Source organism: Pinus tabuliformis, chromosome 9 (assembly GCF_031772625.1).
Source record: "Pinus tabuliformis cultivar Carrire ecotype Pingquan chromosome 9, CPIR1, whole genome shotgun sequence".
Classification (NCBI taxonomy): domain Eukaryota; kingdom Viridiplantae; phylum Streptophyta; class Pinopsida; order Pinales; family Pinaceae; genus Pinus; species Pinus tabuliformis.
This window is the reverse complement of record NC_142307.1, coordinates 134,632,004-134,704,092: the sequence shown is the minus strand read 5'-3', so window position 1 is coordinate 134,704,092 and position 72,089 is coordinate 134,632,004.

The window sequence follows — 72,089 nt, the reverse complement described above, 5'->3', positions numbered from 1 at the left end:
ATCAATCTTATCTTTATTAATACTCAAGTTTAGTTACAGACCTGACTCTGCCCTGTGCACTTAGTTGTAGGGGTCCGCACACTCAACTACAGACTCTCCTAGGCCTCTGCGCACTCAGCTGCAAAGCCTCTACCTACCACTATGACCCAATACACTTCAGACCCACTTCTATCTTCTAACCATGCCTTCGCATCTATCTATTTCTTCTCAAAAACTTTGAAAAATTTGTCTTTACACTTAGAGCCTCAATCTATTTATACAATCCCATGGTCCGCAGACCATGGGTAGGCCGACACACTTTACATTAAATTACATTATTTTAGGGTGGACAACCCTAGACTCTCGCGCTCCGCTCCCACATTTCGCAGGGTCTTTACATCACATTGACCAAAACTCGGACTTTAAGCCCCAAAAACATGCTATGGGGGGATCTGCTACCCAACAGGCCCCCAACACAATCATCGTGACTCATCCTGAGTCACTGCTAGTGCGGCAATCTTTGCATGAAGCCCCTCCAGCTTTGTCTGTGCTACGCGAAGGTCTGCAGTGCACTGTTCTGTCATCTGTTGGATCTGCTCTACTCTTTCTGCTGAATACTCGCTTTTAGGGGCAAATCCTTGTCTTAAATCATGCATCACCTTCATTTGTGCCATCTTTCGTTCGATATTGGTAGTGATGTGGAAAGCCTCATCAATCCAAGGCTAGACATGTGCTTTAAGTACTGCCTCCTTCTGTCACGCGGCATCCACTTGTTCCTTCAATGCCTTCGCCTGCTGTAGCTTCGCCAACTACTGGGTTAGGACAATCGTCTGCGTTGTTCCATGCACACTATCATACTGTACTTAAAGCTCGCACACCTCTATTTCCAGGCGTTTTATGGCGGGTTCCTCCTGTAAGGAAGTGAGGATCACGAAGGATTCTTCCAACATACCCATACAGGTCTGCACTGCCTGTCCTATTTCCTCCAGCCCTTTTTGGATAGAGTCCGCACACTATTCTCAAACTTCTGGAGGTGTGGAAAACTGCACCTTTAAACGTAGTTCAGCAATCTACAGGTTCAGGTCCAGCTGGATCCTCGTATCTTCATCCTTTGCCTCATGGAATCAACTAGCCAATTTGTGGATCCACATTCCGATTGGTAGGTCTGTCACAATTTCCAGCTCTATGGTGCGGCGACATGCCTCCTCTACGATCTACCCCAGCTGTTGGTTCTATGCCACCGCTTCATCGCGTTGTAGGCTAAGCTGCTCGATGTTGATTCTTTATTCACTTAGCATTTGTACTGCGCATCCTTCCCTAGCACAGAGTTCTGCTATCACTCCATTGTGCAACTGGTATAAATATCCCGCGATAGGGTAGCCAAGTTTAGGCTGAGTCCCTTGATCTATCCTACCACAACTCTATCCTCCATGTTGTCTACTGTCAGTTCTCCTTTCGGCAGCACGATGGTGTTAGCCATTTTGGCCCGCAATAGCTGCTCTGTTTTCAATGTTCCTGTGGCACCATAGATGACTACCATTCCTTCTTGTGGGGGTTGCACCTGAAGTCCCTAGAGTTGTGCCCTGAGGGCCCCCAACACATTCTGCTACTCCATCATTGCTTCCTGGAGTGCTTCCCTGGTGACCTCGTGAACTGTGTCACCGATGTTTTATAGATCACCCTCTGTCAATGTAATAGGCTCCCCATCTAGTTTGGATGCCTTGGTCTTCTTTCATGGCCCTATTCGTTCCATACTGCACGGCCGTTTCAGTTGTGTTGATGTCGTGCTTGAGTCTGCGCCTTCCACCGTGTTGTCTATCCCCTGTCCTGCGGTCAGATCCAGGGCCTCTTCCATCCTACGTCGTGGTTGCCCTAATTTTTGGTGTTATTTCTGCCTTGTTCGCGGTGGCCTTCACTACCTCGCTGGAAGCCCTTACCTCCTCAGCGAACTGCTCGTTCCGCTTTTGTTGTGCCAACAGCTTGGCGTCATCCTTCTATCTTTGAATCATCGTCTCATCACGCACTGCCAGATCTAGGGCACACCACTCGGGTGGCCATGAGTCAAGCACCGTGAAAATAGCGTCATCAATCATGATGAATGGGAGTTTGGTCCATTTCTTCTCTGGATCCTTCCGCGCCCTGATATACACATTATGCATATCTGCCTTAAAGTCTACAAAGCTCTGTAGACTGTCATATACCGTGGGGGATAGGCACAACTGTTTGTTGATCCACATCCATACGCTCGCCTCCATGAGTATCCAGAAGATCTTGGTCTCACAGATCCGCGTGGCATCCCTTGTCACCCATAGCAACGCGTATTTCGCTGCCTCTAGCAAGTCCTGATCAAGAGGAGGAAACTGACTGTCCTTCGGTAATTCCCCTGCAACCAACAAGATGGATAAGAGCAACCACACATAGTGGAAGGTCTTACCCTACTCATGGGCCTCCTTTCAATTCGTCAGGAACTCCTCACAGAGGAACTGTACCCAGTTGAACTATACCCCCTCGGCACATTGCTCAGCCAGCATAATGATTGTTGTTGATACCTTGTTGCCGCAACATTTTGTCATCACTTTTCCTGCCAGCAACTGGATGGCTACGCGCACCCCTTTTCCTTGAATGATAGTAATGACATAACCCCTTTGCTTCTTCTCCAACATGTATTTCTTCTTCATGGCCTCTGTAGAGCCTCTACTTTACACTTGATTATCCACCATTACCTATAGTTTTCCCTCATTCATCTCTCACTTTTGCCTCATTTTCCTTGCAAACCAACCCAGATCATTACATTATATGACTTTAAGCATGATTAAGGAATTTTGCTAATGTGTGACTGTTTTGTTTAGATTTTGACATATTTACAGGCATTCCGCAGCCATCTGCTGATTCCGCAGCCATCTGCTGATTCCGCAGCCATCTGATGATCCCGCAGCCTTTTTGTTAATCTCAAGGTTCCACGTGTCATTTTGCCAAATGAGCCACATGGGCACTTAGGAATCAAGGTGCTCGAGGTTCCTGTGCTATTTGTTCAGCCATCCACGTCATCTGTACCTCCGGTCAACGAGGGTCAAGTTACAGTCAACAAAGGCAGCTTAACGGTGATGCGTAAGTTGTTGGGTCACATCAGTTCAAACGGTGACTTGTCCGTGTTACGCGGGTTGTGGGGGACATAATCCAACTCTGGATTCAATGCCCATAACGACCAGAACCTCCAGCTCATCCACGCAGGCTTATGACGTGTTATTGAACCTTAATTACGCATGACAATTAGTTTATTTTTCAGTTTTAGCTGTACGCATTAGGCCATCTTTCAGATGCCTATAAAAACTTGCGTCTGCGTACGCTTATGTTACTTTTTAGTTGCTGTGTTTTATGAACTCGTTATCATTTTAGTGCATTCCAAAACTCTGTTTTAATAGTGCTGTTCTAGCACTCTTGACTGTAATTTTCTGCACATGGAGTAATAGAAGCAGTGCTGTTCTGAAGTTTTCAATACCTTGAGTCTTCTTTGGGTTATATGAATGGAGGGCCCCTGTTCATGTTAGCCTTGTATAGTATTTTATGTTCAGCATTTCCTTATTTCCATTCAGCATTTCCTTTTCTTGACACATGTACAGCGTAATTTACTTTCATGTTATTTCATTTCCAGCCTTTATTTTAAGCTGATCAGCATTGTTCTTTTGCAGGTTTTTAACCCGGGATTGCTTGTGTGTTTGTGTATTTGCTTTATATCTAGTGGTAGTTTCAGTTGACAGATTCAAAGTTGCTGCCTTTACTTTATTTTCATAGCTGATTTTTAGTTTTATTTCTCAAATCTGCCTGCTAACATATGAATGGTCTCTTTATTATAAATTGTCTATCTTTTAGAGATCAGAATACTAATAACTTGCAGCTGGCTTTGGGTACTTTTTAGACTAACCTTTAACTACTTTCTAATCGTGCTTTACACAGTACTATGTGTTAGAGGCAGAGAGTTAGAAAGAGCAAAACATTATAATTAGTCTTTAAAGTAGATTTTTCTCATTTTTTATCATTTCTTAGACTTATCTTTAGCTACTTCCTAATCGTGTCTTACACAGTACTATGTGTTAGAGGCAAAGAGTTAGGAAGAGATAAACATTATCATTGGTCTTTTAAGTGATTTTCTTACCTTTTATTTGCAGCAGCAAGAATGGTGTCTAATGCCATTAGAAAGTGGTTCTTTGCTTTCAGTTCATTTTAATTTATTTATTTCCTTCAAGCTTTTCCTTTTCAGCAAGTAGTTAGAAACCACTAATCACACACTCTCACTCATCTAGAACTCACCTTACACACACCATCACTCATCTGTTTATAAATACATCACTCCATCTTAGGAAGATAAATTAACCACAAACAACACCCCAAACGACAAAAAGCTCTAAGAGGTTGCTTAAGTACATATAGTACACCTTCACTTCATCAGCTTATGAGCCCCGGGTTGACAATTAATGACATCAATTTAGGAACACTAAATTGACTAAACAGCCTCTGTGAACACCAAGTCTTCGCTTTAGCCAGCTATTTCCGCAGGGTCCCTTCCTGTACAGGGAAGCCAAGAAATCCTATGAATAAGCTTCGCCGTGATGAGAATCGGCTCCTCCAACCACAATTACCCATCATGCATTAGGCAAAGCAGTTGCCTGATGACAAATATCATGATTGGTGCCCAGTGAAAGTGTGGAATCCATAGTAGGTGGAGTAGCCCAGCCTCCTCCACCCTGCACAGCCATTTCTGTGGCTGTAGCACTGTAATGGACCCTTCCTTGCTTTGTTCCATAAGTTGCCTAGTCTCCAAATGTGGGAACTTTTCGTTGTCCACGAGGTCCCAATCTTAAAATTTCATCGTGGGCACGCGGCCTAGGATTGAACCCTCAAATAGAATTTCATCTGGGAGGAGTGTGGTTTCAAGTGCGCTCTTAACAGCATCCACATCCTTGGGTACATTTTCTTTCCCTCTCCGTGGGGGGACATATTTGGGCAGTTTTGCTGCAGCGCGCACTAGCTAAATGTCTTCTGCCATTTCTTCATCTGGTTCAATCTCTTCTACAAAGGCCTGGAGATCCTCCTCCTCATCATCTGTCTCAAGATTAATTATCTTGCCCTTCTCTTCCATAGACAGTTTACCAAACCTCGGATTTCACGGGGACATGCGAACTGGTCCCGCTACCTATGGATCCGTCTTGGGCCTCAGCGTCTGAGGTGATTTTAGAATTTCCGGTCCCACCTGCAGCAAAGGGCTCTAGGCGGCTTCTTCGATGGTACTTTTCATAAAGCCCACACCTCTCCTGGTATTTGTCATCTTGTTTGAGTTGTTTGTAGTTGCTCACGACTTTGGAGGCTCAACCACCATTTGGCGCTCAACACTGTGGGCTCTCTGTAAAAGCTCAAATCTCAAACAACCAAGTGTTGTCTCGTGGCCCACCTTGGTAGTTTTATAGTGTCTTTTGAATTTTAATTTGACTGTTCCCCCCATTTCTGAGTCATTAAGGCATTCTTGGCAGCAGATCGTCCCAAATCTAGTTCCGACTCCGTGTCTTAATTGCTCGCCACCCGCTCCTTTTTGTCTTAAATTGGATGTCTTGTCATGAATAGTGACACCAATGGTCATTCCCTAGCCTACCCGCGTGGCAGCACAGCCCCCTATGCACAGGTGCAATCACTGTGACATACTGACCTTGTGCGCAACCCCCTTATCATGCAGCTCCCCTACATACTCTTTTATAGTCCCGCACTCTCTTTCAACTGCTTGGAGCATTGAGATTGTGCTCTCCATGGATAATCAGGTGGTTGCACCACCTGTGCGAGGCTTCAATTCAATTCCCAGCCTAGTCCATGGGCACTCCTCAATTTCCCTCGTGACAGTCAGCGCCGCACGTTCTTCCTTACACGGTGCGCTCCCCCGGTTACGTTGTCTGTTAATGTGCGGTCACAACCATGGTAGCAGGGCCACAAATTCTTGGCAGAAATCTTCTAATGCAGTAGTATTTCAGCCCATATCTTGTCCTGTTATTCTTAGTTTATTGACACGGCATGCTTGCGTGGATCCGATTTCTGCATTCATTAACACACTTTTCTTCCTCAGTCATACTTGATCTTTGAGATCGTGAAACGTAAGGTTCCCCTAGCGAATGGCTTCCTGATCGTTCATATGTTCGACCTCACATGGCTACATAATTCCTTCGTCCTGGTTCCCACATATTGTTCCAACTATGTGAGGATACCTTCCTCCCAAAACTATGGCCTCGTCTATGCCCGTCCTCTTCGGGGTTGTCCCCGAGCTTAGATCCTTGTACATGGCCCTAGAGGCCCATCGGACCGCTGGTACGTGCAGGTCCCAATCAGTTCGTCTGCCCTGGTGAACCTTGTTTAGGATCCTGCATACCTTCTTGAATGCTTCTACGTGGAACGTTTTTGGTGCACGTCGCTTTTCCTACTACTGCGTCTGGTTCCAATTTTTGATCCTTAGTCTGGGGTGTGCGCACGTCTGCACCCATCGACCCAAGTGGGCACATAAGCTACTTCATCCTAACTGCCAGTTTTCGTTTGACATTGGGGGCTTCCAAACCGTAAGCGCATCCACCTTCTACATTCACGCCAATTTACAATGGTCTCCTGATGTGTACTCCACCATCGTTCAGGTGTTGCGCACAGTGCCCATTCTAGCGCACCATACCATTGTTGTTTTGGTACTGCGCTTTCAAATTTGTCCAGGAATTCATCCACTACTGTCACTCCATCATATGTTGGTAGTTCCCTAGCCTCTGTCGTCACGTAATGCAGTGATCTAATCATCATGTTGTAATTCAGTGTTGTCACTTCGTGCAACTGATTCTGCCAATGCTCTACTTCTTCGTTTGAATCCGAAGTACAGGAGATGTCACACTCCCACGATATTCTCCCATCTACAATCGAGTTCACCTGATCCTGGTCTCGCGCCATTATCTGGTAAATACAATCCAACTCATCGTCGCTTCATCATTGCGTACTAGTTCAGTGTAGCTCCCTCCTTCGGTTGGGTCCTGCGGAACTACTATGTGTAGGGACTTCTTCTCGAATATCATCTTCCGCTTCATCAGATTGATAATTCCGCTCATATTGGTGGCCCAGTCTATTCCTAAAAATACGGGATAGGGATTGATGTCATCAAAAATCTCTATTACTTCAAAGTCCATCTGTGTGCTTGCGCCTTCGATATCAAAGGTCACCCCTTGCAACCTCCCCATGGGCAAAATCTTCTGTTGGTTCACCATTCGTAATTGAATAGGGGACCATTGTAACATGGGCCTACCCATATGTTCCCATGTTTTCTTCGCTAATACATTCGTGTTTGAACCTAGGTCTAGGATCACCTGATCCATTTCATACTCACCAATCTGCGCTACCAATCTAAATTCCTTCCTAGTGCTCAATGTATGCTTCCCCAATTTCTGGACTACGCACGGTTCTCCTGACCCCACGCACCTAGTAATCAGCTCCTGTAGTCCCTTAACTGCCTTGTTGTCACACAGCAGTTTCCTGCATGTCTCCAAAAGGTAGTAAGCATAGAAGGATCCATCCTTGCCTCTAGTTGGTCCTTACTACCTGAAGTAGAGGCCTATGTGAAGCTCTTCTTAGCTTCCATGAACATATCCTTTGCGCGTTCTAAGTCAAACTAAGGTTCCTTTGTAGGAGCCTTGTGAACCCATGTATCTTCCTAGGGCTGCTTCCCCTTATCCTCCCCTATGGTCGCACCACTTCTGAGCATCATGTTCACATTTGGGTCTTCTTCGCATGATTCAGATCTCATCATTTGAATATTCTGAGTCGGAAGAGGCTGGAGTACCCCTTTCTCGCACATCTGTGCGATCAATGTAGGACAATCTATCATTTCATGATCAAACTGAGCATAGTATGAACAAGATGTTCTTGTCGGGTTGGTACAATCGTGGGCGTAGTACCTTGGTCCTCCACAATTGTAGCAAATTGACTATTTGCAACCCCTTCCTGGTCCCATTCCTCCTCGTCCTCAACCTTGCCCCTGAAATCCAGCACGTGCCATCCTCGCAGCTGGGTCAAGGCCTCACGTTTTTGTCTGCATTCTATAGGTTGGGGTTTGATCCATCATTAACTCGTAGCTGCGACAAGTGCGCTTGTCGTGGCCGACCAACCTACAGAAATTACAAAACAACTATTGGGGAGTCTGTGTATACTTCTACAACAAATGACAATTATATGTTGTGTGTTTTCCTCCTATCTGAAAGATCATGCACCATATTGTGGGTGTCGCACTTGGCCCTGCCTGTGCCTCTAGTCTCAATGGCATTGGCCCACCTCCTTCCAAGTATTTCGTGGATACTGGACAGTGGTCCTTGTCATGGCCCTGGCCCTTGCATTTTATGCACCATACTTCCTTGCGCGCCTCTAGCTGCGGTGCCCTATCCTGCTTTAAGCTCTACATTTCTAGACAAAGATTTTGTAGTTGAGCGTGAATTTATTGAACCCCCAGCCCCACATCTTGTATCAGGGTCTCATGCAACTTCATCGCCGTTTCTAATGCTTCGGCCTGGGTCGAAAGTTTTTGTTGTGACAACGCCGTCCTCAGGTGTGGTGTCAGAGATGCCACAAACCATGCATGGTGTTGCGCATCCATTAGCATCATATTAGCCTTGCAGATTGTACTCTTCAGCTGTTGATCCAGATCCCAGGGGATCTCACTTGGGAGAATCACAATCTCTTTAAACCCAATGATTGACTGTGTCTCTGATTTCGGCCGTTTAAATTCCCTGTTCAACGCATTCTGGATCTCTGCTATCCCTGCAATTGGGTTGTCATTACAGTGCTTGATATACAATGTCAACGCGCGATCCTGCAGCGCACTCACCAATGTAGCCTTCTTAATGTTGTTGTCTGTGACCCCTTTCACTTCCTACATTTCTCTTACCATGACCCAGAACTAGTCTGGATCCTCATTCCCTACTCCTCTGAATACGGGTAGCTTGATCGCGATCACCATGCTAAACTATGGGGTTGGTGGAGGTGGAGTGGGTGGGGATGGAGATGAGGGAGGTGAAGCAGGTGGTGGCATGGGTGGAGGTGGTAACTGTGGAATGTGTTTCCGTATCAAACTGACCACACTTCTCGGAGAGACACGAGCGAGCTCTTCCTCACTCTCTTGCGAAGGTGAAATTAAGGGACTGTTTCCTAATTCCCCGCTACCTTTGTAGACCTTTCCTCTCCACATTGTCCCAAACATTAATGTATTCGCATAACCTATTTTTCACATAACAACATCTTAATCCAGGTATTCAAAGATTTAATGTACTTACCTCGTGGTCCTTTGAGAAAACGTCGTTCTGCTTTGTTGTAGCTCATGGTTGTGTCTATTGCAAACTCAGTGATAAATCCCCCTATTATTTGGTCAAACCAATGGTCCACAGCTCGCGCGATCTTGTCTTCTGATGCCTCTAGTCTGCGCACTAATTCTGGAGTCCACACTATCAGTTGGTCGAGCTTACACCTTCCCTGGCTGTCGACTAATCTTGCGATCCACTCATATAGTTCAGAGGGAAAGGATGCAAATAAAATCTCGTCGGTTTCCGTATACACATACCGATCCAACCACATTTTCTCAGACACCTGCGGAGTTCAATTTTCCTGTGTCACGAAATCATGGATCTTCTTGTCCAACCACTCCTCAATTTGCTTCTTTGTTGGGTTCTAGTGGCATGACATTAGACATCCCTTAGGCAAATCCTGGTCCTGACAACGGAACTATTTGTTGGCTATGTGGGGCCTGACCCAGGTTCAGCAGTGAGTTTAGCCAAGCAAATCCTAGTACTACTGGCCCTTTCAGCAATAGTCTGCAGAGCGTGGACTGAGGCCTCACCCAAAGTAGTATGGGAGGGTACTGGAACCAGGTTTCCACACCCTAGGGATGTCTTGATGAAGGTTCTGGAGGTTCATGATCCTAATCTGTGGGCTGTGCTACTCAGCGCAACTTTCTATTCTTTGCAACCCGTCCGCACCTTTGAGAATACAGTATTATTCTGATCCGATCCTTACTGTGTTATTATATTAGTGCTTAACTTAGTCTATGTAGCCCCAATATTCTTATTACTTATTCAACTTTTAGATAAGTGTGCGTACTCAAAAACAATATAAGTGTATAAAGATAACCAGAACATAGAAATACAGATCTACAAATAGACAGACAATATTCTGAATCAATCTTATCTTTATTAATACTCAAGTTTAGTTACATACCTGACTCCGCCCTGCGCACTCAGCTGCAAGGGTCCGTGCACTCGGCTGCGGAATCTCCTAGGCCTCTGTGCACTTAGCTGTAGAGCCTCTACTTACCACTATGACCCAATACAATTTAGATCCACTTCTATCTTCTAACCATGCCTTCGCATCTATCTATTTCTTCTCAAAAACTCAGAAAAAAAATTGCCTTTACACTTAGAGCCTCGCTCTATTTATACAATCCCATGGTCCATGTACCATGGGTAGGCCGACACACTTTACATTAAATTACATTATTTTAGGGCGGACAACCTTAGACTCTCACGCTCCATGCCCACATTTCACGGGGTCTTTACATTACATTGGCCAAAACTCGGGCTTTAAACCCCAAAAACATGCTATGGGGGGATCTGCTACCCAACATGCCCATTCAGATGAATGACTTCGCTCGTTTAGGCAAACTCCCTCATCCATTCAACCAAACAAATTTTCCTGACCTGCAATTCCATGCTACCTACAGCCACTTGAACACTGCTCCACCATTCTACGGCTCTGTGCTTCAGCCCAAGAGTCTGCCTGCACTTCGCCAAGTTTTAGACCTCCCAAGATAGCTCGCTCTCCTAGCTCGCACGAACACTTGGAGGAATTGCTTGATGATTTTTGCCACCATTCCGCCACTCTACTTATATGATGGTTGGCCCATCAGTTGGGGTGTCAGCCCACCAAGCTGACCCACCGTTTCGTCCAACTCGCCCCTCCATCACGTCGATCCATGATGTGGGCGCCCATACATGGGACCTCCCATCATATAAACTCACTAAACTCCCAACACTTAGTCATTTTCACGATGACTCTCGCGTCGCATGTTAGCTCGTCTCCTCCATTTGGCCAACTCGTCGCACCATGCGGGTGCACCCCAACTCATCGTTACCTCCCAGCTCGTCGCTCACCCGTTGTGTGCCCTTCACTAACTTGTGGGCTTGACATTCTCCCCCACTCTAAATGGTTGTCGTCCTTGACAACACCATCATATGACATCACAAAGTGTCACTAGCTCCAACATAGAAATTCCCATGCTGCCTGCCTCTGCTCTGCCATTGCATCAACCATAAAGGCTCATGTCTCCATAAATCGCGAAGTCTCCTCAATCCATGATCATCAACCACATCCATCACAATCCCCACATTTTGTGCCACCGTGGAAGGCTGGTCCCTCCAACTCAAGCTACATGCTCACTGCAACATATCATGTTGACTCCATCATGTATCGTCATCGTGTGAACTGCTACCATGATACTCCAACACAATGCTAACACATCTCTATACACTGCGACCCCCATGACTCGAACTATTCGAGTAGCTAATCCAACTGTCACACTCAAACCATGAGAATGCACATCCTCGTGCCATCATCAGTCATTTCTCTTATCATCCTGTTGTTGGGCGCAGGATCCCCCAAGGGCAGTTTTGGGGCTTAGCGTCTACATTTTGGTCCAATTATGTAATTCCAATGTAAAGACTCCGCATTTTGTGGGCACGTAGTGCGTATGCGTTAAAGATTCATAGGGTTGTCCACCCTTATTTTGACAATGTAATGTCAGTTGTAGAAGATCTACCCATGGTCCGCGGACCATGGGATTGTATAAATAGAGTGAAGCTCTAAGTAGATAGAAAAAAAAAAATTAGATCGAATAATGAAGATATGATGTATGCGAGATATCTCTAAAGTGTAATTCTAAGTTTTGGGTCATAGAGTAGGTAGAGGCTCTTCATCTGAGTATGTAGAGGCCTAGTAGTCCGCAGCTGAGTGCGTAGAGGCCTAGTAGTCCGCAACTGAGTGCGCGGACCCCTGCAGCTGAGTGTGCAACGTGAGTTGAGTCTCTAATCATCTGGAAGTATTAATAAAGAAAAGTTTCTATCATTTATGTGTCTTTATTTCTTGTTTATGCATATGTTATATTGGGTATGAATTTCACTTCTAATGCTTATATGATGCACAAATGTGTATAACTATATTGGTTAAGTGAACGCAAGTAGGAACATTTGTTTACGTGACTATAATCAAGATTTTTCAATAAGATAAGTAAGATACTTAGTTTAGTTTGGGAAATAACGCAGTTCACTGCCATATCAGCTTGAAATGACTTCAGCCCCTGGTTAGGGTTGCATGAAAGCTGATTATAACAAATCGCGAAGGTACTGAAGGATAGACCGAAGCATGAAGCACCATGCGTGAAGGCAGGTATAGTTGGAATAACTGACATCACAACCATATCAAGGGTGCGGAAACTTGGTTCCAGCATCCCCCCATACTGCTTCAGGTGAGACTTCAGTCCGCGTTCCGCGCGTTGATGCCGAAAGGGCGAGTAGTGTATGGATTTGTTTGGCTAACTAACATTGAACCTGGGTCATGCCCCCATAAGCCAACAAATGGTTCCTTTGCCAAGACCAGAATCTAGATAAGAGATGTGTGATGTCGTATCATTGGAATCCAACTAAGAAAGAAATCGAAGGCTGGTTGGATAGAATAATTCATGAGTTCGCGGCACAGGAAAGCAGAAACCCGTGACAGTCAAAAGAACAGTGGTTAGATAGCTACCTGTATACGGATATCCATGAAATATTTTTTGCGTCCTTCCTTACTGAGCTATACGAATGGATCGTGAAGCTAGCAGATAGACAAGGAAGGTGGAAACTTGACGGTCCTATTGTGTGGACCCCAGAGCTAGTGCGAAGGTTGGAAGCATCGGAGGATAAGATCACCTACATTGTCGATCATTGGCTCAATCGTATTATAGGAGGATTTGTTACTGAGTTCGCGGTTGACACCTTAGTCAGCTACAACGAGGCAGAGCGACGCTTTCTCAAAGGACCGCAAGGTAAGTATGTAAAGTCTTTGAATACTTGGATTAAAATGTTGTTGTGTGAAAAGTAGGTTATGCAGTTACCTTGATGTTCGGTGCTACGTAAAGCAGAAAGGTTTACAAGAACGAATGAAATAAGGGTCCAGAAAATAGCCCCTTGATTTCACCTCCATGAGGGGATGAGGAAGAGCTTGTGAAGGTCTCTCCACGAAGTGCTATTCATCTGATAAGACAAAGAATTCCACGAATCCCACCTCCGCCCACACCACCACCGGCTTCATCGCCATCACCTCCATCTTCACCCGTACCACCCCCACCACCACTGCGATTCAGTATGGCGAACACAGTGAAGTTTCCTTTGTTCAAAGGCTTGGGAAATGAGGACCCAGACCAATTATGGTTTGTAATGAAGGCTGTATGGTAAGCTCAAGGTGTTACAGATGACCATATAAAGAAAGAAACACTAGTTAACGCCCTGCAGGATCACGTGCTAACTTGGTATATTAAGTACTCCAACGATAACCAGAATGCGAGAGTAGTAGACATCGAAGCAACACTAAATAGCGAATTTAGCATGCCTAAATCTGAAGTGCAATCAATTATTAGATTCAAAGAAATCACAATGCTACTAGGCGAGATGCCTTAGGAATTGGATCAAAGGCTGAAATGTATGATTCACGAAGCAAACATGAATTTGACAGATGGACAGCATCACGAGTGGTTTGTAGCTTCGCTACTACCACACTTAAGGAGTGCATTGTCACAGCAGAAAATAACAACTTAGGTAGAAGCCTTGGAAATTGCCATGATACTGCATGAGACCTCGATGCAAGATCCTAATCTAGGAGTTCAACAGATCCACATATAGCTGAACAATTTGTGCCTTGAGATGTTGTTGGGTAGCGGAGGTGTGATACAGGAAAGTGTTCTCTCTGCAGACAGAGGCAACCCCTCTAGCCCTAGAGTGGGTCTAGTCACAAACAAGGACAGATCAACAATAGCTTTCCTTAAACAGTCATAGTTGGAGGCCTACCTCAACCGGTCATTGATGGAGTTCCGTTGCGCTGCTCCAGCTTCCGCTTCCTTCTCCTAATGAGTGATCAACTTGAAACAATGCAAAGGAAATACAACAAAGCACGTAACCGGAACAACATTGATCTATTTACTCACAAAGTCAAGAAGTCATGAGCTATCAAGTACATTACATACAAGACATAGGAAAACATCATTAATTGCATTAATTATGAAATAAGAGCAAGCTTACAACTAAAGTCTTGACATCACAATCCTCTCAGAGGGATCCAGCCAGCATGTTCCTCAAGCATTCACTCTTTGAAGATGGATCTCCCAACATACAAGTCTCTCTCACTCACAAGTTTTACACAAGATCAAGGGCACTTCACAACCTTCCTCAAGCTATCAACAATCCCACACTTGTCACACTCACACCAGCTATTTAGCAAACTCACAAGCACTAACACTATCAGCAACCATTCCAAAGACTAAGAACTTCAAAAACTAGCAGCACATAGCAATGGTGAGAGTTTAAATAGGAGAAGGAGTCTCCATGAAAGGTGGAAGAGTGAGATTATCTCCAAGGAGGGTAGCACAAATGACGAAATAGCCACGCCAAAGAAAGGAGGGCGACACAAACTATGCCAACAACCAGGTCTGGAGTCATCTGGAAGGCCGACTGTTGGAACAAATTCGCCCAATCTGGATCATCGCGGGCACATAACTGGTCTTTCGTGCTGACATCACTATTGAATAACGTAGCTAGTCAGGTCATCGTTGAAGACTACAAGAGATAGTCACGCTGGCACATAAAATCGGACCATCGTGGGAATCAGGTGTACTTCTGTGATGGCAGCGCTTCTCAGCTGTTTTGGAGCGCCCTTCAGTGCGTTTATTTGGCCAACAGACGCGATGAGGTAGAAACCTTTGGAAAAGTGGGTCATTTGGAAACATCAGAGAGCATTTGTCTAACATGAGCATGTATGACTTTGGACAGATGACACAGTAGGAAGACTGGAGTGAAGACAGTGACAAATTACTGTGTAACAGGAGGTCCCACGTAACAATTTTGGGGCATAGAGCCTATAAATTAGGATAAAAATATTCTAAAAACTCTGAAATATGCGGAGCATGAAATGTAATAGATCAAGTCAAAGGGTTGTCTGCCCAAGAAATAATATAGAATAATAGGAAGTAAGTCGGCCTACCCATGGTCTGCGGACCATGGGAATGTATAGATAGAGTGAAGCTCTATGGATAGAAAGTCAGCTTTTGATATGTACTTTTGGATCTGAATTGTAATGGGTTTTTGAGAGCAAAGTCTTAAAGCATCTGTAAGTCCGAGTCAAGGGTGTTGGTAGGTAGATAGAGGCTCTGTAGCTGTGTGCGCAGAGGCCTAGTAGATTTTGCAACTGTGTGCACAGACCCCTGCAGCTGAGTGCGCAGGGTGGATCTGGATGTATTGGTGAGAGAAGTGAATAGAGATAAGTTGATTCTGAAATTTTGTGTAAAATCTGAATTATTGCAGATCTGGCTAATTTATATAATTGTTTTATCTATGCATGTATGCTTATATTATGAGTTTATGCAAATCTGTATCTTTCCTGGGTGCGCGAACTGGTTAGTTTTGTTAAATGTTTTCTTAAAGACCATAAAAATTAGATCTAATCTATAACGGTGCATTAATAAGTATTGAGTTTCCTGGGTCCGAATCTACGTGGGGCAGAGTGGCACGAAGCCGCAAAACAGTCTTCGAACCTTCCAAACCACATCAAGACATCCCAAGGGTGCGAAAACCTGGTTCCAGCACCCTCCCCTACTACCTCGGGTGAGACCTCAGTCCACGCTCTGCGGGCTATTGCCAAAAGGGCCGGTAGCTGCGGGATTTGTTTGGCTAAATAACTCTTCCGAACCTGGGTCAGGCCCATATAAGCCAAGAAATGGTTCCATTGCTGGGACCGGGATCTGCCTAAGGGGTGTCTGATATCGGAACACTAAAATCCTACAAAGAAAAAGCTTGAATATTGATTGGATCAGGAGCAGTACAAGGTGATAGAACACTGACACGCAATCCAAAGGTTAAGAATGACAAGCACGATCTAGATTCTGGTATTCAAAGGAGTAGGAAGCGAAGATCCAGAATAGTTTTGGTTCATGGTAATGGTGTTATGGGAAGCACATGGAGTTACAGATGATAACATCAAAAAGGCTACCTTAGTTAGCGCATTGCAGGACCGAGTGCTGACATGGTATATAAAGTACTCAAGCAATAACCCAAATGCGGGAACAACGGAGATTCATACCAAATTAAAAAAAGAATTTAGCCAGCCGAAATCGGAAATGCAATCGATCATAAGGTTCAAGGAAATTGCGATGATGCCTGGTGAAAATCCGTGGCATCTAGATCAAAAATTGAAAAGTACAATCTATGAGGCGAACATGACGTTGTCGGATGTGCAACACTACACGTGGTTTGTGGCATCCCTGACACCACATCTAAGGATGGGGATATCACAGCAAAAGATCTCAACCCAAGCCAAAGCATTAGAGACTGCGATGAGATTGCACAAAACCCCAATACAGGATCTGGGGTTGGGAGTTTAGCAAATCCACGCGCAAATACAAAACATGTGTTTAGAAACGCAGAAGTTAAAACAAGAACAAGCACCCCACCCAGAAACCCAGGAGGAAGTATGGTGTATAAAGTCTAGAAGCCAAGGTCACGATAAAGAGCATTGTCTAGTATTTGTGAACTATGTGGCAACGGAGGGACCAACGCCATTGCCACCAGAGGTACAGGCAGGGCCAAGCATGGCGCCTGCACTCTGGTGCACAATATGTCAGGAGCGAGAAAATAATGCCACAGACAACTACCATCTATTATAGAACATGATACAACCCCCCTAGTGGCTATTTTGCAACTTTTGCAGATCGGTGAGCCACGAGGAACGAGACTACCGTAGTTATCAATTATTGATGGACCAATCACCTGCCTACAAAATGCAGACTGAAGTGCGAGGTCAAGATCCAGTCACGGCGATAGCGTGCGATGGGTTCTAGGGACGTGGACGAGGACGGGGAGGAATGGGGCCAGGAAGGGGTCGTGAGCAACTCACCTGTTACAACTGTGGAGGACCAAGTCACTACGCGCAGGACTTTACCAATCCGACCAAAATATCATGCCCTTACTGCGAACAATTTGACCATGAACTGATAAATTGCCCCACACTGATAGCGCAGATTCGTGAGAAAAAGGTAGCACAACCTACGACAACACAAAACGTCCAGATGATGAGGTCCAAACCGCACGAAGAAGATCCCAATGTAAATATGGTGCTCAGAAGTTGATCCGGATTTAAACAAGAACGCAACAAATTACAGAGATAACCATATACACAAAGATGCAGCGGAAATAATACTTCATTTCATTAATGGAAAAATACTGAAATATGCTTACAACCAGAAATGGAAATAAACCAGCTAGGGCGATGGTAGCTTATCTCTGAGAAGAGATGTGATGGCTACATGCCTCTGAACTGTCTTACAATGAGGCTCGAAGGCCTATTTATTGTTGAGAAACAATGGAAAACCCTTAACATTCCAAAACCTAACCCTAGGAGATGAAACGCCAAACTGTGGGCCCCGTTTGGGGTAAATTGGTACATCAACTTCCCGGGGTCGTAACTTTGGCATACGATCTCCGTTTGACGTGTACAATAGCTCGTTAGAAAGATCTATCCGAGCACTATCATTGTTGGAACGGGCAACATCGGTCCATTCCATGGACCCATGTTGCCCCCTGATTCCCAAAAAAACGTCGTTTAGGGCCTCAAAACGGCTCCGGAAGTTCAGGACCTGAAAAACTGCTAAAAATAGTAAGTTGTGCTACAATTAAGGAAACTGAAAATGCTGAGAAAAACAATGGTGGGGGTCCAGGTGGACTTGGCAGGTGGCCACCAATATCCACCTGGATCATTCCTCCCCCCTTAGGAAGCAATGGTCCCCATTGCGTTGAGCTCCTCCATGAGATGAGGAAACTTTTGCTGAACCTGTTCCCTGGTGAGCCACTTGCCCTGCTGAAGGAGTTGGCCTGCTTTGACAACTCCATACAGTTGGATATTCTGTTGGCGAGTGTTCTTGATCTGTGTGTCCATGATCCAATCAGTTGCAGCTTGTTCCATGCAATCTGGATTTAATTCTGTGGGTTGGAGCTGTTCTGCAATGTCGGATGTGTCTAGCAATGGCGGAAAGTATGGCCGAAGGCGGTCCACATTGAACACTGGGTGCAGGCCAAGGAATGGAGGAATGTTGAGCTCAAATGCATTGTCTCCCACAGCCTTAGTAATGGTGTAAGGACCATATCGGAGTGGTCTCAATTTCCGATAGGCTCCAGTAAGGTGTTCCTTTTGCAAATGCAACCAGACTTTGTCGCCCACCTGAAACTTGTGTGGCACCCGGTGTTGATCATGTCGCTGCTTGTACTTGGCATTTGATTTCTCCAGAATGTCATGGACCTGCTGGCGAATATGTTGGATGCGCTCAACGAAGTTGGTGGCCTTATCTGTTTCGGACTGGACATGAGCTGAATTCATGTGAGTAGCTGCAAGTGGCATGGCCACATCAATGGGGCATAGTGGTTGGAATCCCAAACCCACCTGAAAAGGGCTATGGCCAGTGGAGCTGTGAAGAGCTCGGTTGTAGTTGTGCTGAACATAGGGGAGGCTCTCGTCCCATGTGCGTGGATGCTTTGAGTTATACATGCGCAGAATGTGCACAATCATCCTATTGACAACCTCTGTCTGGCCATCAGTTTGAGGATGGAAGGCTATGGACTTCGTGAGTTTGGTGTCCAGCATTGACCAGAGACTAGACCAAAATGTGCTGAGAAACCGACTGTCCCGATCTGAGATGATAGACTGTGGGATCCCAAAGTGCACCCACACTCGTTCAAAGAAGAGTTTAGCAGTGGCTTCTGCTGTGATATTCTTCTTGCAGGCCATCATAATGGCCATCTTCGAGAACCTGTCGACGACCACAAAAACACAGTCATTTCCATGCTTAGTGGAAGGAAGGCCTGACATGTAATCCATGGATATGGATTCCCAAGGTCGACTAGGGGTAGGCAACGGGGTATAGAGGCCGTGCTTCTTAATGGTCGGTTTGGCAATGGCACAGGCAGTACATGATCTGATGTACTTCCCAACATCCTGTCGAAGATTCGGCCAATAGAAATAATTTTGCAGTACTGCCACTGTTTTCTCGACCCCGAAATGCCCAGCAGCCCAACTGTAGTGTGCTTCCCAAATCATCTTGGCACGCTCGCTTGAAGGAACACAAAGGTGACCGAGGTGGCATAATAGATCATCCTGGAGGTGAAAATCTGCAACATGCCGACCCTCCAAGAGTGTCTGGTATGTGTGGCCGAATTCTGGGTCGCTTTTGTAGAGAAGTGGCCAATCAGAAGTCTCATGCCCACAAGAGTTGAGCATGGTGGTTATCGCCATGATCGGTGGTCGACTGAGACAATCTGCAACATTATTGGTGCTGCCCTTCTTATACTTGATATTCAAATGGAACTGTTGCAGGTATGTAGACCACTTCTGATGGCGATCATTCTGCAATTTCCCTTGGGTCTGTATGAACTGCAGGGGTCGGTGGTGTGTGTGGATGACCGTTTCCTTCCCCAAAATGTAATGCTTCCATTGTCGGCAGGCCTGTACAATGGAATACATCTCTTTATCATAAGTGGGGTACTTCCGAACTGTGTCTGAAAGTGTTTCACTGTGATATGCCACTGGATGTCCATGTTGAGTAAGGACTGCCCCAGTAGCATAGTCAGAGGCATCTGTCTCGACCTCAAATGGTTGTTGTAAATCTGGTGACGCAAGCACTGGTGTTGTGCAGAGGCGATCCTTCAACTCCATGAATGCCTTCTGTTGAGATTCAGACCAAAAGAACTTTGCTTTATCCCCTCCCTTGGTGACTTGACTCAAGGGCCAAGAAAGAAAACCCCAACACAAACCTGCGGTAGAAGTTGGCAAGACCTAGAAAGCTGCGGAGCTCTGTTAGAGTGGTTGGAGAGGGAAAATCCCGAATGACTTGGATCTTGGCTGGATCGACATGCACCCCCTGTTCATCAATAATGTATCCCAGATACTGAACCTGGGTCATGCCAAAAGTGCATTTCTCCAAATTGGCACATAGCTTGTGTTGCCGCAGTGTTTGGAGAACCTGTCGGATGTGGTGGAGGTGCTCTTCCCAACTCTGGCTGAAGATCAGAATGTCATCCAAGTATACTACTACAAAGGAGTTGGTGAATGGCCGCAAGATGTCATCCATTAGCCTCATAAAGGTTGCAGGAGCATTCGTCAATCCGAAAGGCATGACCAACCATTCGAAGAGGCCCTCCTTAGATTTGAAGGCAGTCTTCCACACATCAGAGGGTTCGATTGGTACCTGGTGATATCCTGACTTCAGATCGATCTTGCTGAAATATTCCGCCCCCTTTAGTTGGTCTAGGAGGTCATCAATCTGCGGGATCGGGTACCTATTACGGACAGTGATCTTGTTCAGCGCCCGATAGTCAATACAGAGTCTCCACGTTCCATCCTTCTTCTGTACCAACACGATCGGGCTCCCACAGGGCGATGAACTCGGACGGATGTGACCTTTCTGCAGGAGCTCCTGAATCTGCCTCTTGATTTCATCGTTCTCCAGAACGGAGCGCTGATAAATTGGTCCATTGGGTAGTGGCGCACCTGGGGTCAGATCGATGGGGTGCTTGACTTGACAGTGCAGGGGAACCCCTGCCGGGGAGGTGAAGATGTCCTCGTACTCCTCCACAATCTTGTCCATCTGTAGTTGTCGTGCAGAGGGACCCCGTCTGGAGGCCGCGGCCACTGTCTTCTTCTTCCCTTGAGGGCGTATCATCAGGAAAACAAATTTCCTGGTTTTGGAAATGATCTTACTGCATTGTTTTGCAGTAATCAAAGAGATGGCAGCAGGTGGTGCTACCTCTGGTATCCTGAACAACTTATTTCCCAATGTAATAATAACAGCACGAGGCCTTGATTCATACACAGCATGTCGCTTCCACAAGTATGGTTGTCCTAGTAATACATCACAAACTTCAAGGGGAGAAATGTCACACAATACCTCATCCGTGAAGGGCTTGATGTTGTATGGAAGGCGACACTGCTGGCTCACGCGAAGATCTCGTCCTTGGTGAAGCCACCCAATGGTGTATGGTTGTGGATGTGTTGTGGTCGGTAAGCCCAACCGCTTCACGACCTCTACCGAAATGAGGTTCTTTTGACTCCCGCTATCAACAATGAACTGTATTGGGGAGCCCTTTACCCACATCTGGGAGTGGAAGAGACGCTCCTCCTCCTCTGGATCTTCGGGTTCATTTTTCTGGATCTTTGCGGTAGCAACAGTGGTGCTGGGATCCGCATCAATGATCTGCTTCCCTTTTTCATACCCCTTATCGGGTTCTGACTCAGAGTCGGAACATGCATCTGATTCTGAAACCTTTAGCTCAGCCACCAGTGACTACTTGGCCCGACACTCACTTGTGTTGTGAGTGGAGCTCTTATGGAACTTGCACCATTTTCCAGTGTCCTTTCTCGGCTTCGCGGCGCTGTTCTTTGCTTGCAGCTTCGACTGGTTTTCTTGGGTTGTCCCGCCTTGGCTTTGTCCTTTGTTCTGTGGTTTAGGGGCACCTTTCCCCTGCTTTGGATTCGCAGATCCAAAGTCTCGCTTCTTTTGTTTAAACTTCTGCTCGACCTTGACGACATATCGGTATGCGGCGCCGAGCGAGGGGATGTTTAGGAATTGTATTTCTTCCTGGATGTACTTGTGCAGGCAGCCATGGTATTTGAGTATCAAATGTTGCTCCGAATCCTTGATACCCAACTTTGTGCGAAGGGTATGGAAAAGATTGGTGAACTCCGGCACGTCTTGGTCCCTTCCCTGCCGCAGCGTGGTCCACTTTATGTATTCATCCTCATAGCTTCCAACAGGGTAGTACTGCTCCTTGATGGCATCCCGGAATGAATCCCGGGTGGGTGCGGCTGAAAATAGTGATCCAGTACTTTCATCCTTCTGCTCGCAGTAGGTTTCCACCAGTCCTTGATGTGGGGGGCTGCTTTGAGAAGAGCAAAAATAATCTTTTCCCGACTCGAAAATTCATGAACAGAAAAATAACCCTCTAGCAGATTTAACCATTTATCTACGGCATCTGCGTCTATCTGACCCTCGAATATGGGGATTTCAAAATTAACTTGTACCTTAAAGGGTGTGGCGTTTCCAGAGTAGCTGCTGGAAGCCGATGCACCGCTTCTGGGTAGCCGCTGAAGGATCTGGGCAAAGCTGTCCATCATCGCGTTCCGTTGTCGCTCGAGGGCTTCTTCGAGTAAGATTTTGATGGGATATCCTGCCCCCTCATCTTTCTTCTCGTCCGCCATGGGAGGCCGTCGGGATTTGCGAGGCTGGTGTTACACTAAAAAATGTCACCTTGACTACTTACAGTTAGTATGGCTCAAATCAACAGTCATGCTACCCTCTTAGGCAAGTCTCATGCCTCTGTTATCCATCTCAAACTCAAAGAAGAGAGAAAGTCTTGTAAAAACTATGTTTATCTCTGGGGTCGCAGGTTCTCTCTAGCCTTACCTGCGGGGACGCTGACCTTGTTCACAAAATATGCGTCCATGGACGCTCTGTATGTTAAGGGACAGGTGCGTCCCTCTGTAAAAGGCAAAATGCGCGAGTTTTATCTTGAAAAAGTTACTTGTGGTTACTTCTAGAACATTCTAGAGGTCGGTTTGATGAAATGGATGCGCCTCCAGTTGGTTCATGTATCTCTATTAAGGGGGAACTTATCCCATCAATAAGGGAGCTATCCCACCCAAAGAGGGGGATGATCCCATTGATAGTGGACCTGAATAACCTCTTTACAGCACTATAAATAAAGGCATTGAGCCAGAAGGAGAGGAGGTTGGAGCTATACATTTTCTTTGGGTAAATGCTGCAGGATTTAGGTCTTCCATTAGAGCCTTTGTGAGGAGAGATTGTCTTCACTTGATTCTACTTGGGAGAGGGTGAGCTTTGTCAAAGTAGAGGAAAACCCTTGATGGACCCTGGGAGGAACTTGCACAACACCAAGGCCAGGTTGTAAGAGTTTCTTTGTTTCGTTATTAATACAAACTGGTTTATTTTTCTCAATAGCTTGTGTTAATGAGTTATTTCATGTGTTCCTTGGTCTGCATGTTGAATATATGTTTTATTATATGAAATGCAAGTGCTTGGTAATTGTTTGATTGTTTGTGGTTGCAGGAATTGACTTGAAGGAGGAGCTCATCCGGATCGTCAAGAACGGACTTCAACAACAGCGTTTTGGAATAAGGTAAGCCTAAACACTTGTAGTTTTCATGTTGTAAAAGGTGTATTTAGAGAAAGATCACTCCATTTTGTCTTGTTTGTCATTAGAATGTCTTAGACTTCTAGGAAGGTCAGTCGTGTCCGCACCCTTGACAGATTCCGTGTGACAAATTGGCGACTCCACTGGGGAACATTAATGAGAGAGTCTTTTCCTTTATATGAACTTTGCTTTGAGAAAATCATTTTTATTTTCTGGTTTTTGACTGTGAGAATTAGTATTTGGGTGGCTTAGCTTTAGATTTAGTTAGATTTGGTTTTTCTTCATTTTTCCAGAAGGACGCACCCACTGAGTACTGCACAGTGCGTCTTTGGACGCGCTGTTGCCGTCTGCACAGAGCGGGGCCGCACCTGTGACAACGGGTTGCCTGCGTCTTCCTGTAAAACTTAAGAAAATTCCATTTTTGCTTTAAATTGCTTTTAGATTTTGTTTTTCCTTAGTGTTTTCTGCCCAGATCCTTTAGTACCCTGTCAAGAATTTTCACCTGAACTAGTTTTGTGAGCTTTGAGTGTTTTAGTGGTTTTCAACGAAGTTTAGACCTAGGGTTTGATTTTTGGAAAGGCTTTGTAGTGACTTTGATAGTAGAAAGTTGTCCAGCCTTAGATCTCTCTGGTTAGTCAACCTTCTTAGAAGTCGGGCCTGTCGTAAAGTCTCCTTTTGTGAGCAACTTGCCATTTGAGTTGTTTTGGGTCAAATTTCGAATTACTTGTTTATAAAGTATTGATTTCCATTTTACAAAAAGAACAAAAAGATTAGAGTTTTGTTTTGGCTAGTTTTTGATTCTGCAATAAGCTAGTCCTTGATTTGATTGTGATCAAGTAAAACACCTTAGAAATAATCATTGTTAGTTTTGGCCTCGTTAAGATTGCTTAGAGTAAATTTGCCTTTAGTTTGCTTATGAGTGCATTTTCATAGATTTTAAGAGTTGTTAAGATTGATTTTTGGTTATATTAGATTTATTTGTTTTATTAAAAGAAAAATACAAAAACATCTTCTTAAAAAGTCTTGTTTCAAGTAGCTTTTTGTTTTCGAAAGAAGAAAAGAGTTTTTTCGTGCATGTAAAGAGAGGTTATGTTTTTATGCTTGGAAAAGACAAACGAATTGTTTCTTTGATTGTCTTCAATTAAGAAGTTGCTTTTATAAAGATTGCATTCTCTCAACTTTTTAGTTAAGCAATTCATCGAAAAAGTAAAGTAGTGGATAAATCATTCTAGGTGCATTTTGTAGTGGTTTCGAGTCGAGTCAACACACCACTAGTTTCACTTCCATCACCTTTTGACTTAAGAAACAACCTTAAAAGTAACGCTTAAATTAAAATCAATCTAGTAATCTTTATTTTTCTAGGGCTCTGAAGCACCAACATAGCTTAGGCTAGGGTCTTGGAGTAGGTGAGTACTTAACTCTCCAAGACTACAAAACCAAACAGATAGTCTATCTTGAGTAGAACAAATCCAATTGTTTCAGTTACATTCTGGAAAGCTCCTCTTAAAGGAGAAGCACGAGCTCGTGTCCGAACCAGTGAGGGGATCATTCCTCCCTCGTTGGGAACGACGCCAGGCAGTACGTATTACAAACGGTAAACCTCGGATTAACCATTGTCGAGGAGCCAGGGGTCACTTATCGGTAAACCTTGGATTGTTGTCAAGGAGCCGGTAAGGGGATTGGAGCTTGCTACTCTGCCCTTGCGTGCTGTCGGAGTTTAGACTGTTCCCCCAGGTGTAATTGTTGTGATTGGTAACCTTAGTGGCCATAATATCTAGGATTCTACCCAAGGTGACGGTGGAGGGAAGGTCCCACTGTACCTGGAGCAGACGTCGGTTATACTCACTTGGATTTTCTGGGGGGTTCGCTTCACTTCGAGACGGTTAAAGTGGAGGAACTTGGTCCAGTCTATTCATTAAGCAGGTTGCCGGGGTAACTGTTCCACCCACCATTTCTGTACTGAATCCTGCGAGGTTGGGCCTAATCACCAACTAGCGCTTTTGGTCCGGAAGACTACTGTTTGTGTGTGGTTTGACGCTCTAGATTATTTAGGCGTGTGCTTCAAATTTGTTTGCTTCTTTAGAAGACTTTAGGTGGTTTGATTTGAAATTTTTTACTTTGTTTTCGTGTGTTTTAGTTAAAATCTTTAATTGTGGCGGAATTACCGAGACAGTCCCGTAGACTTCGGGGCAAGTCTCCTGAGATTGTTACCGGAATAGATTTGTTAAGAAAACTCCGTAAATCACGGGGTGAATCTCCTGAAGACGTTCCGGGTCATTTAGAAGGGTTAAAGGTCCTTGTAACTCCTCCTAGTGGCAGTAGAGTAGGATCACCTGAAGAAGGAGAGTTTTCCTTGGTAGTCCATCCAGATTACCAAAGTTTAGAAACAGGTTACAATCCCGAAGCAGTTACAGTTTCCGAGCTTGCTGGTAGTTTTTCATCTGCCAGTGAAACAGGCGAAGAACCTGAAATTTCCGAACCTGTTACTCCAACTCCTAGTGTTCCTGATTCACCAAGAATAGAAAGAATTATCACCGAAAATCTTCCTGTTGGATTAATTGCTATAGAAGAACTTGTTCCAGAGGAAGAAATAGGCGTTTCTGATTCTGAAGATCTAATTACCCTTGATCTAAGGGAGCGTGAATCCATCTTTTACAGTCCTCCTAGAAGTGAATCTTGGTACCTTGCATTAACCAATTTTTTAGACAACTCAGTAGGTTTTTCTACACCTCGTACTCCGGTTCCACCTAGAGGAATTCATTCTCCTGTAAATATGTCTGGTCAGTCATCTGTGTTTTCACAAAGTCCTGAATCTTTTTACATGGCGGTCCTTCTGTTCCTACTGGGTATCAATCACTTTCTGGTACCTTTGCGGGAGCATCTCCTCAACCCGTTGATCATGGGTTATTAGTTGGAAACAGTGGTAATGTACCATTGAGTATAGGTGACGTTTATATGATGTCAGGTTCAACTCCCATTAACCAACCTCAAGGTGGCCAATTACCGCCTGGGGGGCAACCTTCGTTAATGCCTGGGGGGCAACCTCAAGGTACTTCATTCGTGACTGGGGGGCAACCTCAAGGGTATCAACCCCAAGGGTATCAACCCCAGCCTCAATATGTACCCCAAAGTCAACCTCAGTATCAATATCAACCTCAAGGATGGCAACCTCAAGGATGGCAACCCCAAGGGTATCAACCCCAAGGGTATCAACCTCAAGGATACCAACCTCAAGGTCAAGGTCAACCCCAGTATTCGTATTTACCTCAAGGTTATCAACCTACGGGTCAATACCCTGGTCAAGGTTATCAACCACCTCAAGGGCAATCATATGGGACTGCACCTTACAGTTATCAACCCTATCCTCAATACGGCTATGGATCTCAGTATCCTCAACCTGTTACGAGTCAATACCCTGGAATGTTAACATGGGATCCGTCACAGGGTCAACAGATGTCGCAACCAAGTATACAGTCGGTACCTCAAGCAGGACAACCTGCAGTTCCTGGTCCACCCCAGCAACCGCAACCTGTCCAGTCAAGTGTTCAGACCCCTGTAACTTCCCTAGTTACTCAGCCGCCAATTGCACCTGGTACTCCACCTCACACGGCTGCAGCAACTACCGCTTCATCTACCATGCTTACTTCTGGAGTATCGGCAGCTCCGGTTTCTACTGTCCCTGTAACCACTCCTCAGACATCTGTACCGTTGTCTGGACCCACGGTTCAAACCACAGTCCAGATGCCTGCAGGCCAACCTGGTACAAGTACGGTTGTTACTACTCAACCTCAATTTGTTCAACCTCCGTACCAGGGACAGTATCAACCTGGGCAAGCTGCCCAACAACCGGTTTACCAGTATCAACCGTATCCTGGGTACACTTATCAACCACCTCAGCAACCCCAGTACGGTCCGGTTAATCCTGGTTTTCCAGGAGGATATAATATCCCAAATGCGACTCCTGTTCCTAGTTATCCTGGATATCCTCCTCCTGGGGCTGGTATTGTGACTCAGAGTTTTAGAGATCCTAACCGGCAGTTACCGTTTATTGCGACTTTAGATTTACCCGACTTGACGCGCCTAACGAACGATCCAATTCAATATCTTCAGTTCTGGCCGCCAATGCCAAATAAGTTGCCCAGCGATATACCCAAGTTCGAAGGTAAGTCTGGAGAGGATCCGTCTAATCACGTGATGACTTACCACCTCTGGTGTGCATCAAATTCCATCTCAGATGATTCCATCCGCTTACGTCTTTTCCAGCGTACACTCATTGGTCTCGCAGCCAAGTGGTACATTGAGTTACCACGGGCCTCTTTTTACAACTTTAGCCAGTTAGCTACCTCGTTCTTAACTCATTTTCAGTTACCAGTCAGATACGATAATGGTACAGAATTATTAACTTCGCTAAAACAATCGACATCCACGTACATTTCTGATCACATTCATGAGTGGAGACGTCGAAGGAGATTAGTGAAAGTTTTTATCCCGGACCAAATCTTAGCTGAATGGTTTGTCAAATCATTATTACCAAGAATTACTGAAGATGTAGCTAAGGCCGGAGTAGTTACTGAGGAGCAAGTCATTGCTCAGGCACAATACCTTGACTTAGTTTACACTCAGTCGGGTACGTTACACGAGAAAATTCCGGATCTTCCAAAGTCAAACCAAATCGCTGCTGCTCCTTCGGGATCTCATGCCGCTGATGGTATGATTGGTATCGTGACTACGAAGAGTAAGAAGAAGTCTTCCAAGACCTCCAATACTCCAATTATCACTTTGCCTGATTCTCCGACAGGAGAGTCTTCTCCTCCTGAACTTACCGCCGACATTCACGCTGTAGAGTCATCTACGGCCAAATCCAAAAACGGTGGAAAGAAGAAAGGAAAGAAGAAGGCTAAAGCAGACAAGGCTCCAAAGGAGAAAACGGAAAAGTCGGAAACCAATGACGAAAAACGCAAACCTCGATATCCTTGTCTTATTTGTGAAGAAGATCATTTTACGAGAGACTGCCCTCATCGGGCCGAGGTAGTGAAAATAGTCAAAGGTTCTCCCACTCCTGCTGTGTTAAAAAATCCATTTCCAGAGCAGGAGAATAAGATGATAGGTTCTTCTTCGAATGCCAGTGAAGAACCCATTTTGATGATGTCTCATGTCAGGATTGCGACTCGATCGCAAGATTATGGTAGTAAGGCTCCTGTTGATGGTAAGGAAGCAGAATCTTCTCACTCTAACCCATCAACCTCAGCTCCTGGTTCCGATCCACTACAGATCGAAAAACCTAACCCAGACTTAGTGATTAAGCCGCCCGCCAAGGGTGTACTTCGAAGGTCTGCTTTCAATCCACATGCGAGAGCAGCCCAGAATTACAACATTGTTGAAGACTTAGCTGTTTCACCTTCAGCAATGTCGGCACTCGAAGTGCTGCAATCATGTCCAGCGCAACGAAAATTGCTTTTGTCGGCTATTGGAGCTGTCGATGTTCAGGACCCGAACCTAATGATCTTTGATCTAGAAAGTAGTACACCGCGTCTCCCCCATCAAATGGCTTTCCAAATTCCAGTGATAGTCAAAAACAGGCCTATTCATCGGACTGTGATTGATGAGGGAGCTTCTACGTGTATTATGTCGATTCAATGTTGGAGATCGCTTGGTTCTCCTTCGTTGAACCAATCCCCCACCATCCTTAAGGCCTTTGATGGCCGTGGGTTCCGTCCGTTTGGTATTCTACAAGAATTGCCTATAGGGGTCGAAGGTAAAACCGTTAGTCTGGATGTGGAAGTGGTTGATGCCCCTCTAGACTACAACCTTCTTTTGGGTCGAAGTTGGTCATATGCTATGACAGCGGTCGTTTCATCGGTCTTCAGAGTCATTAAGTTTCCACATAACGGTAAGATCGTGACTATTGATCAGCTGACATACTTTTCATCCGACCCAACCTCTTTAGAAACTATCCAGCATGTTGGTAAAACGACAATCCCTTATAGGGACATTGGTGTAGGTTTAGTTAAGGATTCCGGTTTACTGGGAACTTTTCCTCTCCCTCCACTCAATGCAGACCCTTCGTTCGCAACAATTCATATGATCACGTCAGAAAACATTATTTATGATGATCCTTGGTATGTTCCCTCTGACTCTGAGCTAGACTCACTCGGTGATGTTATGCCGTTGAGTCCGTATGAGATTGCTTATGAAGCTCTTATGTCTTTTACCGACTTTCATTCAACCGAAACCGACCAAATGAATGTGGTCAGTGAAGAGTCTTTTTTCACCTCACCCTTAGAACGGATAACGTTTCCCGAAGAAGTGTCATCTGACGAACAACTTCGCGAAATCCTAAGTGTAGATGATCTACCATGGGAAGATCTCCATCACAGATCTTCGTTTTTACCTAAGGATGATGCATTTGAAAATGATTTTTCATCTATCTTTACCGCTGAATATGTCAAAGACGCTCAGGATCCAACGAAACATTCTGATTCAGAGCTGAATTTAGGGAATATTTCTCGTACTATTCCCATTGATATTTCAGTGAAGCCCGGAATCGAGGAGAACATTCATATAGGTGCCGCATGTACTGAAGAAGAAATCCAAACTTACAAGGCCCTATTCCAAGAATTCCGCGACGTGTTTGCCTGGTCTTACGAGGAAATGCCGGGAATTGATCCTGCCATTGTTGTTCATGAAATCAAAACCTACCCGGATGCTAAACCCATTCGGCAACGGTTGCGTCAGATTCACCCTCGAAAAGCGGCTGCGATTAAAGCAGAAGTCGAAAAGCTGTTGAAAGCAGGTTTCATTTATCCGATCCCGTTAACGGATTGGGTATCGAATATTGTTCCCGTCAATAAAAAACAAGGAACAATAAGAATCTGTATCGACTATAGGGATATCAATCGAGCTTGTCCAAAAGACAACTATCCTACGCCTTATATCGATCAAATCATTGATGATTGTGCCGGAAGTGAGATGTTTTCCTTCATGGATGGTTTCTCAGGCTATAATCAAATCAATATTCTACCTGCCGATCAACCAAAAACGGCATTCATTTGTCCATGGGGGACATTTGCTTATTGCAAATTACCTTTTGGGCTTAAGAATGCCGGCGCTACTTTTCAACGGGCAATGTCTTATGCATTTCATGACATCAAGCACATTGTGCAACCCTATCTCGATGATTTGCCTGCTCATTCTTTACAACGAGCTGATCACCTTGTCCACCTACGAGCAATCTTTATGAGGTGTAGGCATTATCGAATTCGGTTGAATCCCCACAAGTGTGTTTTCTGTATAGAAACAGGTCGATTGCTGGGATTTGTTGTTTCAAAAGCCGGCATTCGCGTCGATCCCTCGAAAGTCGAGGCTATCATCAAATTGCCTCCTCCTTCGAGTTTGCGCCAACTCCAAAGTTTGCAAGGGAAAGCGAACTTTTTACGCCGATTCATCCCAAACTACGCCGAGGTCACTAAAGGTTTTACACGGTTGTTGAAACAGAACGCACAATTCTTTTGGGACGAGATTGCCCAACAATCTTTTGATGCACTGAAACACGCGTTGACCCATGCACCGTTATTGCATCCTCCCAACTACAACCAGGACTACTTCTTATACCTCGCAGCTTCGCATTCCACCATTGGAATGGTGTTAGTTCAAGAAGATGAATTCAAAGCAGAGCATGTGATATATTATCTTAGTAGAACCTTAAATCCCACTGAGTTAAAATATTCGCATGTGGAGAAATTGGCCCTGGCAGCCGTTCAAGCTGTCCAGCGTTTTCGTCACTACATTCTTCTCCGCAAGACTACAGTTATTTCGGATTGCAACCCTATGATTTATATTTTGACAAAACAACTGCTAGGGGGCAAGTACTCTAAATGGATTGTTATCCTGCAAGAGTTCGACTTGGAGTTCGAGAAGTCCAAGTCTAAGAAATCTTTAGTTTTTGCGGAATTGATGTGTGATTTCCCGAGTGCTGACACAGAGACTGTGGCAGAGGAGTCCATTGTGGACGAATCTTTGTTTCTTATTAGCACTTTAGATCCGTGGTATGGGGATATAATCATCTATCTCCAAACCCAAACCTTTCGGCCTGAAGCTTCCAAGGAAGACCGTCGAAAAATTCGGTTTCGATCCCAGCAATACAGAATTATTGGAGATACACTTTATCGCCGGGGGGCAGACTTAGTTTTTCGACGTTGTTTAACTCACGAAGAGGCTGAGAGAGTTTTGAATGATTGTCACTCTGGAGCATGTGGCGGTCATATGTCTGGGTATGCCACAGCTCAGAAGGTGTTGCGCGCTGGCTATTTCTGGCCGTCTATGTTTAAAGATTGTATCCTTGCTGTCAGAACATGCCACAACTGTCAAGTGTTTGATCGAAAGATGCGCGCTCCACCTGCTCCTCTCCACCCTATAATTGCCGCTGGTCCATTCGCCAAATGGGGCATTGACTTTATTACTTGTAACCCTCACTCGGCCGGGGGGCATGCGTATATCATCCTCGCGGTTGATTATTTTACAAAATGGGCCGAGGCGATGCCTACATTCGACGCAAGCGGCAAGACAGCTGCAGTTTTCGTATTCAATCATATCATAACTAGGTTTGGTGTCCCACAAGCAATCATTACTGACCATGGGAGCCATTTTCGAAACGTCATGATGACTGAGCTTACAAGCCAGCTTGGTTTGCGCCACGATAGCTCTACTCCTTATTATCCGCAAGCCAACGGTTTGGTTGAGTCAATCAACAAAGTTCTAGTCATCATGATTCGACGGATCATTGGTATCCATCGAACGAATTGGCATAACATGTTATTTTCGGCGCTATGGGCATATCGAACTTCAGTGAAAAATTCAACAGGTTTCACCCCTTTCCAGCTAGTTTATGGCTTAGAAGCTGTGTTACCTATTGAATGCGAAATCCCATCACTTCAAATGGCTGTCGAATTACTTCCAGCTACTTCCGAAGAGGAGAAACGGTTATTATACTTGGCTAAATTAGATGAGACTCGACGTGACGCTACTTTAGCTATCGAGACTCACGCGAAACGAATGAAAGCTCAGTACGATAAAAATGTAACCCCTCGAAGTTTTTCGGAAGGAGACCTAGTACTATTATATGATCAAGCTAACGATAAGCTAGGTGCCGGAAAATTCGTTCCCATGTGGCATGGGCCCTACATTGTAAAGCGAAAGCTAGCAAAAGGGGCTTATGAGTTAGTTGATTTTGATGGGGACTCTTTGGGTAAACCCAGAAATGGACTTTACCTAAAGAGGTATTATGCTTAAAATGATGGGTATGGAGAAATTTTTAGATAGGTTAGATTTCCTTTCTAGCTAGCAAGTGTGTTAGTTTAGTCAGTGTGCTTAGCTTAGCGAGTGTGGTTTTTCGTCATTATTCTGGCTTATCTTGGTTTTACTCTTGATATTGTAGATGTCGACGCCTCTCCAAACATACATTGGATTTGCTGATGGTGCTTGTCGTAATACACGGAATATCTCTTCCGCAGCTTGGGTTATCTATTCGCCCTCTGACGAGTTAGTTTCTATGCATGGGGTAAGCCTCGGTCAAACAACGAATAACATTGCAGAATACAGTGCAGTGGTTGAATTATTATCCGAATCTATTTCATTTGGAATTCGACGTTTGATAGTGAGGTTAGATTCTGAACTTGTTGTATTACAGCTTAATAGAGTTTATGCCATTAGAAATCCTGTGTTATTAAGGTTGTTTTTGAGAGTGCGTCTCTTGGAACGTGAATTTGATTACATTGAATATCAACATATTCCAAGGTCTTTGAATACATTAGCAGATGCAATTGCTTCTCGAATGTTGGACAGACATTTACGATAATCATGCAAGTAAATTTAAAAACATTTCATCACATATGTTAAACAAGATAAGCCGGTAATAGTGATATATATAGATAGAAGTGTGTCAAAAAATATATACATCGTCTTCGATCATAGGTTTAAAACACCTTATGATCGGCAAAATGATAGTACAAAAAGTCAAAAATGTCACATGTGACTACAAAAGTGACTAGTCAATCACTGGTGGTGCTCTCTGTACGACACCACTGCGCGGGCTACCTTACGCAAAAATCTCCTAAACGGTCCAGGGACCGCGACTACGAAGCGCTGAAGCCTGATAGGAATGTCGTCCATAGTAGTCTCAGGTATATCTGCCGTGAGACGCTCTAGATCATGCTCCAACTCAGCTAGTACTTCTGCTGTCGCATCCTGTGGGGCCGGTACCGGTGCAGCTGGATGTAGTCTATCATAAGGCCGGAGGTTGGCTGGACGCTGTGGACCAACATCTGCATTTTGAAAAAGTTTACTATTAGTTTTGAGACGATATATATAAAAAATACAAAAAATACATAACTAGAAAACTTGTGAAAATAAAAAGTACCTCTGTCGTCCCATTGTTCTCCCTGTGGAAGAACCATGTCCGGATCACCTCTGAAATCCATTCCGGCATACGGAAAGTCCTGTATCACAAAAAGCTGGCCCTCTAACCAGTCAAAATAACTATCTGAGAATCGAACTACTGTCGCGCCCTCGTCAGGATGCCGGGCCATCACCGCAACCCATCGTATCAGCTTTGGCTGCTGAGGACCCAAGATATCAACAGTGAGTTGCTGAGGGATCAGCATTGGAATTCTCTCCAAGGCAAAGCTCACGACTATAGGCCCATATCCAAAAGTCTTTAGTCGTCCGTTCTTTGCCTTGGTCAGTTGGCTCTTCATATGAGCCGACACAGCTTCACACCAGTTGAAAATGGTGCCTTGGTAACAGTCAATTGCCATCCGCATTTGGGATCCGGAAGCAATGTGTAAAGCGGCCGCGCCGCAAATTCTGGTAACCGTGAACGCTATGACTTTGAGTTCCGGTAGAGTGATGTGTTTTATCTCTATGCCTTTTGAATGGTGAGCCCCAGGTGTGCACCAATTCTCGCGGAGACTATCAAGGGATTGGCCACCCGGCCTAGTCCCCGCAAGACTGAGTTGCTCACCTCTGTTTGGCAAGCCAGTGAGAAAGTATACATCCGAGGGCTCTATCTCGAGCTGGTGCCCTCCTATGTAAAAGCATTGTTCTTGTACGTTCCATCGCTCAACCAGCCATTCCAAGAATCTTACCTGGCCCCTCATGCCCGGTATGGTCCAATATTTGTATAATCCGCATGCTCTTAGGGCATCCAGGGAAGGTTGATGATTTATTGCAGCTTCATCTTCCTCTACATGCTCTCTTTCTCTCCAGTCTAACATGATTAATGCCCTGCATATCAAAAATAGCAATTAGAAATTGATTTGGGAATTTTTGGTGGTTTTTTGAGAGAGTTGGGGTTTTGAAATGCGCGTTTCTCGGAGGACGCACCCCGGCTTTGTAGCACAGGGCGCCCGGACGCAGCTGGCCTGAAGGCGGGCTGCGTCTTCCGACCGTTTTCCCGTATGAGAAAAAGTCGGGGGACGCAGGTCACCCGAAGGGCACCTGCGTCCGCCGAGAGGCGCATTCCAAAACCAAAACCCCCCCAAAAAATGAAACTAAAACCTAAAAATTGATTCTAAACGGATAGAAATGCAGAGTAGGATGTGTAAAATACCTGGATGAGACGGCGTTCGATTCCAACGGTCAGATTTTCCGCAGCGACCACGGGAAGTTTCTTGTCAAAAGCTCCTTTTTTCAACCTCAACAGTGAAACGGTAAAAATGATATGGTAAAAGGTCTTTTTATAGGTTTTTTGGATGAATTAGTTCATTTTTTACCATGAAAAGATGTTTTTGAATGTATTTTTGCCTATTTTAAACAGGTATGAGTAATGTGTTGCTTTTGTGCAGGACAAAGGGATTTCGAGGGAAATTGTAATTTTTCACGAACAAAAATATCAGAGTCATCTTTTAAGCCCTTTTCTGACTCCTAAAACATGAAAAGATCGCCGAGTGTTTCTTTTTCACTCGTTAAAACGGAATTAAAAGACGGTCCCCTTTTAGCTCTTTTCTGACCGCAAAATCAGGAAAAGATTGCCGGGTTTTTGTCGTTTCGAACTCGATAAGGAAATAAAACGACGTGTCCTTGATCGCTTTTTACTTTTCAGGTTAACGACACTATTATGAAAGTACTCCTTGGTCGCAAGATCAAGCGGTTCCCCCAGGTATTATTTTATACTTTTTCGGGCTTGAGGGACACAAATATACGAAAAAGTTCAACGTGGAGTCTCCTTTAGTTTTTTCAGACTCTCTAAAATTGAAAAACGCCGAGTTTCTCCTATACTGGGCTCGTTAAACTTTTACAGTAGAGGACCTGTTCAATTACAAACAGGAACGAACCACTCCTTCCTAGGGTTCGAATTTAAACTAGGTTGGACTCGTCCGAAGGATGAGCTTATAATCAAGCATATGTTATCCTCCTCAAGCTTGTTAAAAATAAAGAGGTACTTGCCAGAAATGGTGGGGGAAAAGAGAGAAGAATGAACCTGTTTGTCACCATTTGTCTCAGAAGAAACTTTATTACCACTCTTGAACACGACACTTTTCATTCACCTGGGTTGGGAAATCTTTTACCTCACAGTTGACCAAATCACTTTGAAAGTCTTTAACCGGGTTCCAGGGGTTAACTTTGAGTTATACGTCACCAAGCCATCTGTTGTGTCGTTATGTGTTCAAGAGGTCTGCAAGCAAAAACTTTCATCTGCAAAATACTTGTCATCCATTTGACCATCCCTGAGTCAGTCCTTACAGCAACATTTCTTCAACTTGAACAATGATTTCGTGTTGCAGGCTTGCCTGCAACGGGTCGCTTTCTATCGACATCGACACATTATCTAGAAAGATGACTTAGGAATCGACAGTACCTTGAAGTCTGCATGCATCAATGGCAGGTTTCTCGCCTTTGACGTCAGTTTACATCATTGACTTTCGATCAGAGGATTCCGTGAAGTGTTCGACATCAAAACATCTATTCACATTTCACGGGTTGTGCTTGGTACTTTGAGAACCATTGACATTACTGGTGGTTTCTCTCACGCTTGTTAACAGTTTACATCATTGACTGGTAATCAAGTGGTTTCTACCATGTTCGACATCGAATCATTTAATCACATGGCTAGAATCGTACCAATTCGGGAAGTAGAAGTGAAGACCCTGGAGCTAGTTTCTACCATCCAGGCTGCGAGGAGTTTTGTATTCATTATCTATGTAGACTAATCATAAACAGATGGCTGCGTCCATACTGTGTCTACAAAAGTCTATTAAAATGATGTACTGCAAGATCATTCCTGTATCAGCATAGTTAGTCCATTAGTTAAAGTTTTGAATCTGAGTATGGGAATGCCTACCTCAGTGATGATATAATCTTATCCATGTATTTTGTGTTGAAAATTGCAGGTTCCAACCAGGCCATCCACAAGGCAATCCTTGAAATGATAAAGCGCTTCACCCTTCCTAGAATTATAAAACCCTACTCTATTCCAGGCTTCGCACTTTAGGGGGCAATCTGTTACACTAAAAAATGTCACCTTGACTACTTACAGTTAGTATGGCTCAAATCAACAGTCATGCTACCCTCTTAGGCAAGTCTCATGCCTCTGTTATCCATCTCAAACTCAAAGAAGAGAGAAAGTCTTGTAAAAACTATGTTTATCTCTGGGGTCGCAGGTTCTCTCTAGCCTTACCTGCGGGGACGCTGACCTTGTTCACAAAATATGCGTCCATGGACGCTCTGTATGTTAAGGGACAGGTGCGTCCCTCTGTAAAAGGCAAAATGCGCGAGTTTTATCTTGAAAAAGTTACTTGTGGTTACTTCTAGAACATTCTAGAGGTCGGTTTGATGAAATGGATGCGCCTCCAGTTGGTTCATGTATCTCTATTAAGGGGGAACTTATCCCATCAATAAGGGAGCTATCCCACCCAAAGAGGGGGATGATCCCATTGATAGTGGACCTGAATAACCTCTTTACAGCACTATAAATAAAGGCATTGAGCCAGAAGGAGAGGAGGTTGGAGCTATACATTTTCTTTGGGTAAATGCTGCAGGATTTAGGTCTTCCATTAGAGCCTTTGTGAGGAGAGATTGTCTTCACTTGATTCTACTTGGGAGAGGGTGAGCTTTGTCAAAGTAGAGGAAAACCCTTGATGGACCCTGGGAGGAACTTGCACAACACCAAGGCCAGGTTGTAAGAGTTTCTTTGTTTCGTTATTAATACAAACTGGTTTATTTTTCTCAATAGCTTGTGTTAATGAGTTATTTCATGTGTTCCTTGGTCTGCATGTTGAATATATGTTTTATTATATGAAATGCAAGTGCTTGGTAATTGTTTGATTGTTTGTGGTTGCAGGAATTGACTTGAAGGAGGAGCTCATCCGGATCGTCAAGAACGGACTTCAACAACAGCGTTTTGGAATAAGGTAAGCCTAAACACTTGTAGTTTTCATGTTGTAAAAGGTGTATTTAGAGAAAGATCACTCCATTTTGTCTTGTTTGTCATTAGAATGTCTTAGACTTCTAGGAAGGTCAGTCGTGTCCGCACCCTTGACAGATTCCGTGTGACAGCTGGTCTTGCAAAGGTTCAACCAGTTCAAGCCCTAACTCCTTATATCCCGACCTGGTTGGGGACATGCAAAGAAAAACAGAGAAAAAGCATACCGCTCTGATACCACTGATCCGGATTTAAACAGGAACGCAACAAATTACAGAGATAACCATATACACAAAGATGCAGCGGAAATAATACTTCATTTCATTAATGGAAAAATACTGAAATATGCTTACAACCAGAAATGGAAATAAACCAGCTAGGGCGATGGTAGCTTATCTCTGAGAAGAGATGTGATGGCTACATGCCTCTGAACTGTCTTACAATGAGGCTCGAAGGCCTATTTATTGTTGAGAAACAATGGAAAACCCTTAACATTCCAAAACCTAACCCTAGGAGATGAAACGCCAAACTGTGGGCCCCGTTTGGGGTAAATTGGTACATCAACTTCCCGGGGTCGTAACTTTGGCATACGATCTCCGTTTGACGTGTACAATAGCTCGTTAGAAAGATCTATCCGAGCACTATCATTGTTGGAACAGGCAACATCGGTCCATTCCATGGACCCATGTTGCCCTCGGATTCCCAAAAAAACGTCGTTTAGGGCCTCAAAACGGCTCCGGAAGTTCAGGACCCGAAAAACTACTAAAAATAGTAAGTTGTGCTACAATTAAGGAAACTGAAAATGCTGAGAAAAACAATGGTGGGGGTCCTGGTGGACTTGGCAGGTGGCCACCAATATCCACCTGGATCAGAAGTGGCATGGTCATAGGAGAAGATAAGGGGAAACCAACCAAGGAGGACGCAGGAGTTCGCAAGGAGACAAGTTTGGAAGCTAGGGAGAGCTTCACGGAGGTCTCTAACCCAGGTTGTATGGATCAATCCAAGCTAGAAAGGGATCCCTCGATGCTGACTACCTTTTTAGAGACATGCATGAAATTGCTTCGCGACAATAGAGCGGTTAAGGGCTTGCAAGAATTGATAAATAGGTGCACAGGGTCAAGTGAACCTTGCGTGATCCGAAAATTGGGAAAACATGCGTCGTGGACTGGGCAAGAAATGCAGTTAACAGCACAGATTGGTGACTATGAGATGGATCAGATCATTCTGGACTTGGGCTCAGATGCAAATGTACTACCTAAACAAATGTGGGATCGCATGGGCAAGCCCACACTGCAATGGTCTCCTATTCAATTGAGGATGGCGAATCAACAGAAGATCCTGCCCATGGGAAGATTGCAAGGGATTACGATAGATATAGAAGGCACGAGCACCCGAATGGACTTCAAGGTAATCGAAATTGTGGATGAAAGTAGCCCTTACCCTGCATTATTAGGAATAGACTAGGCCACTGACATGAATGGAGTTATTAATTTAAAGAAGCGGAAAATGATCTCCGAGAAGACTCCACATAGTAATTCCGCTAGACCCGGCTGAAGGACCACGTTACACTGAACCCATGCGCGATGGAGGCAGTGATGATGAATTAGATTGTATTTATAAAATCACTGCATGACATCAAGTATGGGACAATCCGACGGCAGAAGGAAGAATATCGTGGGAGCATGCAGAATCCTACACCGAAGATTCAGATGAAGAAGATGAGTGATGGCATAACTGGCTGAATGGGGTAACCACGTTAAACTGCAATATGGTGACTAAATCATTGTGTTGCGTTAAAGTGCAGGATCGTGAACTATCGTTGTATGATTGGCTAACAGTAGTAGATGAATTCTTGATCAAATTTGAAAGCACAATACCAGAGCACCAGTGGTTTGATGCGTTGAAATGGGAATTGCACGCGACACCTGCGCGTTGGTGGGGCACACATGAAGGAACTTTTGAAAATTGGTGCGACTGTAGGTGAATGATGCAGATAAGATTTGGGAGGCCGGAACTATGCACAATGGAGAAATACGATGGACGTGATGGTCTGCGCATGCACCTGACCAAATGGGTCCAAGCCTATGGATAAAAGCCTCAATAGGAGTGGGTACACTTATTTTATCATACCCTGGATGTCATCCCAAGGAATTAGTATACTGAAACAGAGCTCTGACATGGCACAGGCGAATGGGATATCCTGCATGAAGAGTTTCTATCAATGTTCCTCTTTGAGGATCAATGGATGGATACTGTGGACGATGTGTTGCAGGTGGTAAATGCCACTATTTTCAAAATACCATCAGAATCGGAAGAAATCGTGTAGCCAGACTGGTCGCGACAGTTGACCAAGGCCTTGGAATGTTACAATGTGCAGGTAGAAGATGATGAGGATGACCCTAGAAACATCAATATTCTAGAAACTGAGGGGAGTCGCGAGGTGCGTGGACCAGCAATCAAGGATCTTGACATCACCGCGCCACTGAAAACGAAACAAGTAAACATCGGAACAGAGGACGAGTTGAAGTATGCAATGCTGGGAAACTATTGGGACAATTCCACGGTGGAAAAGTTGGTCAAGTTGCTTCGAGAATATCAAGATTTATTCCCCTCAAAAATCAAGGAGTTAAAAGGGATCCTCGGTGACTTGGGAATGATGAAGATAACCCTGAAGCCAAATGCAAATCCAGTTAAGCAGCGGCCTTACTGATTGAATCCAAATTACAAAGCAAAGGTCCATGAAGAGTTGGACAAGATGCTTACAGTAGGAATAATTGAACTGATAGAAGAGTCTTACTGGCTAAGTCCTATGGTTGTGTAGGAGAAGAAACAAAAGGGTGAAATTTGCATTTGCGTCGATCTCAGAAAGCTCAATGATGCATGTGTCAACGATCCCTTTCAGACGCCATTTACAGACAAGGTACTGGAAAATGTGGGAGGATAGGAAGCCTACTCATTCACAGACGGTTTCTCAGGTTACCACCAGATTAATATCGTGCCAGAGGACGGGAATAAGACAACTTTCGCCACCAAGTGGGGTTGTTTTCAGTATATGGTGATGCCCTTTGGACTAAAGAACATGCTAGCGATATTATCACACGTTGTGGAAGCTGCATTCAAAGAGTTTATACACAAGTTCTTAGAGGTATATCTTGATGATTGGACCGTATTTTAGCTAGTTAAGAAACATACCACGAGCTTATGGTTAATGTATGATACTTGCTGACTGCACTAGATTGCGCTTAATCTAAAGAAGTGTACTTTCCTCGTCCCCTTTGGGAGCCTGCTCGGCCATGTGGTTTGTAAGCAAGGTCTAATGGTGGATCTGGGGAAGATCATTGTCATACTCAATCTGCAAGCACCGCGAAGTGTCAAACAACTGTGCGCCACACTGGGACACACTAGTTACTACCGGAAGTGCATAAAAAGCTATGTGCTGATCACGGCACCAATGGAACAATTGCTGAAGAAGGATGCTACGTATTTTTGGAATGAGGAATGCAAAAGAATTCTAGAAATGCTTAAGGAAAAGATGGCATTAGCCCCTATATTAGTCTTTCCAAAATGGGACATCAAATTTCATGTGCACGTTGATGCATCGTGTATCGCATTGGGCGTGGTACTCACTCAAGAAGGAGCAGAGGGAATTGATCATCCGATTGCGTTCGCAAGTCGACGATTGTCAAAAGCTGAGAAGAACTACTCCACTACTGAGTGAGAAGGATTGGCGATGGTATACGCGCTCCAGAAATACCACCACTATTTGCTCGGAGGACACTTTAAGATGTATACTGACCACTCAGCGCTAAAATACCTAGTGAATAAGCCTGTGTTGGGGGGGTGCATTTGTAGGTGGCTACTATTATTCCAAGAGTATGACTTCGAAGTCGTCGTAAATCCCAGATGTCTGAACGCAGGCCCAGACCACCTATCTCGAATTGAGAACGACGAAGAGCCCACAAACTTGGAGGAAGGACTACCGGATGCATAGCTATATGCAGTGCACATCGCGGATGGTTATTTTTAGGACATAATCCACTTCTTAACCACATGAACCGTGCCGCAGGGATATTTTGTTTAGGAGAAGAAAGAATTGGTAATACACGTAGCAGACTTTACTATTATTGTAGGACACCTCTACAAGATGGGCAACGACGAAATATTACACATATATGTACCTGAATTCGAGCAAGGACAGATCCTGGCTGAAGCACATGGAGGGGTTGCTGGAGGACATTATGTGGGTCATGCCACAGCACAGAAGATTCTTCGTGTAGGACTATGGTGGCCAACTCTACATCAAGACTCAAAAGCATACTATCGGGCTTGCGACGTATGTCAACGGACTGGGAAACCATCGCGAAGGGACGAAATGTCACTCAATCCACAGATGACGCTGCAATCGTTCGAGAAGTGGGCAATCAACTTCGTGGGACCTATTGCACCTCAAGGGAAGACGGTTGCACACTATATCATCACCGTGATAGAATATTTGACCCCATGGGCAGAAGCCCAGCTGGTTAAGGACTGCACTGCTGCTACAGTGGCGAAATTTTTGTTCAAGAAAGTGTTGACATTGTTTAGATGTCCCAAAATTCTAATGAGCGACTGAGGAATGCACTTTCTAAATGAAACAATCAACGCACTCACTGAGGAATTTCAGATATATCATCAACAGAGTACGCCATACCATCTGCAAGAGAATGGGACCGTCGAAGCATTCAACAAAATTTTGGAGACTGCGTTGACTAAGTTCTGTAACGCGCAGCGAAACAACTGGGACTTGTGCATCCTTGTTGTGCTATGGGCTTACCAAACCACGTGCAAGAAGTTGATGGGCCAGACACATTTCCGGTTAGTCTATGGTAAGGATTCCTTTATGCCCATGGAATATATTGTACCCAGTTTGCGAATTGCAGCAATAACAGGCATGGCCGACCCCGGGGCTTTGGAGGAACGGTTTTTGGCTGGATTCCATCAACAAGTACAAAAACAATGAGAGAAAGCATGGCATGATCACCATATCAAGGTGCGCACTTTCAGGGAGAATGATCTACTATTACTATATGACAACAAGTTTGAGAAATTCCCTGGCAAGCTCCAAATGCATTGGTTGGGTCCCTATGTAGTCAAAGAAGTTACAGATGGAGGCGCAGTCCAGCTTGTTAGGCTCAATGGAGACCCCTTCCCGGGACGAGTAAATGGCAGTCACCTAAAGCTCTACATGGGTGGGTCGACCGCTTGACTAATAGACCAAAGGACAGTCTCACCGCTCCAGCCATTTGAAAGAGAGCGTGGGACGATAAAGCAGTCTGGGGGGGAAGCTGCACGCCCACCGGGGTGCACATGGATATGGTCTGTCGCAAGGGTCGTGGTTGCACAGAAAGGGATGTGTTGCTGGGTTGAAAAGTAGAGAGGTGACCGTTGCTATCACTATTCCTGACAAGATGTCTGAGTTACGGAAAAAGAGAGCAGGCGATGAGCAATTAAGAGACAAGGTACGAACCGGATCTGGAACGATCTGCTACAGGATTAACATGAGAACACCAGACAAGGCGGGAGCCAATGAATTTGAATTTCAAAACACCTATAAATCACAGGGAGGCCTTCACTGAACAAGCTACGCTTATGAGAACCTTAAGCTATTGTGCTTTCCCGCTGCTATGGAACTCTTCATTATCTACGCTCAAGGAGTAAGGGCAAGAGTTATGATATGGCCAAAGATGTCGGGCTTTCTAAAGAATACGATGTGGACAGTTGTGGGCGTCGCGCAGAGTTCAGCATCGACAGGAGGGGATGTGCCGGAATTTTATAGACACGAAGCAAAACTGGTCCGGATGTTGTCGCCTTACACATGGGATGGTTGGCGAACCATAAAGGATAAAGGACAAGCTGTGAATACGGAGCCAATTGGTGGAATTGTAGTTAACAAGTTGTCTCTGGTGTATCTTGAAGATTGGGATCTCGCGAACAGCAGCAATGGTCTTGCAAAATTGCAACACAAGCTGTAGTAGACAGTGCGAAGAGAAGATACGAACTTAGAAATTGGTTGTGTTGGTACAAGGTGGTCCCGTATGTGGCACCCCAGCTAGAGCTAAAATCCTATGAGGGGGTGTTCTGTGTTAACCAAGCAGAGCAGAATGAGCATTATTGGTTGTGAGAATTGGTAGAACCCATGAAGCAAGAGCTGGAAGCAGCGTTGTAGAAGATGAAGAAGGAGCAGCAGAACGAAGGACGTCACTCACAGAGAGGTGAACCGTGGAGCCTAGGCAACGCGTCTTGCTGCACCAATGAGTGACTCAGGATGAGTCACGATGATTGTGTTGGGGGGTTGTTGGGTATCAGAGGTCCCGCGTAACAGTTTTGGGGTATAGAGCCTATAAATTAGGATAAAAATATTGTAAAAACTCCAAAATATGCAGAGCGCGAAATGTAATAGATCGAGTCAAAGGGTTGTCCGCCCAAGAAATAATATAGAATAATAGGAAGTAAGTCGGCTTTCCCATGGTCCGTGGACCATGGGAATGTATAAATAGAGCGAGGCTCTATGGGTAGAAAGTCAGCTTTTGATATGTACTTTTGGATCTGAATTGTAATGGGTTTTTGAGGAGCGAAGTCTTGAAGTGTCTGTAAGTCCGAGTCAAGGGTGTTGGTAGGTAGATAGAGGCTCTGCATCTGTGTGCGTAGAGGCCTATTAGAGTCCGCAGCTATGTGCGCAGACCCCTACAACTGAGTGCGCAGGGTGGATCTAGATGTATTGGTGAGAGAAGTGAATAAAGATAAGTTGATTTTGAAATTCTATGTAAAATCTGAATTATTGCGGATCTTGCTAATTTATATAACTGTTTGATCTATGCGTGTATGCTTATGTTATGAGTTTATGCAAATCTGTATCTTTCCTGGGTGCGCGAACTAGTTAGTTCTGTTAAATGTCTGCTTAAAGACCATAAAAGGTAGATCTAATCTATAACATCGCATTAATAATTATTAAGGAGTTTCCTGGGTTAGGATCTACGCAGGGCAGAGTGGCACAAAGCTATAGAACGGTGTGCGAACATTCCAGACCACATCAAGACATCCCAAGGGTGCGGAAACTTGGTTCCTGTTATGCTCTTAACCTGCAAAGTAATACCCAAGCACAGAATATGCGAAGAAAAGACACCCAGAACACCGAATATGCGAAGAAAAGATACCCAGAACACAGAATAGCAATGATTTTATTATTCAAAGAGCAATGTTCACATGCCTCTTCGAGGGGGCAACCTCCAATAGCGCAGAGCTCGATTACAAAATAAGACCCGATACTCCTCGCAGGGAGTCTCTATCCTTTATATATGACTCCTACATGCAATACCACGGGCCAATACCGTGGGTTTTATTAATACCATCTATCTAATACTATTGCCCATTTGCAACTAACTGTGGTCCCGTCATTAATTGTGGGTTAACCACTTACAAATATTAATATGGGCTTTATTGACTCTAGACTATGACGTGATCCCATGACATAAATAAGGGGGTTAGGGTGGGACCCTAACATGCCCTCCCCCTTAAAACTAGCCTTGTCCTCAAGGCTGAAGCTGCGGAAACTTCTGAAGAATAGTGGCTGGTTCCCAAGTTGCATCTTCCGGAGAGGTGTCTTTCCATTTGACGAGGACTTCCTTAATCATGCGGCCGCGTAGGTGCTTGTCCCTTGTGTCTAGAATCTGTTCGGGTTGAAGCCAGATTGACCCTTCTTCGTCTAATTCAGGTATACTAGTTTGAACTCGGCAATTGTTCCCAATCACTTTCTTGAGGCACGATACATGGAAAACTGGGTGAATTTTGCTGTAGGTGGCAAAGCCAACTTGTAAGCCACTTCTCCAATGCGCTGAAGTACTTGCTATAGTCCGTAGAATTTTGGAGAGAGCTTTTGACAACCCTTGTCTTTGAGTGATGTTTGCTTATATGGTTGCAGCCTCAAAAAGACCTGATCGCCTTCTTGAAATTGGCGCTCTGAGCGATGTTGGTCGACCTGTTGCTTCATGCGGTTCTGAGCTTGATGAACATTCTCGCGAAGATGGGCGAGCATGGTTGCGCAGTGTTGTAGGATTTGATCCACAACTTGTACTTTGGAGAACCCCGTGAGATAAGAAGTAGGGGAAGGCGGAAGTTGACCATAGACTGCTTCATAGGGAGTCATTTTGGTGGTGGCATGATAGTTGGTGTTATACCACCATTCAGCCAGAGGTAACCACTGTACCCAAAGGTGTTTCTTTTCTGAAGTGAAACACCTAAGGTAGGTTTCTAGACATTTGTTGACAGCTTCGGTTTGACCATCTGTTTGTGGATGACATGAAGTACTGAGTTTGAGTTGAGTGCCTTGTATTCTGAAGAGTTCCTGCCAAAAATTACTGGTGAAGATCAGTCGCGGTCGGACACAATAGAAGTGGGCATGCCATGCAATTTGAAGATCTGATCCATGAAAGTTTGAGCAACCAAAGTTGGTGTAAACGGTTGGGGTAGGGCGCAGAAATGAGCATACTTCGACAGTCGGTCCACAACCACCATGATGACTGACTTGTTCCCAGACTTTGGAAGACCTGTAATGAAATCCATGGAAACCTCCGTCCAAATTGATGCCGGAATGGGCAATGGTTGTAATGTGCCTGGTGTGTTGACGGTTTCCCCTTTGTGGCGTTGACAGACGTCACATTCTGCTACGAAAGTAAGGATGTCATGTTTCATGCCGGTCCAAAAAATGATCTTCTGGTGCGAGCATACGTCTTCTGAAAGCCCGAATGTCCTGCAATGGGAGATGAGTGCAATTCTGCCAAAATGTGACTTTTGAGGGTGGATGTTGGTGATATTACGACTCTGTCCTTGTAGCGAAGAATATCATTCTACCACGAGTAGCCCTTGCTGGAATTAGGATCTACCTGCAATTGAGAAATGAGTTGGGAGAGCCCGGGGTGTGAAAACCATTCCCTGCGAGCCTCTTCAATCCAGTCTGGAATGGGGAGGGAAATTGCGAGCAGAGTACTTTCCTCCTCAAATTGGCACGACAATGCATCTGCTACACTGTTGTCTTTCCCTTTCTTGTAAATGATCTCATAATCATATCCCATCATTTTGGCTAACCATTTATTTTGTTGTGGGGAGGATAGGCATTGCTCCAAAAAATATTTAAGACTGTGATGATCTGTGCGGATTTGGAAACGTCGCCCCAACAAGTAAGGTCGCCAGGTCTCGACTGCATGTAAAATAGCCATCATTTCCTTCTCGTAGGTAGATTGGCCCAGATTCCTCCCACTGAGTTGTTGGCTAGTGAAGGCCAATGGTCGCCCTTCCTGCATTAAGACCGCTCCAATACCTGTACCCGAAGCATCACATTCAATGACAAAGGATTTGGTGAAGTCAGGTAGTGATAAGACGGGAGTGGAACACATGGCGTTTTTGAGAGCGGTAAATGCCTGTTGTGCTTCCTCGTTCCAGAAGAAGGAATTTTTCTTTAGGAGTTGAGTGAGGGGCTTCGCTATGCGGCCATAGTTGCGGACAAATTTACGATAATAGCCTGTGAGACCCAAAAATCCTCTCAAGCTTTTCAAGGTCTTAGGTTGAGGCCATTCTTGCATTGCCTGGATCTTTTTGGGGTCCACCTTGACACCTTCACGCCCCACAATGTGGCCCAAATACTCAACTTCTTCCATGCCAAATGAACACTTAGACATCTTGACAAATAATTTATGCTTGCGGAGCAGTTGCAAGAGTAGATCTACATGCTGAAGATGTGCCTCCCAAGTGCCACTATAGATGAGGATGTCATCGAAGAAGACAAGGACAAATTTTCTGAGATATGGTTTGAGGAGGTGATTCATAAGGCTCTGAAAAGTAGAGGGGGCATTACAGAGACCAAATGGCATGACTAGGAACTCATAATGGCCTTCATGAGTTCTGAAAGCCGTCTTGGGAATGTCGACTTCCTTCATGCGAATTTGGTGGTAGCCTGAGTGAAGATCCAACTTAGTGAAGAATTGAGCCCCATTGAGTTCGTCCAGCAAATCGTCAACCACCGGGATGGGAAATTTATCTTTCACTGTCAACTTATTGACGGCCCTGAAGTCGGGACACATCCGCCACTCCCCATATTTCTTGAGGACCATGACCACTGGGGATGAATAAGGACTAATGCTGGGACGAATGACACATGCTTCCAACAATTCCTTGATGATTTTTTCTATTTCATTCTTTTGGGTGAACGGATATCTGTATGGCCGCACATTTGGGGGTTGGGCCCCTGGAACCAATGTGATGCTATGATCATGTTCCCCTCGCGAGGGTGGAAGCTCATGAGGCTTGTCAAAGACTGTCTGATGTTTATTTAAAATCTGTTGCATCTCAGGATGAATTGGCGGAGACATGGTTTCGACTACCTGGATGGCATTAAATTGAGCTACCACTCCATGATGGCCCTTTTTTAACAATTTTTCCATCCTATGCGAGCTGATGATAGAGGGGGCTCCCGCCTGTAGTCCACGGAGGGTATGTGTGGAGTTGTTCTACTTAAAACTCATATATAACTCCTGGAAATCCATTGTGATTGGCCCAAGAGTGCGGAGCCGTTCCGCGCCTAGGACAATGTCGCAACCCCCCATGTGTATTGCAAACATGTGGGTTTTCAACTGATAATCCCCCATTTGAAGTTTGACATTTTCACAGCGGCCTTCACATTTCATTGTGCCCCCATCTGCAATTTGGACTTGGAAGTTAGAAACTGCCCGGACAAAACAATGCGCTGCTTCAGCGATCTTTTGATGGATGAAATTATGGGTACTTCCACTATCAATCAAGACTACTACTGGGCGATGTTTAAGAAAACCCCTGATTTTGAGAGTTTGAGGTGAAGAAATTCCTGCCAATGCATTTAGCGAAATAATTGGTTCATCAGATACAATCTCCTTTTGGTTATCTTCTTCGATCACCTCCGGTTCCTCAAGTGGTGGATCTTCCTCGGTGGAGGCGTAGTCAGTGGCATCTATTTGAAAAAACTTGGGCTCCTCGCATTTATGACCCGGGGAATATTTTTCATCACAGTAGTAACATAGTCCTTGCTTCCTTCTTTTGGCCATTTCCGCAGGTGACACCTTTTGAATCTTAAGTGTCTGAGTCATGTTGGGAGCCTGTGGGGGACGACCTTTAGCGGGGAAGTTGGGGCGGCTGGATTGGGCTGTTAATGCACGTTCCACCTTATGAGCTACCTGGCAAGCCTCTGTCCACGTGGGAGGGTGGTGGAGTAGAACCTGAGCTTTGATGGCTTCTTTAAGACCGCTGATAAAGCATTCCATGTAGAACTCATCTGTGAGACCCTTAGTGCGGAAGGCTAAGGCTTCAAAAGCGGTAATATATTCCTCCACTGTACCCGTCTGTCGGAGCTTAGTGAGACGCCCCAAAAAAGAGTCTTCCTGTTCAAAGCAATTTCGAAGAGCTTTGGCAAATTGGGCCCAATTCTGAAAATGTCCATTGCAACGTTGATGTCATTCCCCCCATTGCCATCGTTCATTGTCCAAGTACATGGTGCCCACCATAAGCATAGTCCCCTCATCTAGGATATGATTCAATTTGAAATACTGCTCCATTTGTGCTAGCCATGCGGACGTGTGAGAACCGTCAAATTTATGCATATCCAACTTGGGAGGTCGTTGACTGGGTGGTGGATGGTTGTGCCAGACGTGAGGAGAGTGGCTAGACTCACCCTCATGGTATTCATGGCCATTATACGCCTCCTCGTGGGCTGGCTCCTTGCCCTTCGAGAGTGAATTCTGTATCTGGAGACTTATTCCTTTAATCTCATGTTGGATTTCGTTCACCACAGTTTGGATGGAGTTCACATGGTCTTCAATTTTGTCCATCCTTTCATTGGCCATCGCTTGAGCGCGAGTTTCTACCATACACCAACCTGATGAAAAATTGGGACCGCCTAAAAATTTTTTACTAAGAAATTGAATGGTACCACCTTGCTCAGCTCGTCGTCCTGATTCTGATGGGCTAGATCACCAATAAGCACCCCGGAAGATCTCAGACTTTTTTTTTTTCTTTTTTTGGAAAACTCCTAACGGAGTTTTACTCCTTCCTGATCAATACTGCAGTCGCCAAATCCTCAAAATGTCAATGCCGCCACAAGTGCTGCGAAAAGTATATCCAGGTACAGAAACCCTTCACAACTACTCTGATCTGGTGGATTTGAGAGATCTGAATGGTGGAACAACTGCTACTGCTGATCTGATGGAGCTGTCGAACTGATGTCTGCTGCTGCTGCACTTCTTTGCACCCACTGATCTGGAATAGATGATGTGTGATCCCCCGATAGAAAGGGAACTATGGTCTTGAGGAGTGTCAGGTGCTACAGATCGCAATATACGTAAGGGTCTGACAGTAGTACTCGGCCCAATGTTTCAGGGCTCTAACTAAGGAGGATCGACCATACCCTTAGTCGTACAACCCGACTACCCTATCGTACGGGCGAGTAATCTCTCCGAGTGCTGTTCTCGGTGTACTGTAGCCACAAGATGGCCGAAGGTTTATCTATGGCGAGGTTTCAAGGGAGCCTAGGGGGCTTCCTATATACCCAGAGGGTATGTGGAAGACAGTCCGTGCGCGGTTCTGTCTAATGCGCTACTACTCGAAGGGGTACCCATAGGGGTTACAAGGGAGTCCAACAGACGTGACCACCTCTTGTATTTCCTACGTGCATGCCTCCCCAAATCCGTAGGTTTATGCGCTTAACGACAGATCCCGTGGTTTAAAGACGTCGGAACACGTCTCTAGCCAAAAAAAAAAATTGCTAAAAATTGGATATCCCACCGAGCCCTGGAAAGTGCTCTGATACCACTTGTTATGCTCTTAACCTGCAAAGTAATACCCAAGCACAGAATATGCGAAGAAAAGACACCCAGAACACCGAATATGCGAAGAAAAGATACCCAGAACACAGAATAGCAATGATTTTATTATTCAAAGAGCAATGTTCACATGCCTCTTCGAGGGGGAAACCTCCAATAGAGCAGAGCTCGATTACAAAATAAGACCCGATACTCCTCGCAGGGATTCTCTATCCTTTATATATGACTCCTACATGCAATACCACGGGCCAATACCGTGGGTTTTATTAATACCATCTATCTAATACTACTGCCCATTTGCAACTAACTGTGGTCCCGTCATTAATTGCGGGTTAACCACTTACAAATATTAATATGGGCTTTATTGACTCTAGACTATGATGTGATCCCATGACATAAATAAGGGGGTTAGGGTGGGACCCTAACAGTTCCAGCACCCTCCCCTGCTACCTCAGGTGACACCTCAGTCCGCGCTCTACGGGATGTTTCCGAAATGGCTGGTAGCTGCGGGATTTGTTTGGGTAAATAACTCTTCCAAACCTGGGTTAGGCCCAATATAAGCCAACAGATGCAAAGCTTGAAGCAGGATAGGACGGTTCGACCAGAAGTGCACGAGGAAGTATGGTGCCTAAAATGTAACAGTCAGGGTTATGACAAAGACCACTGTCTGGTCTTTACAAATTACCTTGCAGGAGGAGGACCGATGCCTTTAAAGCTAGAAGCTCAAGGAAGACCTAGCATGACACCTACTTTGTGGTGTGATATCTATCAAGTAGCTGAAAAGCATGCCATGGATAACTGCCACTTGTTACAAAATTATATGTAAACTCTGCAACAGTTGTTCTGCAACTTTTGCAGGTTGGTGGAACATGACGAGCGTACTTGTAGGAGCTATGAATTGATGATAGATAGAACTCTCACCTACAGGGTTCAGGCCAAAATGCAGCCCCTTGATCAAAATGTAGGGATAGAACGAACAGGATTTGAGGGGCACGGATGAGGCCGAGGCAGAGGAGGACCCGATAGATATCGGGGACAGTTGATTTGCTACAATTGCAGAGGGCCAGGACACTATGCCCGCAATTGCACTAATCCAATGCGCCTGTCATGTAAGTATTTCACGATGTTTGATCATGAGATAGAATATTGTCCTACGATTATAGCTAGGATACATGACAAAGGAGCGCTACCACCTCCCCCGACTCAGAACCTGCAAATGATGAGGTGTGAGCCACGTGACGAAGATCCGAACGTAAAAATTATGCTCCAAAGTGGAATCGCGATAGGAGATGACAAGGGAAAACAACTGGAAGATAATACCTGGGTTCACAAAGCCCTAACGAAAGAAGCTGAGTTTGATTTGGAGCACACTCGAGAAATCTTCCTGGAAGCTAAGAAGAGCTTCACTGAGGCCTCCACTTCAGGAATCAAAGATAAGCCTGAGCTGGAGATGGAACCCTTTATGCTCACAACATTCCTGGAAACCTATATGAAGTTATTTTGTGATAGTAAGGTTGTAAAAGGGTTATAGGAACTCATCAATAGATGTGTTGGGACTACGCCAAGTGAACCACGCATAGTTCGCAAGATCGGAAAGCATAAGACAAGGACGGGGTGTGAAATGAGACTAACCGCGTAGGTCGGAGAATACGAGGTGGACCAAGTCATTCTGGATTTGGGATCAGGCGCGAATGTTTTACTGAAACAAACATGGGAGTGAATGGGGAGACTGGCGTTGCAATGGTATATCATTCGTTTGAGAATGGCGAACCAGCAGAAAATCATACCCATGGGGCGATTGCAGTGAGTAACCATGGATATGAGGGAGTGAGCACATTGGCAGACTTTGAAGTAATAGAGATTTTTGATGATAGAAATCCCTACGCTGTGCTCCTGGGAATTAACTGGGCCACTAATATCAATGGGGTAATCAATCTGAAGAAGCGGAACATGATCTTTGAGAAGAAATCACTGCACGTAATAATACCCCTGGACCCTGTTGAAGGATCGCGCTATACGGAGCTGGTCCGCGATTATGAGAGTGATGATGATTTGGATTGCATCTACAAGATAACCGCGCAAGACCAAGATTGGGTTAATCCCACTGCAGATGGACGGATTACATGGGAGCATGAGAGTTCCTGCACTTCAGATTTCGATGAAGAAGTAGAACGCTGGCAGAATCAGTTACACGAAGTAACTACATTGAATTGCAATATGATGACCTGGTCACTACATTGTGTGTCAATAGAAGTAAGAGATCTACCTACTTATGATGGTCTAAATGAGGTAGATACCTTCTTGGATGCATTTGAAAGGAAGGTGCCGAAAAACCAATGCTTCCAGGGCTTGGACTAGGTGTTGCGCGCTACGCCCGCAGGATGGTGGGATATGCACAAAGGAAGATTTGATGATTGGCGTGAATGTAGGAGAATGATGCGAACATGATTTGGGAAGCCTAAGGTATGATTGACAAACAAGTATGATGGACAGGATGATCCGCGTGCACATCTGGCCAAGTGGACGCGGGCCTATGGAGAAAAGCCCCAACCTGAGCAGATGCACATGTACTCTATGCTAAAATACCTGGTCAATAAGCATGTGTTTGGGGGGCGAATTTGTAGATGGCTCTTAATGTTGGGAGGAAATTTTGTAGGAAGAGAAACCGCGCAGAAGATTCGATGCACAGGGTTTTGGTGGCCAATCCTTCATTAGGATTCAAAAGCATATTGCAGGGCATGTGATGTATGTCAAAGAACTGGCAGGCCATCGCGGAGGGATGAAATGCCTTTGAATCCACAAATGGCATTGCAAACTTTCGAAAAATGGGCAATATATTTTGTAGGACCCATTAAACCTCAAGGAAAGACAAGCACGAGGTATATTATCACTGTGACAGAGTATTTGACTCGCTGGGCAGAAGCGCAGCCGATGAAGGAATCCATGGGCGCGACTTCCGTGAAGTTTCTATTTGAACATGTACTGATGCGATTTGGATGTCATAAGATCTTGATGAGTGATCGCGGTACACACTTCCTGAATGAGACAATCAATGCACTAACGGAAGAATTTTAGGTGTGTCATCAAAAGAGCAAACCTTATCATGCACAAGCTAACGGGACAGTGGAGGCATCCAACAAAATGCTTGAAAACACGCTGACCAAGGTATGAAATGCTCAGCGAAGTGATTGGGACCTACGCATACCTACAGTGTTATGGGCTTATTGAACAACATGCAAGAAACAGACGAGATAGACACCTTTTAGGTTTTTCTATGGAGTGGAAGTCGTAATGCCTATGGAATAAATCGTGCCTAGTCTGCGCATAGCAGTGCTCATAGGTATGATGGATTGGGGAGCCTTGGAAGAGAGGCTCGTGCAGTTGGATGAGCTGGAAGAAGAACAATTTTTGGTTGGATTTCACCAGCATATCCAAAAGCAACGTGAAAAGGCATGGCACGATCGACATATTAAGTTCCGCACCTTTAAGGATAATGATTTGGTGTTGTTGTATGATAGTAAGTTTGATAAATTCCCCGGAAAGTTAAGGATGCACTGGTTAGGTCCGTATATTATTAAGGATATTACTGATGGAGGGGCGGTACAACTGGTCAAGTTAAATGGAGAACCCTTCCCAGGAAAGGTGAATGGAAGTTGCTTGAAGCCATACACCGGTGATCCAGCAATGTGACTATATGAAAGTGGCATAGTCTTAGCGCTCCAGGTAGCTGAAAGGAGGCGCAGGACTGTAATCTACACTGCCTGGGAACTGCGCAATGTCAGGACTGTGTGAAGTAACGAAGTGTCACAGGGTCCGCGACAGCACGAGGACAACTGCGCTGGCGCATGGGTCGGTCAAAAAGTGGCCGTTAAAGTCACTATTCACGATTTGATGCTTGGTTTCAAGCCAAATGGAGTGGGCAGCAGGCATTTAAGGCAAACTTTGTGGGCTAGATTCTTGAAAATTTGCCGCCAATCTAGCATTAATGGACCAAATGTGGGGGGAACGGTCGAATTCAAATTCAAAAGGCGCTATAAATTACAAGTGGCTATCCAGCGAACAACACTTTCCATTTTGAGAATTGAGTTTTTGCGCTATCAACTGTGTATGGACCTTTCGAACTTTGAGGCATTGAGAGCAAGTTCAGTGTTTGAAACATTGCCGAAGGAGACACAGGACCTCCTGACTAGAATGATGTCAACACCTGAAGAAGCCATGGACACAGGAGTAGTGACAGCCAAGGAAGCCGCACAGGAAATTGCGGAAGTGGAAGCCCGAGAGAGTGCCAGAATAATTGTTGAGGTCACTAAATCACCGCGAACACAAAGACCTAAGAAGGATAAGTAGGCCATAATACCAGTGTGCATCTCGCCCCAAAATCCACTAAGTACCAAGCTCACATTGCACAAAAAGGGGAAGGCCATTAATCTGGAGGTCGATGAGGAGGAAGATTTTGAAGAAATCATCGTGGAGGAGGAGGATGTAGAGATGGGCATTGAAACCCAGTGTGTGGACCCTATTATAGCCATGGAAGCATTCTTAAAATCATGCCTACAGCCATGGATCGACGAGGCTTATACAATTACAGCCTCCATTGAAGCAAATCTTGCACAACTACAAGCAAATCAAGAGAGGATTCAAGGCAGCAGTTCAACAGCAGCAGTCACCGAACAGTGTGTGGAGGAAGTTCAGTAGGTGGCTGCTTAGTGCATTGCCAAAGTTGCAGGAATCCAAATAAAATTGGGAGGTCTTCATGCTAATATCTTTGCACCTGCAAAGCGACTCAAGGGCGAGTCAAAATGTTTTTGTTGGTGGCCTGTTGGGCACGGGATCCCCCAAGGGCAGTTTTGGGGCTTAGAGCCCAGATTTTGGTCCAATTTTGTAATTCCAATGTAAATACTCCGCATTTTGTGGGCACGGAGCACGTAGTTGTTAAAGAGTCATAGGGTTTTCCACCCTTATTGTAACAATGTAATTTTGGCTCTAGAGGATCTACCCATGGTCCGCAGACCATGGGATTGTATAGATAGAGTGAAGCTCTAAGTAGATAGAAAAAAAAAAAGATCGAATAATGAAGATATTTTGTATGTGAGATAGCTCTAAAGTGTAAGTCTAAGTTTTGGGTCATAGCATAGGTAGAGGCTTTGCAGCTGAGTGCGCAGAGCCCTAGTAGTTCGCAGCTAAGTGCGCGGACCCCTATAGCTGAATGCGCAGGGTGGGTCGAGTCTATAATCATCTAGAAGTAATAATAAATAGAAGTTTCTATCATTTCTGCGTCTTATTTCTTGTTTATGTGTCTGTTATATTGGGTATGAATTTCACTTTTAATGCTTATATGATGCGCAAATGTGTATAACTGTATTGGTTAAGTGAATGCAAGTAGGAACATTTGTTTACGCGAAGATAATCAAGATCTGTCAATAAGATAAGTAACAAAGCCATGCCCAAGTCCATGAAGTAATCTACATTTCATCTGCAACATGTTGTCCATGATGATGGTGTTAATGTGTTGCATTCCAATCAGTCCCATTTATCCCAACATCATCACCCATATATGTGTAAAATCCATCTCCTCAAAATGAAGAGATCCTCTCATCAAACCAACTCTCGATGTGCTGCATCCAGGTCCCTGAAGCAACCTCCATCATATCTGTAATGTGCCATCCCTCAAGTCTACCAAAGAAAAAAGTATACACTTGTCTCATCATCCATGTGCTACCCATGGTCAGAAACCAATCAGCTCCCATGTATCAAAAGAGGTTAAGTCTCATCTCAACCCATGCCCAAGTGTTGCCACCAAGGCATCATCATCACTGCAACTCCATCACTCCAAAGTGTCTCATATCGATCTTCCACATCCAATCACTCTCTCAAGCACACCCATAAATGTTCTCAAGAGTATGCACCCCATACTGCATCAAAGTCCCTAACCTCAGCTCCTCAATGCATCAGATCCTCCAAGTCCACCATAATATGAAGTCCCCAAAAGTCACAACCTTATGTCATCATGAGCTCCATGAGTCATCTCCAACCAACATCCTAGCAAGCATACATGTCTCGGCCTAAAGGTCTCTGCAAGATTCCTTAGCTCTCTATGTAGTAGGAATGCTCCATAGTCTACTCACGAATCTAACCAAGTCCATGGCCTTGTTGAACCTAAGTGCAAAACATCCCCATCGGCTCATAAATAAGAATCTCCATGTCACATCAGCAAATCAACCTGCACAACATCTCTGCCTTGGCACTCCTCATTGGATGCCCATCCTGCATAATGTCCCTGCATAAGACTGCCATGCTCCATCTCTCCAACCTGATGTCCATGACTCAAGTTTCCCATGTTGTCCAACTAAGTAGACCCATCACAACATCGTTCATCCTCATCCAAGTCTGCAATCTGGTCTAGTGAATTCGGTCACCCAAACCATATATATCATCAAGTCATATGAGTCTCTTCCATCATAGCTCCCACACTAAAGGTTCCACCAAGTCTACCTCTTGGTATCGGCTATGAGAATTCCACCCAAGTATCATCATGCCTCAAGTGTGTGCCCTTCTCCAATCTATCCATGAGTCATGTTGAGCACTTAGCCAATTCTCCATATGGCTAAAGCATGACCCATTCCTCCGTAATGATCATCACATTCCTCCCTTGTCACGGGCATTTTTACCTTCTTCCATAAGGTCACAAACAGCCCCAACAAGCTCTACAACAGTCAATGGTCTTTACTTCTCCATACAAGGTATCATCGTAGACATCCATGGTAAGATCTCCCATTGCAATGGCAAACTGATTTTTCTCTTCCCTACATATGGCTCATCCTCCAAAAGCTCAACTGAAACACAAGTAGAAATAGTACTTCATCATGAGGCTCCTCCATGTGAGTATCCTCATCCACCAATGTCTGCAAACTGTACAATCCTGGTCCAACTAGAACAATTTCAAGTTCATCCTCCATCATTTTCATATCTTCAACATCCTCAACCATCACGGCTTCCTCTTCCTTATCATCACAATCTGCATCTTTCTCCTTATCATGAATGAAAGCTACGAATCGATCTTTCTCAAGAGTTAGCCATTCTTGCTTCTTCCAAAGCAAGTTCTTCCTTATTCTCAACTCCTTGAGTTCTGCATCAAATAAGTCTACTTTCCCTACAAGTCGATAGGCTTCACCTCTATTCATGTCAAAGATCCCTTCCTTGACCAAATCGTGAAGAGCATCCCTCAATTCGAACAATTCCTTGCTCGATTCTACAATTATTTGTTCCACATCACTTGATTCTTCAAGTACACTTCCTTCAGATTGACTTGGCCCCGATGTGTGCCCCTGCCATTCTTCAAAGGTCATAATTCCTGCAAAACCCATTTTGTGCAAAATGGACATCCTCCTTGATTCTCTGAATCAAACCTCTGATACCATCTGTCATGCCCCTACTCTGGCAGTATTCTTTCAACTGCACGAAGGGGGGTGCAGCACCACCACCCGTTTTCTTTTTAACAATACTCACATGGTGTGGACTATGCCTACGTTCTATACTTAGTTTATTTTTCAACTTTTCTAAGTATACATTCACATACACAACGGAAACATTTAATTATTCATATTCATTGTTATTACCATTTACACATATGCACAGCATATATTTTAATGGGAGGGGAAACTCCCTGAAATATGAGTCTGCCCGATGATAATAATAATATTTTACAAAGTATACAATTTTACAGTCTTTGCAGGAAACCCCAAGTTTCCTTGGTACAATTTCTATCACAACCGTGCAACCCGGCCTGCACTGTTCGGAGTGCCCACCGATTCCACCGTCCATCACAACTCGTTCACCGTTCACTGGATTGTTACACTGCTACTTCATTCATCAATCATTCATCATTTCGTCAAATGCCCTCACTCACCCTCGGCTCATTCAGGCAGACACCCTCGCATGCCCCCATCCGTTCAGCTGAATGAATTCACCCATTCAGCCAGACGCCCTCACACGCCCTCGTCCGTTCAGCCAAATGACTTCACCCGTTCAGGAAGACGCCCTTGCACGCCCTCGCCCGTTCAGGTGAACAACTTCGCTCGTTCAGGCAGACGCCCTGGCATGCCCTTGCCCGTTCAGCCAAATGACTTCGCTCGTTCAAGCAAACACCCTGGCATACCCTCTCCCATTCAGGCAAATACCCTCACACGCCCTTGTCCGTTCAGTCGAATGAATTTTCCCAACCTGCGGTTTCGCGCTGCCTGCGGCCACCCGAACACTGCTCCACCATTCTGCGGCTTCGTGCTTTGACCCAAAAGTCCGCCTGCACTTCTCCAAGTTTCAGACCTCCCAAGATAGCTTGCCCTCCGATCTCGCATGAACACTTGGAAGAATTTCTTGATGATTTTTACCACCATTCTACCGCTCTACTTATATGGCGGTTGGCCCATCGGTTGGGGCATCAGCCCACCAAGCCAACCCACCGTTTCCTCCAACTCGCCCCTCAATTGCGTTGGCCCATGGTGTGGGCACCCATACATGGGACCGCCCATCATATAAACTCACAAAACTCCCAACTCTTATTCATTTTCACGATGACTCTCGCATCGCACGTTAGCTCATCTCCTCTGTTCGGCCAACTCGTCGCACCGTGCGGGCATGCCCCAACTCGCCGGTTACCTCCCAACTCGTTGCTTACCCGTCATGCGCCCTTCACTGACTCATGGGCTTGACGGGGTGTGTCATGCCCCTACCCTAGCGGTACTCTTCCAACCACATGATGGGGGGTGTGGCACCACCACCCACTTTCTTTTTAACAATACTTGTAAGTGTGGACTATGCCTACTTTCTACACATAGTTTATTTTTCAATTCTCCAAGTATAATCTTTTGTTAACACAGTGGAAACATTCATATATGCATCTTCATCGTTATTACCATTTACATATGCACAGCAGATATTTTAATGGGAGGGGCAACTCCCTGAAATATGAGTTTGCCAGATGATAATAACAATATTTTACAAAGTATACAATTTACAGTCTTTATAGGAAACCCCAAGTTTCCTTTGTACAATTTCTGCCACAACTATGCAACTCGGCCTGCACCATTTGGTCCGTTTAGCCGAATGACTTTGCCCAACCTGTGGTTCTGCGCTGCCTACAGCCACTCAAACGCTTCTCCAGCATTCTGCGGCTCTGTGCTTCGGCCCAAGAGTTCGCCTACACTTCGCCAACTTTCAAACCTCCCAAGATAGCTTACCCTCCTAGCTCACATGAACACTTGGAAAAACTGCTTGATGATTTTTTCCACCATTCCGCCACTCTACTTAAATGGCGGTTGGCCCATCAGTTGGGGTGTCAACCCACCAAGACGACCCACCATTTCGTCCAACTCGCCCCTCTGTCGCGTTGGCCCACGGTGTGGGCACCTATACATGGGACCGCCCATCATATAAACTCGCAAAACTCCCAACACTTATTCATTTTCGCGATGACTCTCGCATCACATGTTAGCTTGTCTCCTCCATTCATCCAACTCGTCGCACCGTGAAGGCATGCCCCAACTCGTCGGTTACCTCCCAACTCGTCGCTCACCTGTTGTGTGCCTTTCGCTGACTCGTGGGCTTGACGGGATGTGTCACGCCCCTACCCTGGTGATACTCTTCCAACCGTATGATGGGGGGTGCAGCACCACCACCTACTTTCTTTTTAATAATACTTATAAGTGTGGACTATGCATAATTTCTATACTTAGTTTATTTTCCAATTCTCCAAGTATAATCATTTGTTAACACGACGGAAACATTCATAACACATTCATACATTCGTCTTCATCGTTATTACTATTTACATATGCACAGCGGATATTTTAATGGGAGAGGAAACTCCCTGAAATATGAGTTTTCCTGATGATAATAACAATATTTTACAAAGTATACAATTTACAATCTTTGTACGAAACCCCAAGTTTCCTTTGTACAATTTCTACCACAACCGTGCAACCCGGCCTGCACCATTCGATCCACCCAAATGACACAGCCTAAACTGCATCTACCCACATTATGAAAATAAAACTACATGTCACACTATGTACCAAGATTAAACACCAATCCATGGTGAAAACCTTTTCAAATTAGTTTTTAACCCTTTCAAAATAACTTAAGCGAAAGTATTACTCATCTGAGCATTAACTTTTATAAATCCATATAACCAAATTTTAACTCCGTATATTAAACTCTTGTGTGGAATTTCTTATTCAATTGGTCCTTATCATAAACTTTGGTTTAACAAATCATGTACTCGCATAAATGAAATATTACATAAGCTTTGTGACTTTGGGTTAAAACCCACCCTAACCATGTAACTTTTTCATATTATTTCTATTATAATCCTTATAAAATAGAAATATATCATAACTTATCATAAAGCATTTAACTTTACCCATTTCACCGCTCTTAACACTCTTACCGAGGTTCACTTAGCGCTTCAATTTCCACCGTCGATTCTCAAGACTCCAATCCAACGGTTATCGCGTCATATCATGCTCCAACTAACCCGATCATTAAAGATTTGAAAACGTGTGATATTAGTGGTTTTATTTGGGCTACGTGTCACCACCACGCCTCATCGCGCTCTTCATAAAATTACCACTTACCACTTTATAGCCGCGCGATATACCACTTACCGCTTTCAAAGACTACTCTACTATTCTGCACGTTTTCACCCTTCTGTCGACACATGGCTTGATGTGATCTGTCCATTTCTTAACTTAATCTCCTGCGATAAGATCTCCGTCATTCATCTTCCATTAATCCTGTCCGTTGATCTGACTGATCCAACGGTTCTTGTGCATTGTTACTTCATTACTTCTTCCTTCCTTTACTTCATCTTTATGTGACTCCTTAGTGTTCTGGTCTATTCACCCGACTCACCTATATTATTCTTTGTGCATTTATCCCTTTGAGCTTACCTCTCCGTACTCTTAAGCGTTGTCACTCCTGAGCTTCAACTTTGATTCCTCAAGTTGATTCACACGATTCGACCACTGTCCTTCATTCTCCACTTCTTCTCTGTGTTCTTCTCGAATTCCACCTGCATACACATACTATGCAGAATTACTCTCATTCACACACAGTTTATAATTCCATTAATCAATACACACCACATAACTTTGGAATCAATTCTCTGCCTTTATAAACAATTATTTACATAATTAATCTCTCTCTCTCTAGCCTAATTTTTTAATTAGTTGCATTTTTCCTTTTCTGCCCATAGGCTTATAGTCAAACCCCATCTAATCTCTGAACTCTGATTCTCACTCTAAGTCACTAACTAACTCCCTCTATGCCTTTTAGGCTTACATTTATACAAAAGGTTCTATGACCCATTTCAGTTCAGATCCTTAATCTTTTGAACTAAATCCTGAATATCCTGTAAGTCCACTTTTGACTCAACTAATCCCTAAGGATCCTTTCTAGTTCCACAAACCATGAAACCAATTCCTAATCTAAGATTTAAAATTGATTTTCAAATCTCTCAATCCATATGGAATATTAACTAGCCTAAATATCTCGTGTTCTCCAACATTCAAGAACATTTACAATATTCCTCACAATATCTAATTAATTCATATTCTTAATATATCTCATAAACTTACTTAAAAACCTTAATAATTGCATTAATTTAATACTCATGAAACCAACTTCCTTGAAAACACAAGACTCCCTATGTCTACTAAAATGCAATGAAATTGTTGAGTTGGATGCTTTTGCATTAAACTCCCAAGGTTAAAATAATCATGATCTCCAGATCATGTGCTACCAATTGTCCTCCTGGATCCCATACTTTGTTCTGTAATTTGTCTTTGGTTGTTGTTGTTGTTGTTGTTGTTCTCGAGGTCTCCACACTTTATTTTTCTTTGCCCCACTAGTTATGCTTTCACAATCTGCTGATGTCTTTCTCTTGTTGTTGCTTGGCGCTCTTACTGTTGTTTTCTTCTAAGGCTCCTTCTTCATCAATCTTATTATTCTTTCAATCTCTATGTCCAATTTATCTTCATACTGTTGTTTTTTATCTTCTCCTTGAAGTTGTCAGATTCTTACTACCACCCTTTCATCCTTAGCCTCTTATGACTTTCCAAACAACCTATGTTCAATATCTATAAATTTACTTTTAAAAAATAAATTGTCTTCTAATTCCCCTTGTACTTGATTCCTCTCAAATACATCACTATGTTGTTCATCAATTCCAACATATTTTCCTTCCTCTTCCTTGACAACCCTCAGTAATTGTCCTTCACTTCCTTGATTGATTCGAACAGTCAATTTAATTTCTTCAAGCACGGTATCTTCATGCCTTTCATTTTCTCATCAGCATGTCCGACCTGGAAACTTCGAGTCTTCTTCAGTTCTAAAACTGAATCTTCAACTTGAAACATGTTTGTCTCATTTTCATCCAATCCTATAATCATAAAACAAATATCAGAATTAAAAATATAAGGCCTCATTACCTTCTCTTTCTCTGGAAACATCTCAGTATGCTACTCTGATTTTTCCTCCTCTATCAGCACATCAGTATGTTGATTCAACCTCTCTAAACAATTCTCTAAAGGACTCTCGAAACTGTCAGCAAGTCTCTCTTCCACGCCATCTGCTTCAATGATGTCTTTCTGCTCTTGTTCACTGTAGTGAATTGCTTCCTCCGCAATCACACTGTCATACTCTGAGTTTTCCAGGAAATATTCCAGCAATTTAATTCCTCTTTGACACTTCATAAGTACTTCCTCATCACTTGTAATTCCTACATTTATACACAAATTATTAGTTTGAAAATTACAAGGTTCAACAGCTTCAATTGTTACTTCACATATCAGCTCTTCAGACTGAATCTCATCTACTTCTTTCACAAGAAATTGTTTCTGTGTTGTAACAACTTCAAACATCAATGTATTACTAAATTCTTTTTGCTGCAATAATTCACTGCTTTTCTCATTCAAGAGACATTTTCCATCCTTCTTTACTTCAGAGTATTTATCTTCTGAAAGATACTCTTCCATACTTTTGACAGCTTCAAAATCCTACTCATCTTCTGCAAAACCTGTAATCACATCAAAATTATTAGATTCAAAAATACAAGGTTTTACATCCTCCGGTCGATCCGAATTTGTCCAACAATTCAGAAAATCATCAATAATTCCTTCCTCGCAGAGTAAACTTCTTGTTGGGTAGCAGAGGCCCCACGTAACGGTTTTGGGGCTCAAGGCCCACAATTTTGGGTAATAGTACGGTAAAGGCTCTGTGAGGTGTGCGAAGAGAGAATTGTAATGAAGTCAAGTCAAAGGGTTGTCCACCAGAAAATAATGTAAGGAAATAGAAAGTGAGTCGGCCTGCCCATGGTCCGTGGACCATGGGAATGTATAAATAGAGCAAGGTTCTAAGGTTAGAAGTGAGTTTTTGGTTTTGATCTTGAATGTTATGGGTGTATGAAGGCAATATTCTCTCTACATCTGTAAGTCCGAGTCGAGGGTGTTGATAGATAGATCATGGCTTTGCAGCTGTGTGTGCAGAGGCCGGGTCAAGGCTGCAGTTGTGTGCACGGATCCCTGTAGTTGATTGCGCAAGGCGGATCTGGTTGTATTGACAGAAGATAAATAAAGATAAGAATTTCTGAATCAGTTGTGTGTTTTATCGCGAATATATCTGTTTGCTTATGTTCTGAATTTATGCGTATTCATGATTGCATGCAGTGGTTAGTATTGTTAAATGCTTGCTTAAAGACTATAAGAAAGAAATCAGATCTGTAACAGACTCATTAATAATAAATCGCAGCGGCGCAGATCTACGCGGAAGCCTGACAGTAGTGCAGAGTGGTACGAGGGCGCAAATTGGTTTGTGACCCCTCCAGACCACATCAAGACATCCCAAGGGTATAGAAACCTGGTTCCAGTACCCTCCCCTACTACCTCAGGTGAGACTTCAGTCCGCACTCTGCAGACTGTTGCCGAAAGGGCTAGTAGTATGGGATTTGTTGGGCTAATAACTCTTTTGAACCTGGTTCAGGCCCCAACAAGCCATCACCAATACTCAATCTGAGGTGGATACCCCACTATCACCGCACGGCCATCACCATTTTTGTTATCCAATAGTTACTATGTCTAGTACATGATGGGTATCTCTGGTTGGAGGAGTTGATTCCCATCACGGCTGATTTAGTACACCGAATTACCCACCTGCCTATTAAAGGGAATGACCCCACAGACATAGCTAGAACAAGTAGCGATGTGGGTCTCGCAGAAGCAATGAAGGCTAAATATAAGCTGGAAAAGCGAAAGCGCGGGTATGTAATAGCAAGCATCAAAGACCGAGGGGTGTGAGTCACCACCCAGTTACTGGCCAGTAAACTCATGAGGAAATGCCACGTAGATGAGGTGCCAGCCCTTGTCATTGCGCTTGCAGAGCAGTGTGCGGAAGGGGTTCAATTCAACTGGGCGTAGTTTCTATGCGACGAATTTTTGACAAATTGTAAGGAAGCACAGGAGAAAGGTAAGACTTTCCATTATGCATGGTTGCTACTATCAATTCTTCTTGTTGCAGGAGAACTACTGTAGGGTAGCCAGTTTCCAAACATCGAGAAGAACCTACCTGAAGCAGTACAGTATAACTCGCTCTGGGCTATAAAGGACGCCACGAGGGTTCGTGAGATCAAGGTATTTTGGATATTCATGGAGGTGAGTATCCGAACATGGATCACTCATAGACTGCGGTTATCCCCGACAGTATACAAAAATTTTCAAAGTACAACCGAGTTCAAAGTAGACATGCATAACCTATATATCCAGTTGTGGAAGGATCCAAAACAAACATGGGTAAAGCTTCCGTTCATTACAACGGATGATGCAATTTACGAGGTAATGGCAGCATGGCCTCCAGAGTGGCACACCCCAGACGTGGCCGCATTAGAAAGGATGGAAGCACAGCAGCGAAAGAAGGAAATCCAATTGTGACTCACTAAAATGATGAAAAGGGCACGTCAGCGACAAAAGACAACTTCACAGCAGGAGGCAACCAAAGAAGTAATCACCGAAGAGATCAGGGAAGATCAGGACATGTCCCCGGAGCAAGACTTGCAGAGGGAAATAGAGACACGGGAATACATGGACCTTACCACAAAATTGACCCAAGCCAAGAGGCCGTGCATCAAGGAGTCACCACATACACGCAAAAAGACAAAGACAGCAAAGACTTTGGAGAAAAACTTTCTTGACAGCAGTGAGCCAACACGTAATGTCACTATAGGTGCGTTGGAGGAGCTAATGAAATAGAAGACAATTGTGTTGGGGGAGATCAGAGCACAACTGTAGGCATTATAGGTATGACCCCTAGGAGGGATGATACAAAACCTAGTAGATGACACAGCCTGTAATATCCCTTATCACGAATATTCCTCAAACACAAGCAAACTCCAACCAGAGATGGACTAGGAGGGCATTTACCATATATGTTTCCTCTGAAAAGAGAACCAGATCTGGAGACTACCTGGCCCTTTCCAGACTCTGTCTAAGAGTATAGGAGAAAACACACAAGTGGTATAGTAGTCGGGAAGCTCAAAGAGATAAAAATAACAATGGTGCAACATATAACAATATAACCATAAGCAGATACTCAAGAAATGCAGAGAGAAATGCTAAGCCATTTTATTATACTGAGTAATAGAATGAGTACAGGAGGTGATCAGAAATATGGCACCTCGACTTGCACAAGGAAAGTGAAGAAATACACTCAGAATAGCAAGGAATGGCCTCTCTTTGAACTCCGTCCAAGCTGCTGGAGAACTATCATGCTGTTGTTGCTGCTAGAAATCAAATAAGGATTTGGGGTTGTTCCTCTCCTCAGAAAATGCTAAAACTCTGGAATCAGATTCTACTCAGAAAAGCCCAGAAAGCTTTTCTGAAATGGTCAACCCCCGAAAATTGCATCCTTGAGGACCCATGTAATCCCTTAAGGCTCTGCGCTACTACTGAAATGAACCCGCCACAAATCTGCCTGAAAATCAAATAAAATCCTACAATATGCAAGGGTTGATCCCTTGCTCAACCTCCCAGCACAAATCCCCCTGAAAAACCTCAATCCAGAACTGCTCCCAGAAAGAACTGCGTCATCCCTCTCAAGACTGCACAATCATCTAAGATGCTCAATCCTCCTGCCAAAATGCTGATGAAACTACTGCAAAACTACTGATGGAAATACCTTGCCCGAGTAGGCACTCGAAGTCCCCCGGGGCTAAGGGTGAGATCTCTGAATGGAGACACTCAATGCACTAAACAGTGCTGCAGACTAGCTAAACAGCCAGCGTGATCTAAGTCGAAATGACCAGCTCAAATGCACATAATCAAATGCCAAAATGAGGAGGCTCCTCTCTCCTTTATAGCGTTGGCCTCTCTCAATCCCAAGGCTCACCTCCTCCAACGTAGCTTTCCTCTTGCCACGTGTCTCTCACCATCTGCGCAGTCACTCCAAGTGTCTAAGTGGGCCCCTCCTCTACATGGTTCTTTGGCCCCCCTTGGCTCACCTTTTAAGTTACAACGTTGTGCTACTAGGGAATGTCTTTATTCATGAAGTGAGTATGTCCCCTCTCCTCGCCTTTTATTTATAAATAGATATAGAAGGAAAAATTGAGCAAAATTGAATATTCCAATTAGCCATGGCTATTTAGGAATATTACAGTCTCCCCCGGCAAAATGTTGCTTGTCCTCAACCAACTAAAGTGATGGATGCTGCAATATATTCTCACTCTCCCAAGTGGCATCCTCATCCGATAAATTCTTCCACCTCACCAAGAATTTGCGGACTATCCTGCTCCACAGCCGCCTCTCCCTGGTATCAATAATAGCCTCTGGCTACAAAACCAAATGCCCCTCATCATTCATGGGTGGTAGCTCATATATCACTATCACATACTGCCCCAATGCCTTCTTTAGGCATGATACATGAAAAATGTTATGAATCTTGCTGCCTTGGGGTAGCTCCAACTCATATGCAACCTGTCCAATCCTGCGTATCACCCTGTATGGCCCATAAAAGCGGGGCTTGAGCTTCTCAGCCCCCTTCTACTTCAATGACGACTATCAATATGGCTGTAATCGTAGGTAGACCAGGTCCCCTGCCTCAAAATGTCTCTCCACCTGACCCCTGTCAGCATACAGCTTCTACTGGTTCTGCGTTGTGGCCATATTATCCTTGAGAGCTCGGAGAATATCCTGACTCTCTTGGATCCAAATCTTGGCTCTCAGAACCTTGCTAGCACCAAACATCATGTCAGCAAAAGATAAAGGATGATATCCATACAAAGCATAGAATGGTGACATACCGATGGACATGTGATGTGTAGTGTTGTAGCAGTACTCCCCTAGATGTAGCCACTTCATCCATGCTCTCTGCTACCCACTAACATAGTTACGCAAGTAGCCCTCCTTCCACTTGTTAACTATCTCTGTCTGCCCGTCCGTCTATGGGTGATAACTGGTACTCGGTGTCAACTGCGTCTCCACCAACCGGAAAAGGTCCTGCCAAAACCCGCCCATGAAACGGTTCTCCGTGTCACTAATGATGGTCTTAGGAAGACCATGTAGCCTGAAGACCTCTTTGAAGAACAGCTAGGTCACCTGTGCTTCTGTGTAGTGTTCGGATATGGCGAAAAAATGTGCATACTTTGTCAGTCGATCAACGACGACAAAGATACAATCCTTGCCCTACACCATGGGCAACCCTGTGATGAAGTCCATCGAAATACTCTCCCATTTCCCCTCCGGAATGGGAAGATGCTGCAATAATCCTGCGGGATGGCTCATCTCCCCCTTGTTCCTCTGGAAAACGTCACACTCCTGGACATGCTGGAGTACATCCTCCTTGAGACCCTTCCATGAGAACCTCTCTTTAATGGCCCTGTAGGTTTTGGTAAACCCCTAATGACCTGCCAATGGTGAATCATGTGACACCTGAAGTATCTTCTTCTTGAGCTGAGACCCCTCAGTCAAGAAGATCTGGTCCCTATAGTAGATGATCTCATCGACCACCCTATACCTGTCATCCGCCACCTGCCCATCCAGAACCTCACATGCAAATCTGTCCTTGGAGTACTCTACTAAGAGTCGAGCCCTCCAATCTGGGTCTAAGCTCATAAGAGACAACGTGGCTAGCCTACGTGAAAGGGCATCTACTACCACGTTGTTCTTACCCTTGACATACTCAATGTCAAATTCATATGCTTGGATCTTGCTGATCCACTTCTGCTGCCTCTCCTATAGCTGCTTCTGCTCCAAAAAGAACTTGAGGCTGTTGTGATCAGTCCTCACCCTGAACCTATTACCCACCAAATACTGTCGGTACTTAGCCAATGCATGCATGATGGACAACATCTCCTTGTCGTATATAGAATACAACCTCTCATGCGAAAGGAGCTTCCAGCTCTCAAAGGCTATAGGGTGACCTCCCTGCATCAATACTATGCCAATCCCCTCTCATGATGCATCACACTCCAAAACAAACTGCTGTGTAAAATCTAGCAACACAAGCACTGGGCAGCTGCTCATAACCTCCTTGAGCCTGTCGAAGGCCCGCTGCATTGTATCCGACCAACTGAATGCCCCCTTCCTCGTCAAATCTGTCAGGGGTGCAGCAAGTTGTGAGAAACTCTTAACGAACTTCCAGTAGTAAGTACAAATGTCAATGAATCCTCGAAGTTCCGTCACGTTTCTCAACTCTGGCTAATTTCTAATGGCCCTGATCTTCTCCTCGTGGAACCTCACTCTGCCCACTCCTATGATGTGTCCCAAGTATAACATCTTTGTCAACCCGAACTCACATTTGGAGATCTTGGCATAAAACTGTTGCTCCTCCAAGATGCGCAACACTGTCTCAATGTGCTAGAGATGCTCCTCCCACGTCCCGCTGTAAATGAGTATATCATCAAAGAATACCAACACAAACTTCCTCAAGTGACTGCGGAAGATATGATTCATGCAATATTGGAATGTAGCTGGGGCATTTGTTAGCCCAAAGGGCATCACCAAAAACTCAAAGTGCCCATAGTGACACCTGAAGGCGGTCTTGGGAATGTCTTGTTCCCTCACGCGAATCTGATGGTACCCAGATCTCAAATCAATCTTTGAGAAGAACCATTATCCTCTCAACTCATCCATCAACTCATCAATCCTGGGTATGGGGTATCTATTCTTCAAGGTCTTCTTGTTCAGGGCCCTGTAGTCAATGCACATCCTCAATGTGTCATCCTTCTTCTTCACCAACACTACGGAAGAAGCAAAAGGACTCGTGCTCGGCCGAATGTGCCCAAGAGCCAACAACTCCTAAATGGCCCACTCAATCTCATCCTGATAGGACTTGGGATGCCTATAGGGGGTAGTAATCATTGCCTGTATGCCCTGCTCAAGCTCAATGGTGTGCTCAAACCCCTGGTCCGGTGGCTGTCCTAGCAAAATCTCCCCAAATACTATGGCATACCGGTCAAGGATGGACTGTATCTCTAGGTGCACTATCTACCCTATAGTCCCTGCCTCTGATGCACATAGCTCCACTGCCCACTCTATGTCTCCCTTCCGGAAGACTGCCTCCATCCAATGAGCCGAAACAGTTTGAGGCAGATATGTATGTTGTCCCCGTATCTTCTCATGCCACCCTGTCTTCTCATCATCCCAATCCATCTCTAGGGTCTTCCAATCTGTTGTGACCTTCCTTAGAGTGATGAGCCACTGAACACCAGTATCATGTTGGTATTTAGAATATCGGGCACGAAAAAGTGGTCAGTCAATGTGTAAGTGCCCATCGTCACGGATAACTCTAGTACATAACGTGCACAGACCATGGTCTAATCTCCTGGGACCAAAACTGAAAACCCGTCGAAGCTCTCTATTTGTATACCTCTCCGCTCAACCATATGTGCATCGATGAAGTTGTGGGTTGCCCCACTATCAACCAAAACTGATACTTGCTGGCCACATACTGTCCCCCATACCCACATCGTCAAGTACTTGGGAACTCCTCGCAATGCTGCAAGGGCCCCTCTGGTAGGTGCAAAAGTTACACCACCTGCTGCTGGTGGTGGAGGTAGCAAATGATCCTGCATGGCATGACTACCTCCTGCCTCCACATCATCCTCCTCATCCTCTTCCCCGTTGCTCTCAGAGAAGACCTCAATAAAATGTGCTTTGCCAGCAACACATTTATGTCCCGGTGCCCACGGCTCCTGACAGGATCGCTTCTTCTTCAACTCCCTCCTGGCATCATCATCAAGCTGCACTCATCTTGGATTCCCCTTCAGAGGTGGAATCCTCACATCCTTCCCCTTAGGCTGGAAATCCTATCATTGGGGGTAAGGTGTCCGGGTCCTGGGTAAGACATCCTATAAGTCCCGAGTCCTGCTAATAGCATCCTGATGGGTGGTTGGTCTAGTGGATCTGACTAGACCCCAAAGTGGCTCTACTAACCCCTCAACATACATGTAGATCCTCCGTGCTGTGGATAGATCTAGCACCATCACTGAAACCCTTAAGAAATCTGAAATGTAGGTCTCTGGGCTCCCAATCTTTTTGAGCCTCGTTAGCTCCACAAAGTGTTGTTCTGGATCCCTCCGGTCAAACCTCTCCATAAATCTCCTAGTGAACTCAGCATATGTCGTCATTGTGGAGTGTCCGAGTGTAACCATCCCATGGAACCACCAATCCTGTGCCTCACCATCCAAATGTAATGTCACCACCTTTATGGCCTCCGTCTCTGACATCTAGTTAAGCTGGAAGTAAATGTCCAGCTTCTCCACCCAAGACTTTGCCGAACTATTTGATGAACCATAAAACGTAGGCAAGTGGAATCTACTAGTTGCACGGTGGGTGTCACCATCATGATAATTCTGGTACCCTCTGTGATGGTTGTGGGGTCTACTATCCCACTAGAGTTAAACAAAGTCTCTGAATGAGAGAGCCTCCCTGAACTCCTACCCATAGGCCTAGTATTCTGCAAAATAATTGCCCATATGACTGGGCTCTACCTCCTGCTGGGCTCCGGCCCCCGTGTCTGCTCCTAAGAAAGTGGGCATGGTAGAGCGTGTAGGGGCATGCGAGGCCACCCATTGAATAGTATCACGCTGCTCTGGAAAATGGTGGGATGGACCCGATCCCTCACCAACCTGGAAAACCCGTGGGCTCTCACGTTGTCTAGCCTCTACTGCCGTGAATCTCTGCCCCATCACCTCAATCTGCCTCGACAGATCCTGCACTGATTTGAGGAGCA